Source organism: Excalfactoria chinensis, chromosome 13 (genome assembly GCF_039878825.1).
Source record: "Excalfactoria chinensis isolate bCotChi1 chromosome 13, bCotChi1.hap2, whole genome shotgun sequence".
Lineage (NCBI taxonomy): Eukaryota > Metazoa > Chordata > Aves > Galliformes > Phasianidae > Excalfactoria > Excalfactoria chinensis.
The window spans coordinates 5,813,757-5,885,845 of NC_092837.1; the positions used below are offsets into that span (position 1 = coordinate 5,813,757).

Genomic DNA, 72,089 nt, shown 5'->3' on the forward strand with positions numbered 1-72,089 from the left:
GTTAGATTTTTTGAAGAACTGAGAAAGTGTTTAGTCCTCAAGGGAGTGAGGCTGGGGCTGATGATTGGCCATGAGTTCTGTTGTGTTGCACCTTGTTTCAACTCTTGCTTCTGCCTTAAACTTTGAAATCTGTGAACCTTGCTAGAAATCTGTTCTCAGACGACCAAATTAGAAACTGCTTTCCTATGTTAAAAACAAAATAAAATAATAATGCCTGAGATTTAAATGAATAACGCAGGTTCTTAACTGGTCAGTGAGATCCTGGTGAATATGGATAAACACAGGCTGGATTTTCAAAGGAGCTCAGAATTCCACATACACTCTGAGCTACTCCAGTATTTCAAATATCACTGATCTTTTATTGCACATGTGAGATTCAGCCCTTGTTCAGAAAATGGGAATTGCTAAGTCACAGTCTGAACCAATGATTGAACACCTGGTGAAGGGACACAATCAGCCCTGGGAGCACAGGTGAAAGCAATTCACCTGTGTGATGAGAAGGGGTGGAACCTGGTTCCACCTTCCCTAAGACTCATTTAAGGGCTGGCTGACAGAGGCAAAGGATTTCTACATGGAGATCTCTCCTTTTGGAGTCTTCAATGATTCCTGATTCTTGAGAGAGGTATTTTTTATATATATTTATATAATATTTTTATTTTTTAACTGAATTGTGGTTTTTGTGCTATTTTGGGGGAGGGTATTTTAGAACTGGTTATCTACTATTGCCTTTACCTACAGTTTGTGGCTTTGCATTGTGGTTTTCAGAACATGGGATTTCTAACTGGCTTGTCCAAGAGTTTGTGATATGAACCAGAGGTTGCAACCCCAGGCACCAGAAGGAGCATTTTTAGCTATACTCTGCTGATGTTTCATTAGGATCAGTAATTTAACTGTGGACAACTCTGTGTTTTAAGAGTAGATGAAATTATTTCAGTTTGAAGGCTAAGAGTAATTTCAGAGAGCTTATATTTAGAGGTGTTGTTTAGTGTAGAGTGATGGAATTTCTGCTGGTCTTTCTAGTTGTTTTTGTTTTTTTCTACAGTCAGTAAGAAGCAACTTGGTATCTATGAACAGAATAGTGGTATGGGTTGCCTAAGTTAAGAAACAAGCATTGATCTTATTCCAATTACCCAAATTTAGTAGGTTTTGAGGTAAGTAAAAATACAGCCCTTACTTTCTGCATATTGTTGGTCATGATTATTGCTGGGAATCCTATGGCTTTCTCTGCTGACTCCTTCACATAAAATAAGGGCTGGAAGGGATGTCAGGCAGGTAATACAAACACATCTTCCTGTTCTGAAGCAGAAATGGTTCCTCCTGAGCATTGCTGCTGGGTGTTACTCCAGTCAGTACTTAAATGAAGTGATTTTTGCAAACATCTTAGCTACCCTATGCCAGCAGTTTTACTTTTAGCCATTAAATAATTAGTACCTTAGCCTTAATTTGATTGAGTCAGGCATTCTTACGTCCAGTGGTTGTTTCTGTGTTTGTGCTATGTTGGATAATCATTTGCCACTTTATATCTTTTTCTGAATATATTTGTGTGTTGTAGCCAAGCCACTTCTGGGTAGCCTAAATAGATTTTGATAAGCTAAATGGTCTTTTTGCTGATGCTGAGACTACAGATTAGATCTGATGTATAGCAGTATTGCTTGGATCAACGTGTGAGGAAGAAAATACAACTTATATCAAAGATGGAGTCAGATGTGGGCTTGTGCATCCAGTGCTTGTTCTATCAGCAGGTGTTCCAGGGATTCAGCATCTTTTAGGCCTTATAGAACTGCCTTTAAAGACAAAACGTGACAGGTTATTTCATGGCACATAATCAGTTTTGATTCCTGAACATGTGGTTGAAGACACTTTGTTTTCTGTGTGTCTGTATGGCATAGGCCCTGTGTATAGGCATAGTGTTCCAGGCACACTAGGAAAGGTGATTTGTCCACAGCATCGTTTCTGAACCTCTACATAAATCAAATGGTCTCTCAAGGTTTGCCATCTGAGATGCCTGAAATCTGATTTAGCGAATTTGTTGCACTGCGTTTCTGTTTGCTGAGTTAATCTCTTGTGAAGCATATGTAATAGTTCATGAAAGCTGTGTGTGTGGCAAAAATACTTTGTGCTTTCCTTTCCTTAGAAGAAAAATATGTTTTCAGAAATATTTCAGGATCTTTTAATGCTTGCATTTGAGTTTGGGGAGAGGAGAGGGAGAGCTATAGTTCTTATTTCGAACTTAAATTTTCTCTTTGTATTTTGCATAACTGTTGGATTACCCTTACGAGTAATTGAACTAATTTCAGATGTTTGCAATACAGAGATGACCCACCCTGTATATTTTCACTTTAAGATGAAGGAGACAGAAGGAAATCACTTTCATGGAGTAATGCATTTCAATAGTTTTAATAATTGTGGTTGGTAATGACACCGTGGCTGGTTGCTGTGTTTGGTGGTCAGCTTTCACCTTGAGGTAACACTGAGAAAGTAAGCTTCAATTATAACTCCAATCTGCAGCCCTCTTCAAATAATTGAGATATTTCCCTTGACTCGAGTGGATTTCACTTTGCAGACAAGCTCCGTGTTAATCATCTTGGATCTATCTGTGCTGAGCTCCGCAGAGGGAGGCTGAGGAGTTTAGTTTTCTCTTTTCCTTGCAGTTCTTGTTGAAAGCATTGCCTTGACAGATCACAGCATGGGGTGTAGTCCCAAAATAAAAGTCACAATGGAGTCTAAAGTACTGACAACTCGGGAGAGAGATGTCTCATTACTCCCGGACACATAGTATCTTGTTCATTCTTCAGTTGGCCATCTGTGTAGTGGCACTTCATTCTAGTGGTGATGAGAATATTATTGCAAGAGGGTTGAGTTAGAAGAAATGGCTCTAGAGGTTGTTAAAATTTCCGTGCAAGAGGAATGAAAGATGGCTTATTTGGCAGTGTTAGAATTGCTCAGCACTTCAGGGGAATGGCAAGAGAATGTATAAAAAGAAATATGTCAGGGTGAGTTCCTACGTAGATCACCAGGTAGACTCCTTGGCTGGGAGCATAAGGATATACAGTGGACTGCCCAATTCTGGTTCTTTTTGCCATTCTTAATACATAGACTTATCATAGGCTCTAATACTACACATCGTTTTTCAGATTTCCAGTAATGGAAAAAATCTGTTTCATATATTTGGTGGGGTGTGTGTAACTTCAGCTAAACACCAGGAAAGTGCAGGAAATCAATAGGGTTCTGTTTTGCATAAAATTAACAGGGTGGAATTGAAGTGACTGCTTTCTGTACACAATTTAATTACTGGAAGCATGACCCCCTTTGAAACTGAGCCCAGGAAATGCGATTCTCTGTAAATGAATGTGCATTCTATTACAGGGTAATGCTCCGAAAAGGACTCCAATAAAATCAATTCTCACCCTAATTTCTGGTTTCTTAGAGCAGTTCCTGTAAGTGAGGAGCACTGGAAATCCTCTTCCAGTAAACTCTGGATTGAATATTGAATGTACTTCCCTCAGGATATTCTTCTTCACCATTCTGTACCCTCCTGTCCCGGTCATTCAAAGGAACTAATGGTTTTGCTTTACTTTGCAGAGATCTTGTGTTCATTTTGGGAATTAAAAAATAAAAGAAATAAGGAAATGTACCTGTGTGGTCAGAAGGAAATTAACAGTAAAACAGTATTGGTTTATTTCCATTCATCCATTAGAGAAGGGAATGCTCAATTTGAAGTAAATTTCCAGATTCAAACATAGAATTGTCATTTAGTTAACATAATCCATTCTTTGTATCTTCTGTACTTCCTCTTAAGAATTAGTAACATTGTGTTCTCATTTTTCCCAATCTATTTTTGAATACTGAACTTGTCATTATATACAACTGATGTGCATGCATTTGAGTTGTCAAATCAAAAAGTCATTGAAGAAAAGAAATGGAAAATTCCATTGTTGATCTTTATTGCAGTGAAGCCGTGTGCTTCTTGGGTAGCTTTTAAATATTCCCATTAGCAGTGATGGAGGCTCTGCCTCTCCTCAGCCTTTGAATCTACTAATGCAGCCCCCAGTACTACAGCTCCTATTAATCTTTCTGGCATCATGTGGGAAGTAAAATAATATTTAGTAATAACTGATATCCTAACTGGAAATTGCAGTAACTGTAGTGTGTTGTGCTCACTTGAGAACCTAACAGCACTGAAGTTGTGTATTTTAGGTGATGATGTTAGAGGCTTCTGCCACTAGAAGCCTTTGTTCAAGTGAAGGATGTAGATCATGCCCGTATGATCCAGCAAAATCACAAGATGTCTCCTTTAAATGATATGATTAAAGCTGAAGATGTTCCAGAGATTTGCAAATGAAGAACAACCAAAACAACTGACTACTCATTCTAGCTGAATTGTTGAATTCCCTTGGGTTTGCAGAAACAGAATGCAAACTTCTGGAATACTCTGTTCCTTTTCAGTTAGTTGTTGTTTTCCCATCCAAATAGAAGAGGCATATGGCCGCTTTTAGAATACATCTTTTTGGAGCCTTTTAGCTCAAGCCTGGAGAAAACTACATTTTCTCCAAAGGAGTGAAATTATGAGTTAGGTGAAAGACTTTGGATCAATACGAGATGAATGCTGAGTTTGGGCTTTCTTTTGCTGTGTGGTTTTTTCCTAATAGGAATAAATCAGAGCTCAGAATGACTGACTGGTGCATGAGAATAAATAAGCCTAGAATTCAAGGGACTGTCTTCAGTTTCTTGCTGTGTTTTTTATTCTTTTAAAAAACCTAATCCTCAGCCTCTGTGTCCTTTGGGTTTCTTATTTGCCAACTGTCAATAGCAATTTCTGGGTGTGTTGAGGATGTATACGTAGTGGATTGCAGCACATTTAGCTGTTATAGAAGCTAGAGGTAAGGAAGGTTACCAGCATCCTATCACTTCAGTGATATGCTCTTACACACTTTCTCCTTAGCACATCCTTCATTAACTGCCTTGCACTCTTCTGTGCTTTATTACCCCTCTAATTTTACTTCTGTCTGTGTGAGAAGCAGGTATGCTGTGATGAAATGTTTTTCATACGAGCCTCTAGCTAATACAGCCATTTCTGAAACTTTCTCTACCCAGCAGAGGCAGGAGCGCTTTCCAGTGAGGCTTCAAACAGCATCATAAACTGTTTGTTTCTCACAACAAGAAACCCTCTGCCTTTTGAAAGTTTTGCTATGGATTTTCTGTTAGTATTTCCAGATCCCCTACTTGAAGGGAGAGAATGGTTTGTTGTGGCAAACTTTCCAATTTTCCTGCAGTTGCTGGAGATTCCTCTGAGGTAATAAGAAATCATCTTTATCCTTCATCCTCTCTTCTCCTTCCCCAGTAAAGAATAGGGAGAAGAAAACAATAGAATAAACCCCTGATTTTTTTTTCTTCCAGAGATTTACTGGGCTCTTTAAAGTTACCATCAGTCTTTGAATGCCTGATCCTTTATTTTTTTTCTTTTTCAAAAGCCTTCAGCCCAAGTCATTAAAACACATGTAGAAGTTGAGGGGTTTTTTTTGACAGTAACAAAAACCAGATATTAAACTATTTAAAACAATACTGCTTACACACTTATTAGGAACTGTCGAGCTTCAGACAGACACCTTTGTAACTCTTGGGGCTCAATGGAAGACTGGAGGAAGGAGCTCTGCTTGTTGCTGAGACTTTGCATTCTCTTCTGTTTCTTGTTGCTAACTGAAGTGTGATTCTGGATTAGAGCCCAACACTGTGATGAGGTGGTAATTCCTTCACGCTTTTGGTTCAGGAGTGAAAATGAGAATCAAAGGTAATATACAGAGAAAATAGGGGCTAAAGCTTTTATGGTTTAGTGTAAGAGCACTTATTGTCAGAAAGTAACCCTTATTGGGAATTATGAACAAACCTGTACTACTCATCTGCATTTCCTGGTATATCAGTGATGATGTTTATTTAGGTAGAACACATAAAACCATGTAATCTTGGACTTGGTTTCAGAGAAAGTAAACTGTTTTCTTTTGCAAAGCCTCCAGCTGCTGCAAGAAGGCTTTTAACAAAAGAGCTTGATCCTGTAGTTCAGATCAGATCCAGCAGAGCAATCATGCAAAGTCTGCTGCTGGCCCTCCTCACTTTTCTGCTTGGAAGCTGGGAGTCTACTCTGTTTCCTTTTCTCTAGTTTTTATGTATTTATTTATTGAGGGTGAAAAGCAGTTGTGTTTACTTGCATTTCCCTTGTATGACAGCCATGTTTCCTATGGCTTGCCAAGAGGGTAGAGCTGTTCATTACCTGCTCTGCAGTCAGCTTACATCAGAATTTCAGTCTCTGTTGGTTTGACACTTTTAAATTGCACTACATATGAATTTTGGAGATTTACTCCTTACGGGAAGCTGTGATTAGGGAGAGCATTTTGGCATGTAGGATGCATCAGAAAAATATTGTTGTTCTGGAGGTGCAAGAGAAATGTTCTGTTTCCAAACCTGGTGTGATATAGGATGACAGTATAATAAGAGCCCTTCTTTGTATTGGTTTCATTGCAAGCTCTCAGAACATGCATTTTATTTCCCCAACCTTTCAAAAGCTTTGCAAACACCTGTCACTGGAGAATAGGCCTGTTCAGCCCTGCTGCTGTTATCCCAGCCTCGAAGGGTTCATAGCAGATGAGTAGAAGGCATCGCTATCTATCTACCCTCCACTGGAGAGCAGCTTTGCTCAGTTAACTGTTCTTTTGTACAGCTGCCTCAGAGGATGTTTAAACTGTGAGGTCTGTATCCACTTGTGGCAGGATAACAAACAAAGAAATAAAGATTAAAAAAAACAATGAATCTGGAGGAAATGACTTGTGAAAGGACTCTTCCGACTTTGCATTTGCTGACAGTAACATTTCACAACATTCCCCACATATGTGAGTGTATCTTGTAACTGTAGAAAGGCTTGAATCCTTTCTCTCTGAAAGGTCTCTTAGAGTGACTACTGCACCTCATCATCCCTTGGCTGCAGAGCTTTGGAGATAGCAGCTTCCATAACAAACGCTCTGGGTTTTTAGGAATGTCTCATTCAGCAAATACTTGCCAAATAACACGTGCTATGCAGTTACTTGCTGTGTACAGCTAAAGTCAGTGGATTAGCAACTTTATCCCTCTTCAGCAAGTATCTCCTTAGGGATGAAATCAGGTTAAATTCACTCCAGGCTCCAAGGTGTATCCCTGAATTGCATAGCCCATAAGGGTGGCATGTAACCATTAAATTGTCTTCTGTGACAATTATAGGTCCTGATACTTGTGGTTGTTTTGCTTGTCTTACAGGTGTCTTTTTAGAAATGTGCACTGGGAAATGGGTGTATTTCTGGCTGTAGAATGAGTGGTCTGCAGGTTTAAACATTATTTTGCCGAGTACTTTAAAACAAAATAGCGTTTGGAAGTAAGCTGTTGGTAGCTGCTAAATGTTTAGCATCAGATTATTGTTAAAGTAGAGAGATGCACTGTTCTGAATGTGAAGCTGGAAGCCTTTGCTTGTTTTCTGATCTCAGTAAAATGAGAGGAAAAAGATCTACCATGAATTACCACAGTGTGACAGACTCTATTTTTTTCCCCTCAAAATGTGAAGTGTGCATTCATCTTCTGTTTATTGCAGTTTTAGACTGTATATTCAGCAGCCTATGATTAACATGTAGCTGCCATGTCTCTGGTTAACAAAGAGGCAAGGTGTGGTTGTGTTTTTTTTTTTTTTTTTACATCAAACACTTGTTTGGATACTGAGGACCAGCCTCAAAGTCATTGAGGTCTGTAAACTAGGAAGGATTTCTTTGCTGAAGGGTGACAAATTCAAGTCTCTGACTATGTTCTTCATCACCCTGGCCTGTGATACAAGGATTCTAGATTTGTTCTGGTAGGTCAGAGGCTGTATGGATGTAAAGGTAGGAGATTAAGGGAAACAGTAGGAGTAAATGCAGAAGGTAGGTATGAGGCCCCATGGATAACTTGCCTGAGCTAATTGATTGCTTAAGGTACATTTAAGCTCGTGGAAGGGTGCACTACGAATGGTGATTTGAGATATGGCCTTGAAGCAGATGGAGTAGTGGATAGAATGAGAAGTAGAACGGAGAGGAGGAGGTGGTACATGTAACACTGTCATTGGTTCAGATCGTCTCCCCAGGAGAGAGGATATGCAAACGTAATTCAATAATCTGTGTGTCTATGTTGTACATCTCCATGGATATACATGAAAGTAGTCTGGTGTAGCCTTCAGTTTGAGAGTTGAGTCCTTAATCCCTGTGTAGAGGTTGAAATACTCAGTTTTGGGGACCAATCATCTGGTCACAAGCATCAAGCAAAATACCAACTTCGTGTTGTGTCCGACAGAAGATGGACACACAGAGCTGGGGGAAACTTCTTTTTATTCTCCTTTTTTCAATATTCCTCCAAGAGATTTTTGTTTAAAAAAAAAAAAAATAAATCAGAGTGAAAATATTGCTTAAAATGTTTAATGCTCACTTTGTCACATTGACGCCTTTCTTTTAAAGTGTGTGTCAAAAGATGCTTCTGTGAGGCGTTTGTAACTCTATCATCAAAATGAAATTTTGCTGACAAATTGATTGCTGCATGTCTGTGAAGTCTAATAGTTGAATTTTTGCTTCTTTCCCTGGGATATTCCTTTCTCTCTAGAATGCTGGCAGCAGCTGCTCTCAGCAGGACCATGCATTTGTCTCTTTGCTTCAATATGTGCCCCCTCCATTCCTGCTCAGTCTTTCTGTGGTTGGAGTTAATAAGAGGGAAAAGGGTCTTTTTTTCCCCTCTGAAAGTGTTCCAGGCTATCAGACGGCTATTGATTGGAGCGGCTCTTTCAGTTTCTTATCCCAGGTGTGCAGTAATTCCCTGTGGGCTTAACCCCACTTCCAAATTGCCGTATAGCAACAGAAATCAGCAGCACTTTCTTAGATATGCTCCTAATCCACTCCCCCCATCTTGATCATTATTGATTTGAGAGTGTGATATTTCACTGTCATCTCAAATGGAGATGATTAAGTCTCTCAATCTACAGTGCAAAGGAACTGATATGAACTGCTCTGACAGGACAGTCTTTCCTCTTCATCTTTCCTGCATTTCAAAAGATGTCTGAAATGAGCTGATAAATAGGATTTTAGATGCTGGGAGAAGCCAGTCAGCAAAGTCTGTCATGCCAGATTCCTTGAATCTCAGAGGTTGCAAAGATGCTGACTCCTGGCGAAGTTTTACAGACCTTGGGTGACTAAGCAAGCATCATTAACTCAGACTTGACTAATTGCTTAAGATAAACAAACAGAAAAAATCAGAGCCAATAAGCTAAATGTTGTGAATAAGATACAATGAAAAATACTTAAAAGCCTGTTGTTTTAAGGCATGTATGTGACCCTTAGCTGTTCTCATCTTTCTTACTGCTGTGTTTTTGTCAGTACTGAAGGCTGCTGTATAGGCCATGATTCTTCCAGCTATTCCTTTGTTATCCACTGACTGCATCCTGTTTTGCTTCTCTCTTGTAGTATTTAGTCTGCTTCACTGAAAAACAGTGCAACAGGAGGCTCTCATACGCCTTGTGAGCAGCACCTTAGTGGAGTATGCAAATAATGTGGAGGTTTAAAGTCAGGCAGTCAGTATAATATAGCTACAGTCTGATTTTTCCATTCACTGCTGGTTCTCAAACACCAGTATAAGTAGTCCATTTTTTTTTACTTCCCCCCCCCCCCCCCCTTTCTCATGTTTATCATCCCTACTTTGCTTCTGGCCTGTACTGTCAGCCCTGAAGATGTGAATCTAGTTTTGATTCAGTCACTGACTCAACCAGATGCATTGCTCATCTCTCACCATTCCATTCTCAGCGTGTTGTTTTTGTCTTGGAAATTTAGTTTATAGACTTAGTGAGTCTGGGGATTTGTTACCATTCATAGTTTTCATCCGGTCCTTTGCTGAGTCCCTTTAAACTACTGCAATATTACGCCTCAGAAAAAACACATGGGTTACTTACAACCATACAATATCCCAAGTTGGAAGGGACCCATAAGGATGGAGTCCAACTCCTGGCTCCTCACAGGGCTATGAGTGATGCTCGGTGAAGGAGAACCAACAGATTCGCTCGAGTTACATTTTAGCACATAAGCAAATGTTGCAAAACAGGAGAACGCTGAAAAAGAAAGACTCCTGTTTTTCTATATTCATCTGGTAATTTATTCACAATGAGTGATTTGACATTGTCTCACACACCAGCTTGACTGTCAGGAGTGCTCAGATGGTTTTGTAATGAACTTGTTTGAAAGGTGCTTTATTTAAAGAAAGGCAATTCTTCATGGGCAAGCTTCGTTTCACAATGGGAAGATAAACATGGCACTTAACGTCATTACTGTGCTATTATTCTTGTTCCCTGGGGTAGCAGAAGGCATCCCTTTTGGTCTTCAGCTGTGTGACCAATTGCCTGCTTTCTTTTTTCTCCTCATAGGGAAAGATTCCAGCTGGGGAACTGCTGACTGTAGGCTTTACAGTGTCCTAATAACCTTACGGAAGCGCTGTGGTTTTGTACTCACCTTAATAGGCTGCAAGAAGGAACACTTTTGTCAATATTTGCCTGGTTCTCTTAGTTGCACTGGTTTAGCTGTGGATACCTTTGACCAAACCTTTGACGCAAGAATAAAGGTGAAGTTTTTGGAGTGATGTGTGTGGCTTGGGGCCGTGGCAGAGGATGAGGTCTGATTGCCTCTGAGCTGAAAAAGGAGAATAAAGGGGAAAAAATGATGTCATTGCTGGTGTGTCAGGACACAGCTGTTTGTTTTGCCCTTACCTCAGTTTTCCGTTACATTTCTTACAGCAGCAAGAAGCTGTTACTTTGAAGTGAAGGTAGTAAACATGTTCCTTTTTTGTACCTTTATTCATCATGACTAAGTTGGCTGTGCAAGCTGACTTGCAGAAGAAGATTCTGATTTCTATAACATCCTGGTGTGTGACTTAGGCATATATAACAGTTACTGGAGATAAGATTACCTAATAACAGTTTCTAGGCTCATTGTGGAGGCCTCATATCTTACAATGATGGCTATAACTAGTGGATATTTTGACTCCTCCTGGTGTGGAGGAGACCTTGTACCTCTGTGTTCCCACCGTATGGCTCTGTCCTATGGAATATCACGCTGTGTCAGTGCAGTGCTAGTCTTAATCACCAGTGCTCACCCTAAAGTGCTTCCATGTCCCTTCTTGATTAATTCTTGAAGTTCAGTAGCAGCAAGCCCTATGAATTTCATTTAGAAGAACAAGCTAAATTCCTGTAAAGACAAAGCATCTTTTTCGAAGCAGTTTCCTTCTGAGTGTTGTAGATGTCTGTCAATCCATTTCCAGAGTAGTTCTTTTTGCACTTCCAAAACTGTAAATTATCCTCTGAGATGAAGTTTAGTAGTTTGATTTCAGTGGGAATTAAGCCTCAAAGCATGTATTTAAGAGCAGCAAATTGATCTTTAAGCAGTCGGTATCAATAGTCAAATTCTTAACTTTTGTTTTAAGCTGGGAAATGGGGTTGTTGATTTGCTAGTTCGAGACATAATTTCCTTTGAGACATCCCTACAGGCTTATGTGAGACAACAGACACAAATCACTTGGTATACGTTGGCAATTCCCTTATTTTTGGAGGCAGTGCTTATGCTGTGGGTTGCTCATGTTTTCATTAAATATATTATCATTAATGTTCACCCCAAATCATTTTCATGGCCCTGAATGGTCTTTTTCAGTCTTCGTGTTGTCAACATCCAAAAAATGAGCTGTTGCTCTGCCTTATTGTGGGGTTGTTAATGCTGTTGTGCACCTGTCTGTCTGCATGCTTTTATGTTTTGCTCCTCATAATGAAGCACAACGGCTGCCAAGTCGGTGGAGGAGAGAGAAGAGTTCCATTTGACACCAACATGTTGAACCATTTGTTCAAAGCTAGGACTCCTTTAATTGTGCATGCTGCATCTTAATAGAGAGCCTTGTTGAAGTTAATTATTTCTGTTGGCGTACCCCAGCACTCAAGATGTTCAAGAGTGAATCATGTTGGTCCCTCTCCTAGACTTCATATAATTTATTAAAAGCTACGCACGTCTGAAGGTGAAATGCTGGCAATAACCCTTGATTTAAATCATGTAGGGATTTTGTTAGTTCTATATACTGCATAGCAATAAAAATTACCCTTGGTGGGGGGAAGGAAGAAGGAGGTTACTTATCATTGCCATAGGAAACCCATTGCATGGGAACAGGGGGAAATTATTGTGCTGGGGTGAGAATCCATGCTGTTGCTTGTGGCTATTTTGGTTGCCTTAAAAAGCTGGAAAACTCAAATTACTTAAATGTGCCTAAAATTCACAAGGAGCTCTGGAAATTCCACCAGACCTGGGCTTCTGAGCAGCATAGTAGCAAGTGAAATTTGTTAGGGATATCTAAGGCAGTTGATATTGGAAAGAACAATTTATTAAGCAGAGGAAGCAGCATGCAGTTCTACAGGTTAGTGGTGTAGTTAAGATGTACATTTTCTTTCATGTTTCTGTGAATTATAGGAAATGGTCTGGAGGAGGATGGGTGGGAAAAGCAAGGAAAAAATATCAGTGAAATGGTTCTAAAGTTTCTTTTACCTTGGCTGTATCAATGCATTCTGCCTGTTTCTAACTTCAGAAAGCAAGCAGCCTGATCTGAAACTACATGTAAAAGATAAACTGTAGCAGAGAATTTTTCCCCATGGTTGTCTGACAACAGAAAATGAAGTTTTATCAGGAGAAATGTCAGTCAGTCTTATCTTTGCATGTCATTGCAACTTCCTCCATTGTAAAGGCGCTTGTTGTGTTTAATGCCACAATAATAATAAGTAAGTAAAAAGTGCAAAGTGTCATGTGAGGGGTTATGCCACAACTACCAAAAAGAACGATGCAATGCTGTACTATACAACAATTATTTGCCATTTCTACTTTAGCTGGGTCCCAGCTGGCCGGAATAAAGTTGTGCTCCTCTTGACAAGATAGTCCAAAATGACAGTGTTACTGTGGATGCTGCCTTCCAAATAAAAACTATCAATTATTAGTGAAAAGAAAAGCTGAAAAGTGCCAGAAAGGGAAGAGACTTGATTCCGTTTTGCTTTCTTGTTCCCGTAAGGCACATCAAGTGACATTCACAACATAACATACGCTCCTAATAAGAGCAATAATAGCAGCAATACATCTTATTGCGTGCAGCACCTATAAACAGATGGCGTTCTCAGAGCTTCACAGTGACATAAAGCAGCATTAAAGGCTGTAGTTCCTGCAAGATTAAAACAAGGGACAATTAAAACTAATCCAATACAGAAATAAAATCAGTGTGCCATGAAGATAATCTTTTTGATAAAAAGAAAATTAAAAACTCAATAGCAATGAGATATGAATCTATTTATTTTTGTTGCTCTTTGCAGATTTACCTCTCGAATCAGAGGTAATAGTATAAAAATATGTATGTCAGCTCTAATCCTGTTTTCTACTTAAACATATAAACAAATGGAAGGGAGCTCCGATTGCAGTGATGTGTGTGTCGGGGACGTGAATGCTAATTTCAGCACGATGCAGTTTAAAACTCAGGCTCCCTTAATTTCTGTAGCAGTAGTTTTGTAACTGGTGCTGTGAGGGAAGGAGAGGAGTGGAGCAGATTTCCCCTTCTGGATATCCAGCTTTCTCCCGTTGGATAAAGATAAGCAATTTCTGCCAGTTGCTGCCAGGTCAGGACCTTGGTCTGCACAAAAGCCGCCAACACTCAGTGGTTCCCAATAGGTAAAATGGCCCCCAAATCCTGCAAGTCTCCAGGTAACCAGCAGCTTCCCCACTTGTGAGGTTTCTTTCATGGAGAAGCCACCCCCTGGCCCCTTGCTGGATTCAGGTGGTGTGTTTAGATGTGCTGGTCTAAAAAACAAGAAAACTGAAGCTTTTACTTTTTTTTTTTTTTTTTTTTTTTTTTTTTTTACACCCAAAGTGGAGCAGGCTAATCACTGTTGGAGCATTGTGAGGCTCAACAATTAGTCTGATGGTATTAATAAGAAGTACAAAGCTCTTAGCTCTTTTAGCTTTCAGGCAAATAATTATCTTCCTTGTGCTGGAAGTTGATGATAACTGCAGGCATGCTTTAGAATTACTTTCTGTTTTTAAAGAAAAGACTTCTTCTGAAGGATTTTGTTCACGGAGGCCATAGAAATGAGCTCTCAGATTAACTATTTTAAGATGATTTGTTTGCAATGAGTGCAAATACTCATTGTTCATGTTTAATTGTATTTTAAGAGTATCACATTAGTAATGAACTCTGACATCTTGTCTAGATCTACTAATTCTCAGACTTTCATTTAAAAAAAATAAGGCAAACTTGGCTTTCAAATCTGAGCTCATATTATGCTTGTAAATTAGCACTACAGGAACATCGGCTTGAGTAATCAAAATCTAAAGAGTGTTTATTTGTATAAGTCTGCCTACTTTTAAAAACGAAACAACAGAAAAAGTTCCAACCCTCTGGGCATTGTTTTTTATTCCTGTGGGTTAGTATCTGTGTGCTTCCTCCAGCTTTCTCAGCTGAATTTGTGCAGGTTCCCACAGCAAGGAGCAGAGAATGTGCTCTTGATGCAGGTGCAGTGTGTCCTGTAATGCTTGTAGATTGGGCATGTCTTGTGTGGGCTTGAGGAGCATCAGTTCTTGGGACACAGAGCTAGGCTCTAGTCTGCTTGATCAGCTGTAAGATCAAATCCTGCTGTTGTGTGCAGGCAAATCTCCCTCACAGCTCAGCAGGTTTTTTCTCTCCTCCAAGAGTGCAGACCCAACTCCTGGAGGGCACTAGAGGGAGGCTGGCTGACATTTCTTTTTTTCCTTATTTTTTTTGTTTTAGCATATCTCCAGAGGAGAATTGCTTTGACTTTTTGGTGTTTCTAGCCATCAAAAACAAATCCAGTAGAGAGGTGATACCAAGTGCAGTTCCTGAGAAGTGCTATGGCATAGGAAGACTGAAAAAAAAGAAAAATAATCATTACAACAGCCTATGTTTTCTCATTTTCTAACCCCTTAATTACTGGGAATGTTTGCAGTTACTCTCCATCCTCTTGTGTCCCAAAAGTTCTGATGCAGAATTGTTTTATTTCTGATTGAAAGCCAGGATTTAAGATCCTCCAGGGCCACTCTCCCTTTGTTTTCCCCATGATGTAATTGCACAATGTCTACCTGTCCAATCACACTGTCAAAATATATTTCCAGGTAGTACATCTAAATTTGGGAAGTATCATGAGTTCTTCTTTTGCTTTTCTTCACAGTGGAAATTGCAAGTTCTTAACTGTTACATGGCAATAGCAATATGCAGGTTAGCAGTGTATGTTGTAGGTCTCTAAAATCATCTGATCTCATGTGTTAGTAAATGAGTTACCCGTCAGGGAATGTCAGCAGTGCTCCTGGGAAGCTGTGAGGTTTAGTAGGTCGAGGATACACTCAAGTAGGTGTAAACCAAATTGAGTTGGTTATTACCAACAATGCAGTAGGAGCAGAAGACAGCACAGGCAAAATAGGATATAGGAGTGCTAATCCTGATTTTTGGGACCTACTTTCCATGCTCTGTTTGCTCTCAGTAGTTTTCTGGGTTTTCCACTCTAAGATCTGCATGTGCTGTCCGCGTAACAGAACAAATGTACTTTTTTGCTCTGGCTGCCATGCTGTATTTGAAACGCCTAAGCTATTGCATTTAAATTTAATGAGATGGGTACTGTTGCATCTACCCGATGTCAATTGATTGCAGAAAGAGCGTTCAGTCGAAGTTTAATTAGCATGTAACTGATAAGTCCAATTACTTTACAATGATTTGGAAATTACATGAGCTACGTATTTTGTGGATGTGGCCTTATGTAAAACACAAAAGTTGTGAAGAAATTTTAGCTATTTAATGAACACAGAACAGCTTTTTTCCGGATTGAATCAGATAGCAATTAGTTGGAAAAAGGAACTCTTAAATTAACATGTATTAAGTGTTAATTGGCAGCAGCCTTCCCATTGAGTGAACTGTAGCGTGGATGCCAATTTCCACCACGGTGTGTAATGTGGCACAGAATGAGCAATCTATACAATGGTCCTATTGTGCTGAAATTTTGTAAGAAATTCAATTATTCCCTTATGTTGGGGGTGGATCTGATACCTGATTAATTCTGGCTTGTTTTAAGGGAGACCTATGTAATTAGCTATGCATGGAATATATTATCTCCAGCATATTTTAAAAACTTTATTACTTACTATTTGAAACTAGCCCTTGCTCTGTAATTAACAGATAACATATTGCAATATTAAATTTGAGATGTTGCCATCTTGGCAGCACTTACAGTGATGTTATTCAATATGGTTACCATGGAGCATGCTTCTTTAATTTATGATTGTTTCCTTATTAATGGAAGGATGTCCTGGGGACATTACCCACAGCGCTGCTCCAGAAATGCTGCTTTATAGAATCATAGGGTCACTAAGGTTGGAGAAGACCACTGAGATCAAGGAGTCCAACCCCAACCCATCCCCAATGTGTTCCCATGTGACAAACTTTTCTTGAACATCTCCAGGGATGAACATCTCCACTTCCCTTCTTAGCCTGTATCAAGACATCATTGTTCTTTGGGAGGTTTTCCTAATATCCTACCTGAATCTCCTCAGGTGTAACTTGAGGTTGTTTCCTCTTTGCTTATTGCTGTTAGCCAGAAGAAGAGGCTGACCCCCATCTCACCACAACCTCCCTACAGATAGCTGTAGAGAGGTACATGCTCTGGAGATCAGAGGATTGTGGGCAGCAGGAGCATTTTACTGTGTCTGTAGGAGTTACACTCAATGATCCTTATGGGTACTTCCCAACTAAGGATATTCTGTGATTCTAGTGTTGTGTTTTTATTCCTTATGAGAGGTCTCAGAGGAGAACATTTTTGGTAGGTTTTGGAGGACTATCAGCCTGTGATTTAGTAAGTTTATTGCGGGGGGGATACGTATGCACACAAAGGATGGGTGCTTTTGCTGAATTGACATCTGAAGGAATATATTGTCTTTTTCCGTTGAGCTCTGCAGGAATCCGTGTTAGACTGGGCATTCAGGTTAGGTGTTAAATTGTCTAAAGTTAGAGGTTAGACCATCTCCCACATGGTCTTCCAGCATCTCTGCCCCAAACCTATAGAGTTGCCTGAAGTTGCTGTGGCCAAAGTGAGGGACATTGGCACTTGGTCTTGTTTGAACTTTGTTCTATTGGCCCCAGCCCAGTGATCCAACTTGTTCAGATCCCTCTGAAGGGCAATCCTACCCTCAGGCAGATTGGCACTTTTTCCCAATGGGGGAGTCATCTGTAAACTTACCAAGAGGGTGCACTCAATTGCCTTGTCCAGGTTCTCAATAAAGATGTTGGACAGGACAGAATATCAACTGGATGCCAGTACCACAGGGTTCCACTCTGAGCCAGGTCCTCAAGCATGGAAGGAATGTGAATAATAGATCATGAAAGAGGGGGGAAAAACCTGTGACATGAGGTCATTTTTATGGTCAGAATGTAGAAGTGCAAACGACAAACTGCTTCCACCTGTTTTTTCCACTGCAGTCAGCACTGCTGGTCTTGTCCAAAATTCTTTTGTTAACTGTGTGATCACAGCAGCTGAAAGAGAGTGAATTTCTGAAGTAGCCCAAGGTATTGGGCTTGGGTGATATCAGTGTGGTTATTGGAAGTGGCTAGAATGTTAAATAGCTCCAGTTGGCTTTTTGACTGCCTTTAGCACTGCTGAATCATATATTGAAGTCAGCTGGTGATGCTACGGTGGTTCAGAAACATTGATGTCCTGCCGTCTAACCCTGGCCTAAATGGAGCAAGGCCACGTGATTGGAAAGTGTTGCCTGGTGACTGTTGTAATGCCCACTTCTACTGATCATATTTTATAGTTGTGCTCAGAGCTGGTGTGAAAATTTCATGGTGGACATTAGGTCTACACAGCAAGGGATTGTTTCATTGTTCTGTGTGCTTATCTGATAATCCAGGAAAAACAAACAAACAAAAAAAAACATTATTTGGGATTAGTTACTTTTGATTATTATTATTTTTTTTTCCTTACTCCAGTAGAATTTTCCAGGATGGTGCAATGGGATAAAAAACTGAAAAAAATTTATCCAAATCAATTCTGTCAAAATAAGTGCAGATATGGACTATAGAACACTTATTCCATTGGACCTGGAAACTGGTGAGATGTAGCTCTAAACCTCACAGTTCTGGTTGATCTCCAGGAGGTGAGACTGGGACTAATCAATCTATATGTGCCATTTGCACTGCCCGAGCTCCTTTTCCCAAGCCTTACCTAAATGTGACAGTCCTACAGGTTGAGTAAGAGACTTTGCTTTGCCTGTCGTGGTGAGGTCTGAGATGTTTTGCTCAAAGCTCAGCTTGCAGGGCTGCCTTCACTCTGACAAAGTCCTGCTGCCTCAAGGCAACTCAGAAGGTTATGGCAATGAAGAAAGCATCATTACTACCCCTTTTCATTACCAAAAACCAGAAGTGGTGAGTGATCTATGTGCCTGACTTTAGTGAGCTGCAAACATGGTACAGTGATTCAATATCAGCCCAGAATTAGTCAGACAGAGTAGCAAAATGACAATTTCTTCTAAAGAACATCACGAAAGTGATCAATTGCCATTGATTTATGCCCCTCATTTACCATTGAAGGACCAACTGGAATTTAACCTAGGCACCAGACACTGAATTAATGTACTAAATAATTACATAAGATAAACCTGGATTTCAGGATTATTGAGACTTCAGTCATGAGAAATTTTAATAGCATGAGGCCTTTCTGAAATTATGGGGTTATATGGTCTTGCGTATGACTGATGGTTGATTCAGTGCTAATTAGTTTATGGTTCATGTAACAGTTGGGATCCTGCTGCTTGGACTGGAATGCATCTCATGTGTGCCCCACAGCTTGTACCCAGAGCTGTGGAAGGACTGAGGGGTCTGCACAAGGAAAACATCCCTCTGCTGGCCTAAATGAAACCTGTGTGGCACTGTTGTGTCCAAATTTGTCTGCTGATGAGGAGATGAGTAATATGTTCAGAGCCTGCCCTTTTAGTAGTTAAGTGGAATAATGTAAATCAATACTACTCTATGACAAATTATAATTTCTGTCATCTGACACAATGTTCCCGGGGAAAAATTGCTTCTCTGAGGAGCGTAAAATGCAATATAGAAACAGCAAAAAGCTTTATTTTCCTTTCTTTCTCCCTTGGTAGTGAAAGAAGACTGAAGCCTCAAAAGAGATGACAGAGTGAGTCTTATCACACCCCCTGTATTTTGAAGTGCCATCAGGGTGTATATGTGTGTGGGTGTGGTAGATCTAAGAGTATTACTGCCCTTGAACTCTATGAGAAGGAAATGCTAGTGCTCATTTATTCTCCCTTTCAGCTGAGCTTACGGAGTTTTTAATTGATTGGTATGAGGGCAGAATTTAAATAAAATGAAAAGCCAGCACTACCACAGTACATGCTATTGATTAATGGTTTTCTTTCTGAGAAGCAAGTGGCAAGTTACAGGGCAGAGAAATACCATGGGAGGTGGAACAATAAAAAAGAGGGAGAAGGAAGGTTAAAAAGAGCACCTAAAGAATAGGCAGAGATACTACAGAGAATGGAGCTTGCAAGAAAAGGGCATCTTCAAGAAAACTTGGAAAATATATGAGGGTAAGGTAGCACTAGGAAATATCAATACAGGGAGAGGGCAAGCAAGGTAGTAAAAGCAACAGGATGAACAATAGGTAGAGAAGCTGAATCACTTCTCAGAAGTGAAATCTTCTCTCTACTCTCTACTTTCCCAGGCCACTTGTTGTATTAGACTGTGGTATTATGGTGGAGGCTGCTCTTGCTGTGGCACTGGCTGCGTGTGCTGGGCTGCTCACAGCATTTGTGAGATATATACTGAAAGATGATGGAGGGTCATGGTTAAAGGAAATGAACTTTCTTTCAAGGCACGTTGGAAGTTAGAGAGGCAGGGAGGGGTGATTCATCATCCCGGTTTCTCAGAATAGATTTGCTAAGTTTACAAATTCCATGTTAATTTTGATTCTCTTCTCCAGACTTGACTGGCAACAGCTGTTTACTTTGTTCTGTTTTACTCTTGGGTTTCAATTTTTTTCCCATCTGATTACCTGCTTGTTCAATTGTGGAGTCCTAAATTAGTTCGGATGATGAAGGCAGAGATGGGATCAGTCAATGCAGGAGCGAGGGGAAAGCAAGAAAATGGTTTTGTTTTGTTTTTTCCTTTGTTTCATTTTCATTGTGCATTTTCTGTAATTACTCGAGCAAAGTCTGTCAGTGTATTTCTGTAAAGCAGGAAGTTTTAGTAACTGTGGAATGTTTAGGTGACGTGGACTTGCATTTCTTTGAGAAGCCGGTTCTTTGCCCTCTCACAAAGCCGCAATGTTCTGTGACCTTGTTGGGCAATCAAGCAAGACAAATCAAATTTGAAGTAATTAATACTTGCCACAATGTGCTTGGGAATATGCTTACAGCTAAGAACTATTTGTGGAAAATTAGTTCAGTTAACTGAACTGATAAAATGAAACTAATCAGAAAAAAATTATTCTTTCTGTTCAGATCTTAAAAGAAATACAGTAACAGTTGGCTTTTTTGGCTGTTACACTGCTGGCACCTTCACTGGTGAGTCTTTCCTTATGTACCAGCACCAAGTCTAGATGTGATGCCTTGTGCCTTGACACTTGCTATGTGTTACAAGCTGCTTCATCAGTGGCTTTGAAATGTCTCTTGTCTGTTGTGCCGTGGATCACTTCCATTCATGGGGTGCTTCTGATGTGCTGCACCAGTCTCAAATGAAATTTCTGCTCTGGATCATCCTTATTGTTTGGTGATGACCACCTTGAGCATTTTGAGGAGCTGCTGAAAACCTTTTTGCTGGCAGGGGTGTGTGTGTGTGTGTGTGTGTGTGTGTGTGTGTGTGTGTGTGTGTGTGTGTGTAGGATCATTGAATAATCAAGGTTGGAAGAGACCACTGAGATCCCCATGTCCAACCCCAGCCCACCACACTCACTGACCACGTCCCTCAGTTCTTGTTGCACACACTTGCACACCTCCAGGGATGGTGACTGCTGATGTATGTGTGTTTACATGCATATATATATACACACATATATATATATTTGTACACATATGTGACTTTTGAGGATGTCTCAGGAACTCTTCTTGCTTAGGCTGCTGGATAGTGGCACAAAGCTGAATGGTACCATAAAGTACCCAAGACAAGTTTTGAGACTCCATGTTATCTCAACCCGAGCTAACTCCAGAGACCGTTATATGCATTTATTATAGAGTACTTAAGTATGAAAGACTCAATTAAAGTTTATTTGATATAAAATTAACACTCCTTTCTTCCTCTTTACTGTGCTGATTACGTTAGAACAATGAGGCAGCTGCAGTGGAACAGTATTGGAGAGATTTCTGTCAGCATTTATGATAGGCGAAATTATAAGGGTAGTTTTTCTCAGCCAGTTCAATGAGCCAACTGGCTGCACATGTTGCAAATGCTTCTTTATACTACCATGAACTGCTAAAAGAATACATTGAATTTTTTCTTCCTTTTTAAAAAGAGAATGGTGCAAATGCAGGAAACAATTACCATATTCAGCTCTTGCATTGTGCTTCTCCTCTAGAGCTTTCCTAGGGCTCTGATCCAGCAAAGCCCTTCCGTGCTGGTACAACGTGAAGCACCTACGCAGTCCTTTTGAAGTCACTGTGACTCTTTTAAAGTGCAGTTAAATGCATACCTCATTTGAACCTCAGTTTGATTTGGATGTCAGTTTTCTGAAAGAGAACATTTTGTTGTACAATTAATGCAGTTTGTGCACCTTAGGTATGCAGGGAAAACAGAACAGGAGTGATGGCCTTTGAAAATCAGCCAATGGCAATCAGTAACAGGAACCACATTTCTTATACTTGTTTTATAGTAGAATAGAAGTTCTGCAGACTACATTACTTTTTGGGGGTTCTTTAGTGCAATTTCTCTAGAAGCTTTATGGATCTACTCCTATTAAATTTTACAGTCCTCTATTCCAAGTGAGCAAAAAAATAATATTTCAAACAAGTCTATTGAAACCCTCTTTTTTTATTATAAGGATATATTTTAAAAAAAAACACAACATCCTTCAATCTATTTTTTCCCCTCTGTGATGGAGCTGAAATAAGGATAGTAATTTGGCAGTGTAAATTTGCATAGCAATGTGCTGCTTAAGAACTTGCTTATTCCACCAGTTATAACTCAAGCAGATATGAAATGGCCCAAAGGTAAAGCAGAGTTGATGGCGGAATAAAAATGTGCATGCAACTTTCTATAGACTTAAGTTTGTTAACTTTGTGATTATTTATATTTAATATGTCCCCAGATAAATATTAACTTTTTTTCCTGGATGCTTACTTCTGGCTCACCTGTATTGAAATAGAAGAAGCAGGTGCTCTGATTAATATTTGGTTTAATTTAACTGTAGCCCTCCTATTCCTTGCTGAAATGGAGCTGTATAAGTTTTGAGGGTGTTTTTTGGCAGTGAATGTGTTTTTTCTATTTTCCAATGACTCAGGAGGGAGATTCCTACACCAAAAGCAATCACATACTGTAGGTAGCTACTGTAATTTTTCTTCCTTTGCAGTAGTGGTTGTATACTGCTTCCTTTGCAGTCGGGTTCATTGAACGTTATGTCAAAAGTATGGAGTTCTGTTCCCAGTTCTCATATGTTTTTATTTCTTGCTTTTCTTCCTCTTTTTTATTTTTCCTGCACGTATTGCTTTCTGGTTTGCAATTGACAAACCTAATTCACTGTGAATTTTGTTCAAGGTGTGAAAGAATGAAGTAAGAGCTTGGTAAGAGAGAGCAGCAAAAGCGTTTGTGCCTTGAAAAGCATTTGTGCTCTAAGTGGGCTTGCTGAGCTTGGGCTTTATAGATATTCTACAAGGCTGGAGGCAGGAGGGTTCTTTACTTCAAAGAAGGAAAAAATAGGCTTTTTTTTTTTTTCTTCTCTGATCTGATTGAACTCTGAGAAATGCTCCTAAATTCTGAAGCCACTTTAATGTTGATTATGTGCATATTGTCAGAGATTGTACCCCTTCAACAAAATTGTCTTATTCTAATTTCTCAAGGAGTTACCAGGGTATAAAATCCTAGTTTTAAGCTGGAAGTGAAGCTGAAATGTTATGACATCACTGGGCTTCACTGAGCAATCACACTTTAATGGTCTCTTACTCTCTGTTAATGACAAATGAAAGCAAAAAAAGAAGCAAAAATAGATTGTTTCTGTACTAGAGACGATAACAGCCATCACATGGGTTGTTACAATCATCACAGACTTGTGGTATTTTTTCAGCTAAAATAGCTGAATGTTATTTTTTTATTACTGACTAGCGTGGTTTGCTGCTTTAGAAATTAGCTCTGTAATTTTAAAAATCTTTTTCTCCCATGTCTTATGGCCATATAAATAAGGGTAATACTTTTCTCCCATTGCTTCTGTTTAGTTTTCTGACTCCTACCATATTGATTTGTCTCGCTGCTCTGTGAAATTGATTACATTTGTTTCTTTAGAACTGAGGCTTCTGGAATTCTGCATTATATTTACCACTCAGGGAAAAAAAAAAATGACAGCAGAGAAATGGGTTTCTTTTAGGAATGAAACAAAAAGCCTCATTTAGATGAGAGTTAATTTAATGAAAGTATTTAATCTTCCCCTCCTCCCTATCCTGAAGCAAGAAGAGATGGCAAGGAAATCTAAAAATGAAGTGCCATGTTTATTCTGAGTCATTCTGGGTTTACTGGCAGAAATGAATTCTGATTCTGTTGGGGCTGCTGAGACTACTGTGCTTCGTGATGAAGAGCTGCAGTCAGTCTCCTGCTTTTGAGTATCCTTGACAGACTGGACTAAAAGACTCAACGTAGCAGATTCGCTTAAATTCAGTACAGCTTGTCACGTGTGTCGCTGATCATGTTCCTTTTTAAATGATCAGAAGGAATGGAGGGGAAGATGACAGTTGCTTTTGTGGCAAGTTCACGTTTTGTCAGATTTAATCCAGAGAATTTCACTCATCCTCTGGACCCATCCAACAGAGGAGTGGCATGCCAATCCCCAGTACTCAATCTGCATCATAGTCAGCATGCAAACCCCCTCCTACCAGCTCAGTAACAAGAAATAGCTCCACAGATAGTACTCAGCAATGATACAGCTGGGTAGCTCTCTGTTTACCTGGCAGTTCATCATGGAAAAGCTGAGCTCTGAGGCAGGTTAGGGCTGGCATCCTGCCTGAGCTTGCATTGAGCAATGTGTGCTCATACTGAGGTGGAAAAGAGCAAACCAATTTGGTTCAGTGCCCTGCACTGGTGTGAGGGGAGCTCTCTGGTTTTGGAACAGTCTGTGCTGTTTGCAGTGGAGGGCAACAAAATTCATCTACTGTCCTATGTCAGATTAGTGCCATCTTTTGTAGGCACAGACCATCCCAAATACATCTGAGACCTGTAAGGTATTGCAGATGAGCAGGTACCCAATCCTCATGACAGGAGTTGAAGCCCAGATGTGTGCAAACCTCTCCTTGCTACAGGGATGGGATGTGGGTATTTTCTGTCCTCCATTGTACCTCTGTTGCAGTACCTCATCCTTCTTATGGCTTTTCTGATTTTGAGGAGCTTGAAATTGAGCAGTGGTTTTGTTCAATTTAGTTTCCAAATTGCAACTGTGGGGAAAAAAAACAGATAAATTTTTTGTTTCATGGAAGGGATCTGCATCTTCACATCATTTTCCAGTACAGCAGAATTAGGTCCTTTAAATTCCATGACAAGAGGGTGAAAAGAGGTTGAAGCAAGTGAGAGCTTGTTCTCTGTAAGCTGTTTTGAGACCTGAAGGTGAGAGTAGAAGCTAAATCATCCCTTGATGTAAAACATACCCTTTGGTAGAATTTCTTAATTTCACTAAAAAATAATGACTACAAGTCAGGCTATTATTTCTCTTTCTTCCACTTCCTGCCAAGCTTATGGTGATTATTGAACAAAGTCTGTGTCACAACAGATTAATCTCTTGAGTGATGCTCCCTAGAGAAGACAGACGCCTGTGGCTGTATGTGAGAGAGATCAGCAAGGTGTTAGGACAGCCTGCTTGTGGGTGGTTGCTGGGATCAGAATTGAGGGCGTCTCTGAAAGCACTTTGTCCCTGAGGAAAGCTTTTCATGGGACCGCTAAAAGAAGTAGGAGGCTTGGGATGAAAGAGCACTTCTGTGTGGTGTGGTCAGTGCTGGGAGGCTCAGCTGCCTGTTTCTGTGGGGATGGAGGTCAGGTGGCCAGACAAGAGGAGATGCATTGAGTACTGTCATGGTGACAAGATGCTGAATAGCACAGTTTGAGTCCTTGGTTCAAAGAGCTGAGAACACGATATCTACTATGCAGGCTGGCATAGCAGGGAAGGCAAGAGCTGAGTGGGGACAAATGGATATGTCTTCTGTAGTCATCAGTCAGAGACTGATAAAATCAAGCAAGGGTTATCAATTAATTCTTGTTGTCTTTCCATCTTCTGGGCTGCATCTGAACTAGAGGTGGGTAGTTCTGAACGCCTCAGTGTATGTTAAGTCATTCTGCTCCATCATCTACAGTCAGGCTCCAGTTACAGGCCAAGGATGTAGGGGGAAATATTGCAGACCTTATCAACTGATCACAGAAAATGTTGTGTGATGTTAAGGGCTGGCTCATGCTCACTTTGTGGTACTTGTCACTTTCACTATGACCGCTTATTAGATGATAAATAAAGGCCCCAAAGTAATGAGTTAAAGGAAATAATCTTTTTGAAGAGAGATTTTATTTTATTTTCCCCAAAGAGCAATTGATCCCAGTTGGAGTATTCTGGAAAGGGATATGAAAGAGGGAATGCCTTGATGTCATGCATTGACTTTGGCTAGTGCTTCAAGATCTTTAAAATTTTCATTAATGAATATAAACAAATCATCATGTAATTTTTGTCAGTGCAGTGTTATTGACAGGAGAATCCAGAAAGCGTGTCCTCTCAAGTCATTACTATCTCAAGATGTAAATCGTTAATGATACCGTATATGTCAAGCCCGTACGTTATTTAGACAGCTATAATAGTTCTGATGTTCCAATGAAAGCACTCTCTGAACAGAAGTCACGACACTCTTCACTGCATGCTTAATCAGATTTTCTAGTCAGTGTATTGTGAGTGAGATTTTAAAGCCCCCAAACCCACAGTTTGTGGCAAATCATAATGTTTGACAGGGTGAAAACACACTCCTCTTCAAATCGGTCTTAGGTTGAACTACACTTTCAGTATATCCTTATGATTTAGGGGAAAAAAATAAAATGAAATGAATAAATGCTGTTTTGTAGGTGAAGAATGTGGTTGCAGACAGTAAATGACTTTCTCAAGGTTGTGGCAGATTTTCTCCCATTTGCTCCTCTCCCAGGATCTAGGTCATGGTAACACAGTCATGTTACACCATTTCTGTCCCTGCTGCATCTTGATGATAAAGGGAGAGTTGCTGGTGAGACCTCTCCTTTCATCTTCAAATGGGAACCAGAGCTAGGCTCAGCCTTCTGTACATACTGTAAGAGGGGCATCATTGGAATAACCTCAGAATAAATCAGTCCAGTGTGGCATTCATGAGTTGAGAGTCTATTTGGGGAAGCAGAAATTACAGACATGACAGACTGAATTCATGTTCCCCATCCAGAATCATAGGTCTTTCTGTCTTATTAGCCAGAGATGTTATCTCCTGCATCCCTCCATCTGATTTCTTGCTGGAAATCAGCCAGAATCTAATTAATCTCCTGGATAGATAGATGACCCTTCCTGACTGGCTTGATGGGTGAGTCATGTCTTCTCTTCTGTCTCCACCCTGAGCATGGCAGCCTGAGTCACCATCCTTTAGCACATCCCTTGTTCAGGGAGCTGGAAATTCTCAGCCGATGTGTGCATGGAATGCAGGAGCTGCCAGACTGTCCCGGTGCACTGGCGTGACCCGGAGCTCCCCGCCATCTCTCTTGTTCTGCAGTCAGGGACAAGAGCTCTCTTCCTGTAAAGGACTAATGTGATGACGGGAGTAATTCCTGTCTCATTCTAGGATTCTTAAATCACTTCTGGACATTAGAATTAGAGTTAATCACCTAGCTAATTAAACTATCTGAAATATACACCAGTATTGGGCTTTGGCACAGACCTTTTACTTGATGCTTCTGACCAAAGCCACTTCACTTGGCAATACACCAGGGTGTGCAGATGGATCAAAATAGCTCATCATTTCTCAGTCAAATATGATTCTTCACTAATAGTAACCCAGACTGTCACAGCTGGTATTCACAGGGCTTGGATTATATATACGCAAGCTGGGAGCACCTCAAAGACTCAGCCAGTCAAAACAGACACCATGCCACACATAATGCTTCTTTGCTCTCATCCTATCTGCTAATTCAAAAAAAATCCCTTATGGAAATGGATGGGAATACTCTCATTCTTCAGCTGTGTTGCATTAGCCTCATACAGAGCTCAGCCAACATGGCCTATCGCTGTCAGAGAGCTGCTGCCGGCATCTCTTAGGTAGTGTACACTTGGTAGAATTGTCTGACGTCCAAATATATATATTACAGATTTTGGTCTTCAGTGAGCAGAAAGCATCTGATTTAGATAAGCTATTAATTGTAAATAATTTGCACAGGTATAAAACCAAGTGCCAAAAGTGTTTATTTCTCCTTTTTTCCCTGCATTTAGGATTCTGTCATCAGCAGCGGTAGGGGATATGTAGAACAATGGAATAATTTTCTCTTCTTTTGCTTACCTACATGCTCTTTAGAAATAATGTCCAAGTCATATTGCTGTTAGATTCCAGCTCAGGAACCTGAGAATCTCTTGGCATACACAGCAGCATGCATTCCAACAAGAATACATTTTGCAGTCCAATAAGTATTAGGAATGACAATTTTTAGTTATAACATTTTCATGTGTCAGTTTTTAGCTTTATTATAAGCATTTTTTTTGCTGTTTTACCTAGTTGAGAAAATAACTAAGTAAACAGTGTAAGAGCTATGGGCTGGAAGTCCAGCTGGTTACATAACTGGCCTGCAGCAAGGCAGGCTGCTAGGAAAAGAAGGAAAGAGCAGGGCAAGCATCAAGCGGTGCTCTCACAGCTTCCAGAAGTTTATAACTTGGAGTCATTATGAGCCAGGAGGGTGTCTTCTGCACTCTATGGATGTTTCTTTCATTAGTTGCTTTAATTTTTTGCATGTTAGTTCATCTTTAGTTTGATACCTGAAACAACAGTAACAATCACTGTGTGTCCACTTTAATGTGTTGCTAGTCTGACTCTCCATTTCAGTTTCGTATGCGCTTGCAAAATTTCTGGGGTAAGAGATGTGGAGTTCTGTACTGTCCAGTATCCATCACGGCATATGAAAAAGAACTTGGGATTTATAGGTGATTATGTAGCAAGTTCGGAGGCCACATTTTTGTTTAATCCCCGTTAGTATTTGCTCATCACAGTGGCCATTCTGTGTGTCAAGGCAGCTAATTATTTTGCCTTGTAAATCATTAATTGTACCTTTGGTTGAGAATTCAGTATTCTATATTCCCCTGCTGTCATTACTTTCTCACTTCTCCCTCTTATTCTGTCATGTGTTATTGTTTTACTGGTAGTCCCATCCCAAAGGTAGGGGTGACTTCAGAAGAGAAACTGATGAACAGTATCAGATTTAGTCTGTGTAAACAGTGCTGATCTTCAGTCTTTTCTTTCCTTTGTGCAGTAGAGAAGAAAAGACTGCGCTCAGCCACCTCAGGCTATGCCTTCCTCACTGAAAGCTTTGCTGCAAAGGTTACTCAGAAGGGGAGAGAAGTAAATCTATATTTGTAAATAAACAGCAGGGAGACAAAAAAGAGAAGTGTTGGAAGATGTTCATCAGGTGAATAACAGAACAGTTATTGAGAGGTAGAGAACTTCTTCTGTGCTAGAAACGTAAATAAGTCCCATGATACCTATAAATAATTTTTCAACAGCAAGAAAAAAATAATGAACAAGTGTTAGTGAAAGAGGCCCCAGTGCTGAATTACTTTTGAAAGGCCTCACTTCTCCTCTTAACCAGGTATGTTCCAAAGAGCAGAGTCTTGTTTTGCAGGTTTTAGTGTGGCCAAATATTCAAACACTGTTTTTTCCACTCAGTCTGGAGCTCAGTAAGCCAGAAAAAAAAATACATTTACTGTCCCAAATTGCTCAAGAGTTGAAAATAAAGATGTAAATGGAGATTGTGTAGTACTTTTGGTCGTGTGGATAAGGATCATATATATAATTCATGAATTTAGGACCAGATACTCCATTACTGGATCAAAAGGTTAGTGGCCTATATTTGAACCAGGTGGATTCATAGCCAGAAGAAATTCAAGAATGAATGGCAGTGCTTTGTATTTTATTGTGCCATAGTTGCACAGGCTTCTTTGCAACCAAAAGTTGCACCAGCTCAGCTGGGATGTGGGTCCTCAGAGCTTTGGACTGGTACTCTGGTTTTTAACTGATATCCAAAAGGAAATATAATGATCTATTTCCTATTTGTTTATCCTTTTCTCTCTATCCCTATTGCTGGGAGCTGAGCTAAAAGCTTTCCGAATGCTTTAAACCACAGGAAAGAATAATATATACTAGAATCATCATTCCTGTAAAGAATTTTGCATTCCATATTCACTCAGTGACATCACACCCTGCAATAACTGCCTTGTCTGATTCAGTTTTGATTTATTTTCAATAAAGCAATTGAGACTTATAGTTCCTGTCACTCCTTGGTAACGTAATAGAACAAACTCATACAAATCTTACTGCAAGTTGATCTTTTGCTCATATTTTCAGGGTTTGTTTTTTCTTTTCATTCTGTATTCAAGGAAAATACCAGTCTGGAAGCTGTATGTCATTTAGAGCTGATAATATATATATATTTTAAGCCTTGAAGTATAAAATTCCCAAAAATGACACTATTGCAGCCAGTTCTTCATAACATAACAACACAAGCGTGCTCAGACACTCGCTCAGCTGTAATTTCCCTTGGTGCCTGTGCTGAAGTGATGTCCAAGCATTTACTTTCTCAAACAAGTAGAAATCATGCCAAAAGAATAGAAACAAAATTTGTTCTCGGAGCTATTTAGCCACTTCTGCAGGAAGAAGTGCAGTCCAAGAAGCCAGGTTGCAAACTGCTTTCTCCATGAGGTTGGCAAACACAACAAATGATGCTTTTGAAAGGGGAAAGAATAACAGAATAAGAGAGATGACTTTGATTGCAGAAACACTTTGTGTTCTCGGCTTAGTCTGCTGTGTGTGTAATGGTTGTGTCTGGGACTTCAAGATCTGGGAAATCTGTGTCAGTGTTCAACCTTTTTTTACTGAAGCATGAAAAAAAAAAAAAATAGCAAAATCTATACCTTCCAGAAGAGAAGATAACTACTGTTTTCTTCGCTTAAGCCACATTTTTACGGCAATGGCAGCTATTAGTTCAGTTTAATGCTGTAGAAGACATAAAAAGAGGAGATCTTTGCCCTTAAGAGTTGAAAAGAAAATGGATATGAGAATAGAAGTCAGAAGGGCAGGTAGCATGAACTTCATTTCATAGAAAGGAGATGGAGAATAAAGGATGATTGTTTTTGTCGAAGCTTTCTAGAGGAAAAAATACCTACTGTGCATCAATGTAAGTATATCACTGGAGACAGCAATAGAAAGATGAGGGTATTGGATTCAGGGAATGTGCAGCCAAAGCAACATTGGATTGGGAAGGAACCTTTGAATCAGCTCAGAAGTTGGTTTGCTTTCTAGGGATTTAGTGAGTGAGTGGGGCTGAGGATTTTATCTGTCATGAACTTGTGTCAGTTTGATGTGCTGATATTCCTTTTATGGAATATGCTGTCTTAGATGTTGTGGCATCCATCTAAAATGATAATAATAAGGAAGGAGCCCAAAATTGTACTGTTCTTCTGAACAGTATCTTGAAGCTGAAGTTGTGCCAGTCTGGTGGCTCAATCCTTTTCATCTCAGATTTTCCCCAACTGGTTACTTGGTGCATTCTGCTACAGAAATATCTCTGGAGCTGTCACTGCCTTTTGTCTTACAAGTCGTTCTCTGTGTGTGACAATAGCAGGGGTCCAACATACCTAAATTTCCTTTTCTCACGTAGCTTTTGCAAGCCTTAGTTCAAGCTTTGCCCAGATGGCTCCTTCATCAGAATCTATCAGATGTTCTCTCTTCCATCAGTTACATGGTACTATCAGAATAGAAGCAAATGTTATGTGACTAAATCTTTTTTGGCCTTTTCTTGGACTGCAGGTATTGGTCTCATGGGGTGATCATGAGGGTGACTCAGAAATGATCACACATTTAAAACTTTCCTTTAAAATAGCTAGAATCCATTAAAAGCCCCCATCTGTATTCCAGGCATTTCAGCACTGAGCAATATGAGAGGAAGCGATCAATAACTGCATTGCGAGACCCAACTGTTGCTGTGCCAGGCTAACATAAACTAGTACAGTTCCAATACTAAACCTAGTTTTGCTGAATTTGTCCTTCAATTTGAGTATCCCACCTTCTTCCTTTTTACCTTGTTGTCTTCTAGGGCTGTTTTCCAGTTCAGCTATATTAAAATTCTTTGACCTGTTTGTAGTTCATTCCCATATTTATTTTTCTCCTCTTTGATCTATAGTTTAGCAACTACTACTGAAGGACGGAACAGATGAGGAGAGAGCAGTGGGTTGTTTAACCACCAATGTATATCATAGAATGTATTGAGTTAGAAGGGACCTTTAAGATCATCTGGTTCCAGCCCCCCTGCTATATGTGGGGGGAAGCAATAACCAGTGACACCTTGTATCTGTTAATGCTTCAAGACTGGAGAACTGAAGGAGAGACAGGCTCATAGCCAAAACCCAGAGTTGCCTGAGCACAAAGGGAGTGCGTTGTGGGAGGATGGGTGGAGAGAGAAAAATCTGAGTGTGGAATCAATGCCAAAAATAATGAGTGCAGGAAAAGAACTAGGCAACTGAAGTGAGATGCCCTTCTGCAAGCCTGCATGCCAAGTCAGGGAGAAGGAGCACAAGGATGTATCGATGTTTGGTTCGGTGCTGCTTTATGTTATGCTGACTCTGGCAGCTGTAAAGATTCTATTGTGTGTCACAAATTCCCATTTTGACAAACCATGTGAAAAAGATATATGTGTGTATATATGTAGAGGAAGGGCACTGGCACAAGGATTTCAGGCTGTCAGTCCTTAAAGGGAAGCTTGCTTAGGTACAGTAGCAAATCCCTCTGGTCTACCTTTGTTTTCACCTTAGTTATGACTGGGTCTCATTTTCGACTGATCCCGACTTCACATGTATAAAATAAACTTTGAATGCTATGGTATGAAACGTTCTGCTTTTGCGGTGTAAAGTCTGAATTTGCTGTTGCTTTATACAGTATGGATTAATCAGTAAAGTTTAGGAGAAAAGATTTAATGAAGTATTTATTAAATCTTGAAGGGTGGTCTTTGTGGAGCCGGATTGTCAGACTGAGTCTCAAGGTATGAAACCATTAGATGTTGTTGTCTGTTTGAGTCTGGAGTCTGAAAAAACAGTTTGGAGTTTGGAACTGCCTTGTTCATTTGTGTGGATTCAGATTGGGGTGAAACAGTGAATGACAGTATTAGAAACAGTTACACTGCATTCTCAGAAATAACCACCAAGTTGTGCAGGTTTTTCAGTCTTTTCCTAATTGCAGTATAGCGAAGAGATGCAGGTATAAGGCAGACAGGGAGAAGCCATCACCCCTTTCTATTTGAAATGAACCAAACCCTGGATAAATTAGTGTAGAAAATAGTTTCTTTTTCCTTCTGCTTTTTGTTTTCTCTCTCTCCTTTGTGCAGTTTTGGGCTGGCTGAAAGTGAAGGAACCAAAACGTTGGTATGGGAGCGGAGTTGTTGTAATACAATTCAAAGGCTAAACATGAAACAAGAGAAGGAGGGAAAGGAGAGGTTTTATTTTTGAGGTTTCTGAATTCTGTTTTACCTTCCAGCATGAAAGTAAGCGGTATTTCACATCCAGGCTTCCCTTGGCCTGCTCTCCAACTGAGCACCCATCTTTTCAAGTTTTAGTCACGTCTTATTTTTCAGCAATCTTCAGATTTGATGTTGAATCTTAATGCACAAAGGGCAGAAAAATTGGATGCTTCAGGTATTTTCAATATTGATAGCAATAGGAAGTAGCTGGAGTTCCATGCTCTTCTTCTCATTGCCCTCTTGAACATCCAAGAGCAGAGAACTGAGTTTTGCAAGCAATTACCAGAGTGTTCTGGGGTGAAATTTCCTGCAGTTAATATATATATATATATATATACATATATATATATTTATTATTTTATATATTTATATATATTAATATATATATTTTTTTTTTCCAAGTGAAATGGGAAATTTGTTTGTTCTGAGCAAACCAAACATGTTTGTCCCATGTGAAAATCTACCGCTTGTGCCCACGAGCCTCTAGTTTACACAACATCCATTTTCTTTTTCAGTGTGTAATGAAAGAAGCTCAGAGCCACCCGAGTTCTTTTACAGTCTCACAGAGTATTGTTCAGGGACCTGGGAACAAGGGGCAGGCCATTCATATTCCTCTTAGCAGATTTCCATTATCATGCATAAGAATTAAGCTGCAGCGTACTTATACTTAAAAATTGGCTTAAACCCTCCCCCATTCTTATTTTTTGCATCTATCTGTTTATTTAACATCTCATGATGAGGTAAATCTTCTGTTGGATTCTGCAGCAGCGTTCTGGCCAACACTGTTGATCATTTTCTTTGCTTTTAATGAAACAAACTGCCTTGGGCTGAAGCAAAAATCTCTCATAAGCCACACAAGTGAAGATTAAGTTCTTCTTCCTCTTTTGCAAAGCTGTCAGGAAAATGTCACTTCACTTTTTATCACCTCCATTAAAATGTTGTACACATCCCTGTTCAGCATCCTTCAGTCCAGTTCTGGAGAGGCATGCAGCAGATTCACAGCTTCATTTGCCTGTGCAGACATGAAGGGACAGAACGTTCCCACGGCATTCAGTGCTGGATGGATTGCTCTCAAGGTTTACACTTCAACAAGAAAATCCTTTGTTATTTCCAGACAGGAGACAGCAGCAGAACATTTGTTGGGTTGATATTAGGAACTGGTAGCAAACCCACAGGCTGGTGCTTGTGCAGTACAGCCTGTGAAATCTTCTAACACTCTAACATTTGCTTTTTTAAAGCTTCATCCTACATGTCCTTCAGAATTTCACTCAGTAGTTAATTGTAAGCTAGCTGGAAAAAATAAAAATAAGAGGAGTATTGGGAAGCTCTACAGCAGAAGTGCTACGAGTCTCATAGGCAGGGCTACATTGAGGCAGATGCCAAGTGAGTTGAAAATAGGATTGCTCACTAAGAAATTTCCGTAAAGGGATCAGCAACCGGTGATGACCCAAAGAATGCTGCTATCATCCTATTATTCTTGTTATGCATAATACTTGGCTGGTGATAAGCCAATGCTGATGGGTTGTTGTTGTCATTGCTTTTCTTTTCTTGATGCAATAGATGCTCTAAGAAAATGGAGATAGTTTTCTGCATGTTTCCAGTGCTGAGGTCCCTTGATTTAATCACAGATATTTCTCCTGGTGAATCAACATGGAGAACTGCAGAGTTATATGAGAGCAGTGGATTTCACATCAAGGAGGGGGAGAGCATGTCTAACCCCGGTGAATTTGGAAGACTCAAATCCCAGGAATACAACCTAAAAATCTACGAATGATAGGGCAGTAAGTTCTGTGGGAAAGGTGGAGGGTGATTTTCTCACAAGAAAAGAATAAATGGAATTAAGATCTGGGAGAAAACTAAAATAGGCATATAAACTAACAACAACTGATCGATCCATAGAAAACTAACCACTTTTCTTCAGGGCTCAGGAAGAATAGTTGTTTTGGAAATTTGATTGCAGTTTGAAGTGTGTTGTGCTTTTTATTCCATGTGACTCAGCAGGAAGGAGGGGATGTTTTGAATTTCTTCCCCCCCCCCCTCCTTTCAAGTTACTTATTTCTACCTCCAAAGTGTGGCTATTCCTTTTAGAGAGGTGTATTCTAAGGGAAGAGCAATCCCTCTCCAGCTGGTAGTTTGCATTGTTCCTACCTGTTAACTGTGCGCAGGGATCTTCAGAGAGCCTGATAGACACACAGTACCTGTGTGACCTCAGCAGAACTTTGTCCTCTTGTCATCACACGCCCAGATGCAGTGACTCCATGGAGTACTGACAGCCATGTGTCTGAGATGCCTGTTAAGGAGGTGAATGTTCCAGGCTTCCACGTTACAACCCTCCTGATGAGTAATTCCTGGCAGTATGGAGCTTTCCCTGATCCTCTCTGTCACCCCCACCCCTCTGTTCCCAGCAGCACATTCTGTCTCCAGGAGTCACGCCAGCCTCTCAAACCTAAATGGTACATTATGTTAGATTAATTGGTGATGAAAACATCCACAGAATGAGGGGAGGTGGGGAAGAGGAAGGTTTGCTTGTCAGAAATGTCATTTTGTCATAATGAAAATCATAGAAATGGGCGAAAGGCAGGATCCATCTTGTAAGTGAAAACAAAATGCTTACTCAGATGGGACTGGCAGTAATTTGGAGTGAAGGGGGAAGAGGTGAGCTGGGAAGGGAAAATCCTGGTAGCTGCATGGTGGCTGTCACCAGTGTGAGGAGGGCTCTGAGGAGACTTCTCTGACTGTCTCTGATCTATACTATTGGAGCTGGTGGCAATCCTCTGCCACAGCTGGGCTTAAAACAGGGACAGAATGGGCCTTGAGGGTGCACAGGAAAGCAGGTATGAAGATCCACAGTAGCCCAGCAGCAGATCCTGAGCTCCATCACCATTGCAAACTAAGCCCCTGTGTTTCTTATTGCAGTGATGCCCATATCCTGGTAGTATCTCCTGCTGCTTCTCACAGCTGTAGAAGAATCCATTCAAAAATATTTCCCTGGCTTGGCTTGTTTCCTAATAATAGTGATAGAAGCTCTTCTTTCCCTGAAGCTGAGCTGGAGGTGTCAAATTCTTTCCTCACAACATCTGACTGCACTCACTGTAATTACTTGATTGCCTCCTTGCTAACTTGGCCCAAACTGTACAGCAAAGTTGGAATTCAATTGCAGCTTCTCAGTAGAGATTTGGCAGCCCAATGTATTCCTGCAATTTTTGAGTTGTTTGGTTTTTTCCTTCCTTTTTTTTACCCTTGTCTGTTAAATTCTACCCACCATTGTATTCTCCAGGTGCTGAGACTCCCCCCCCCCCCTTGAGGCCCCTCCCTTGCGCTGTCACCTTGCCGGTTCCTTGTACCTCCTTGGCTTTTCACCTGTACTGTTTTCTCTTTAGCATCCACAAGCAATCTATAGCACTACTGCTTCTTTTTTATAATTTATTTTTATTTTTAATTTGAGTTTTAATTTCTTACGTACTTTGTATACACAGAATGAATTTGGTGTAACCCACTGTCAGGTCTATTTTAATAACACATTTTTGAGAGGAAATCAAATGCTTGTGTTAACATAAGTCCAAGATTCCCCAAATGGGAACTCTGGCCTCTTTTGACCACATCCAGTGCCAAAACTATAGAAAGATGTTGCATTATTCTGACTGACCTTGGCAGAAGTGACACCGCTATGCAATAATTAAGTATCTTTACATGATAACCAGTTTTTTAGTAGCCTACGTACCATACATTCAGTGTGCAAGAAAAGAAATGTCTTAATTTCATTCCAAATGTTGCATGCTGAAATTAAGCAGATGAAGCAAAATGTTTTCTTTCACACAGTTTTGCTGCTGATTCTGTGTCCTAGTTAAGGACCAAGTGCTGACTTCATGGGCAGTAATATCTATATGTGTCCAGTAATAGGAATTCAGTATTTGAGAGGAAAATAATAAGAACATTTCAACAGGAGGGACAGTGAAGGTGGGCTGAGAGCTTGGAGAGTGTGTTTGTGTTCACACCTCTGGAAGTACTCAAGATCTGCTGTAGCAAATGTTGAATTTCATTTTCAGTACAATTTGTGTTTCAGACAGGAAAAGTTCTTGTGGCATCCCTCATGTTATCTTTTTTTACACTTCTAAGGTAAATGTGTAGCACAATGCCAGGAGGAGAAACTAACTTCCAGCCTTGATATGAGACCAACGTGAAGTTCCTAGATATGTCTGTCCTTGGTAGAGCTGTAGGTGTAGGGGTTTCCTTCCACCCCCTATAGGATAGGATACAACAATAGACTTTTCCCTGTGCTTTTTGTTGACAGTTAGTTTCCTCCATTTGGAGCTTGAAAGGACCAAGCATATCCAATGCAATTCCCTTTGCTAAGTACCACCTGTCAGACAAATAAAGATAATCTATCAGTCGTTTTTCCTCTGGGATCGTAAGCTTGCAGGAAGAAATGCTGGCACACACCCACGCTACACCCCTCTCTGAATTCCCTTCCCATCCAGACTGCAGTGTGACTAGGAGCAGGAACAACACAAAATCCATCTATCTCAATAGCATTTCAAATCTAAAACTTAACCTACAAATAAGTGACTTACCCCTGGCACCACCACAGTAATTGTACTCAATTTTAGATAACTTCCAGTAGTAATACCTGAACAAAAGGGCAGTAGCTGTAAATAAATGAGGAATGAAAATATTATTAGAAGATGTTATTAGAAAGACAAAGGTAGATTAAGTGGAAGGAAGGAAAAAAAATACCAGCCCAGCCACTCTAGCATAAACAAAATAGAGTAAAATTAGAGCTGGCTGTAGGCAGAGCTTTGAATGACTGAAGAGTGCATTTGCAGCCTGCTGAGCAAAGGCAATTCTGCCCCCACACTGACGTGCAGGAGATTTGGATTAATTTCAGTCCAAACAGGTAATATGGTAGCATCTTGGGGCTCATAGCTTGATAGGAAGGCAGAACGAAGGACTGTGCAGACCTGAGTACAATACACCTGCTGTGTAATAGAGATATAAATGCTAGAATAGGAGCAGCCAAAATGCATCTCTTAAGCGACACGCAGTTTCTGAGCAGTTTTAGCACAGCTTCCTCAAACGAGAGGTGTGAAATGAAGCTGCTGTGAAGACAAGGCAGTAATCAGCTTTTCCCGTCAGTGAGGTTCAAAGGGAAGTAAGAGGTAGGAATGTTTGTGGAGGCTCTAAGAACAGTTGCAACACCTCATGGTGACTTAGGGCAGGTCTGTCCTCCCTAGTTGTGGTAAGGGTGACCTTTTTAAGGTGTCCTTATGCTTCTATGCTAGGACTGTGCTATTGGAAACAGCATGTCCTTCTCTGCCAAAGGAAGGTAGGCACCAGGGGCTATAAAGGCTGCTATTGGTTTATGGGACCCTGGAGAACATACAGGTGAGCACTGCTCTACCACCAAACCTCTGGGAGGTGTTTGTCACCTCCTGTGTATGTACCATCACACTGGCTCACTGGGGTGCGTGGCACTGGCCCTCTGTTTTGTGTCCAAGCTGTAGCAACATCATGTTTACCATGATCAGCATGCCTTCCTCTGTTATTATTGCTTTATTTATGGTTACAGTACAAACTCAAATCTGTTCAGAGCCTGACTGTCTTCGTTGTATGAATCTGCATAAGGAAAGTCAGTTTTTGGTAGTTTGATTCCATTTTCCTGTTTGTGGAATGGAAACCTTTTGGTCAGTGTCATTTGTTGTTTTCTGTTACAATAACCTCTTCAGAATGCATGTGTCTGAGATGCCGGAAGATTTCCACAGTGATGAATAGATAAATAGGGATCAGTGTTGAAATACAGAGAAAATGTGTATGGTGATAAGAGAGAAGGAAAAAGGCATCTCTCTGATTAACCTTAAGGTTTCCTCCTGCTGGGAGGCAAGAAGAACGGTGTTACCCAGTACGTAGAAAATATTGCCTATCATTTCAAGTGAAACAAAAAATTTAACAAAGAAAAACTTTTTTAAAGCCTTTATATGCAACAAAAATGTATTTTGGACAGTTTCTAAAAATATATATCTTAAAGGTGATCTTTCCTCTTGGTTTCGTACAGTGGCTCAACCAATCGCAGCAAACGTTAAATGCAATTTACTCAGTCCCACATAACCCAGACTGCTCGGTGCTCTGTGAAGAGAAGAGGAAGAAAATTCCTCAAGTTCATTGAGAAGAAAAAGTTTTAACCTTCCTTTCTTATTCTTCTTTGGATGTGGGCATTGTTCCACATCCTCCTGACCTTTAAAATCTGTAGGGAGTGCAGAGACAGAGGGAGGAAGACTGACACAGTGACCTGTGTTTCCTACTCTATCACCTCTTTGCTTTGCTTACTTATGTCCCTTTCAGAAAGCGTGCTGCAAGGCACTATTGAAAAGCTGTGCTTGGAACTGCAGGACTGGTTTTAGCAGTGTGCTCTCAGGTATGTTTGCATGAGGCTGCTGCATTGAGCTTTTGTTAATTTGGCACAAGCCAGAGCTCTTGTAGAGGTTTGTTGCAGGTTTATACCAAAATAAAAGTAGACAGGATAGGGCTCCAAATGAACTTTGGTTGCAGACCCTTAATGTGATGTTTATACTGCTGTTAATTTCCATTAAACATAGTTATCCAGAAAAGCAGGTTCACTGTTACTTGAAGTTAAATGTATTTGCAGCCTCGATGAGGAATCTTTCTCAATGTGGGCTGACAAACAGTCGTAGAACTGTTGGACATGGGAGAAAACAACTCTTCCTCATCTGATCTCCTTTTTTTAGCCACTTCTATTCATCTTCTGTTTATTCTCACAGCTCCTACCCTCTTTCATATACAGTCAAGATAGACAGAGAAGTGTAAATGGGTTCACACCACATTCATATCTAGAGTAATATTCACTTTAACCTATTTATGAACTTATTTATCTAAGTTAGATAAATATATATTTTTTTCAGACAGAAAAAGAGAACACAGTTAATAAGCTACCCGTGGTCATTTATAAAATAATGGGGAGAAAACACCTGCAAATAAGAGATAGCTATCTTTTGATTGTAAAGGTACCCTAGCAATGGAAGGATGTAATCAAAGATGATAAATCTAGCTGCACTTAGCAAATGGTTTGGAACTTGTGCAGAGCTGCTTATTTGTGACGTTTAGAGCTAACAGAGTCATATGAACATCTTGACTTTGAAAGTGTGGTCATACAGACTTGGGTATCAGATATTCATCCTCAGAGAATTCTGCCTATTCTGTTATTGTAATTGGCTTTAATTGAAGTTGTAAGGTGAAATGTTCACACGTTGTCATGTTGTTTGAACACTGGAGATGCCTGCAGTGTTTATGAGAGCAAGCGAGAAGGGGTGGATAAAACATCTGTGGTCTGTGTAGGTTGATGGCCAGCTGAAGATCTGTTCTTCCAGGTGTTCTGCCTAATGCCTAGTTTGCAACAACTGTGCCAGCAGACTCAGCTGATGACTCAGTGTCTCCAGTAAAGCACATTTCCTGCTATAACAGTGCAGGGGTGGATCAAGCTAAGAGCGGAGTTCACTTCCTTACCTTCAGCATCAAGAGCTGTTCACTCTGTGACCTGAAAATTACTTGAACTTTACAGAAGGATAAATGATTATCTGATTTCCATATGTGAACACTGAGGAGAACAATGTCCTTCAGAACCTTTGTATATGTTGAACTCCAGTGAACCCAGAGGAGATGGTTTTGTAAGTCTATAAGCTTTAATGTTTGTATGGGACTCCCATTGCCTTGCTGGTAGATGTTAGTATTAGAACTTCTGTGACTTCCAGCATCAGTGCTTGGGATAGGATAAGAGATTGAAAAGGTTGTAGATTTTTTTTCAGGAAGGCTTAAACATAAAAAGCATTTTGGGCTCCTCTGAGCCTTTGGCTGGATGTAAAATAGCGTTGAAGTGTCCTTTTGTTTCATGCAGTTCCTATTATGTAGGGAAAGGAATGCTAGTTGTGCTTAGAAATGGCTCTGCAAGGAGCACTGGCAGAGGTGCCAGAGGGAAAAGCACAGCTCATCTGGTGAAGGGCGCTAAGTACAGTTCCTGGGAAAAGTGTGGCTTGCTGAACTCGCTTTAATGCTATTCCAGACATCTATATTAATGGAAATAGACATGATGATCACACGCGCTTCGCTTCCTACCAAGTTTCACTTTCTTGTGTCACGCTTCTTTGGAATTTTTGCAAGATCTTGACCTCCACACACACCAACACACATACACAGATGCATGCACACACTCATCTAAACAACGTCACCCTGCTCTATGTTGTCTAAGCTTGTTAGGCAGCCTTTGCGTTTCAGAGCAGACAATCTCATCATAAATTCCCATGACACTATGACAGCAGCCTTCTGATCTCATTTGAATTACAGAATAACTTCCTGTTTTGAAAGAACATAAATTGCTCTGGAGATGCATTGGTCCAGTTCAGCTTGTTAAAAGCACAGCTTTGAGAGTGGACTGCTCGAATTCATTTCCAGGAAGCTCTATTTGAGCAACGTGATGTTGGTTTAGGTTGTGATTTCATGGGAAGCTCATTTTTCCTAGCCCACCAAGGCTATCATTGAAAATAGTAATTATGCCAGCGACTGCCCCAGACTTCAGTTCTACTTTGTATAACAGTGGGTGTATCTACACCATGCAGTAAAGCAATTGAATGAAGAAATGAACTAGGGGTGGAAAGACTGTCCAATCTCTCAATGTTAGTCACAGAATGAGTATGTAAGATGCTGGATTCAGTTCAGGAGAAAACAGGATGCTGAATGACTAGACAAAAATGTTACACCTACTCTCATTCAAGACAAGTAAATCTAGTTCTAAAAGTGGGCATGAACATCTACCAGTCCACTCAAAATCCACTCAACCGTTTTTCCAATGAAGTAACAAATAACTTTTGTGTGATACAATGATTTAAGAAATATGGCTTGTACTGTTAAGTGTACTGTACTGAAAGCTGGGACAAGAATTGAGATCCTGCCTGAGCTTTGATAGAGGATTTGGGCCAATGGACAAGTTGCTATGTATTTATCAAAGGATAAGAACATACAAGACCTATTTCTACGTCATAGCTACCTTGTAGCAAATTGTTCACTGACAAAATATATGGGATCTGTAGGGCTTTCTTCATCATTGCCAGGATGTAGTGAAATCTATCTGCTCTTTAATGGAAACAGAAGGGCAGAACTCCTGGGTTTCAGTTTGTCCCTGCCAGGCCCATACACCATAGCTTAAACTGATGCTGTTCCAAATATTTAGCTGTATTTCAGGGTCATGGAACACAATGTCAGTAGGATGGTTCCTTTCATAGTCTTTTTTCTTACTCTCTCCAGTTTGTTTTTGTTGTTTGTTTGTATGTTTGTTTTTAAATAGGTTCCACATGTAATTTTACAAATGCAAACTTTCCCTGTGAATTCAACAAGGAGGTTTTATTGATATTTTTGTCCCTCTGTTGCCATCTAGGGAAATAAAAGACAAGTATCATGCCATGACAGGACAGGGCATGTTCTGCACAGCCATCTTACAATCATCTTACGTGATGAAAACAATGCAGTAGCAAGGAATGGTAGGAGATGAGAGCTAAAGAGTTTAAGACTGTCCTATAGAGAACAAATGCATTTGAATGTTCTATTCACACTGCCTCATATGAAAGTTTTTATGGGTGCCAGCTCTGTACAACCCTGTGACTCACTCTAATCAAGCCACAAGCAATGGCTATGTGAAAGATCTTGGAAAAGTTTCTTGGCATCTCCTGTGGACGCGTTACAAAGCGATGACCCACTTTTCAGTCACTGGTTCATATCCAATAACCATGCAGCTCTACAGAGCAGGGAGGGAAAATGAATGATGTTGCCTGAACAGAAAAAAAATGGCTCTGTGATCCAAACCATTGTGAGCATTTATGTCTTGATTGCTTCTCTCTGGAAAACTCTGCCAAATCTAAAATAATTTCCATAATAGCTTGCATCACTGATAAATAACAGATAGAAAGTAAAGCATCTCCATTCAACTTGCCCCTACAACATGCAGAATTCCTGTCGGATTAAAACTAGGATCTGCTTATCACTGAAGAGAAGTGCCCACCTGAGGCAGAAACAAGATATCTAATGAACAAGCACTTTGTAAGTACAAGCACTTTGAAACTACCTATTAGCCAACAGGTTTCTCAGACTCAGGTAAATTCTCAGGTAGATGCTTTCTTAATTATTTCTCTCTATTCTAAATGGATTTTAGTGGCATCTCTTGACTCTTGTTGGCAGGAACTGAGATTTTTACCATCTGTTCGAATACATGTTGGCTGTGGCAAGCAGTTCACACTATTCCCCAAGCATTGGGCATAGGAAGGCAAACAGTAATAGATATCATCTCTTCACATAGCTCAGGTATAGGTAGTAGGCAATGTATTCAGGTTGCTGGCACAAAACTAACTCATGCATAGGACAAATCTCCTGGATACATCCTGCAGGAATTAAGTTATGGCAGTGTTAATGATCATTTCAGAAGATACTTGGCTTTGGCTTAAACAACAGTGTTTTATTTGTTATACTATGTATTGTGCCCAAGCACACCTTTCTGGGGAAGTGCAACACAGAATAAAAAGTAAAGAGAATAGCTGTAGGCAAGTAAGCTTCCATTCAGAACTGTAAGTTCACATTAGAGTATATTTTTATACTGTGTATAATACGTTTTGTTCAGAGAAAGCTGAAAAAAAAGCATCAACTCTTACATGTGTTTAGCTAAACTTGCTCCTGGGCAACAACCAAAGTCTTTTAGCCATAGACATTGTCTGCAAGTGGAAGCTGTGGTTTGGTTATGCTGCCAGCAACCAATTTCTAGACAAACCTGTCACAGTTGGTGGACCTCAATCAGGATTTTCTTGTAAGGATGCCCATGCTGTTAGGAATTGTATTTGCAAGTAAGTGCAGGTGGAGAATTTTGAAGGTTGCTGCTGGGAGAAGTGAGTGTCTCTCAGTGGTGTCTCTCTTTCAGAAATAGCAACTGCAGCCTGAATCTTTTGTGTAGCAGTTTCTCAGATTAAATCTCTGCCACTCATTGTGTTTTTGCTTTCTATTTTGTAGAACTTTCCAGCTGGAGATGCATGGTATGTTTGTTCCCCATGGCATGAAAGCATGACATCTTACTGCTTTTCCCTGGAGTGAAGTAGCGCATTCATTTTTAATTATTGACCACTATATCAGAAATCCTATTTCCCAGAGTTTAATTGTTTTGCATGATGTTTAATTCATGGCTTCCCTACAGAAATCAGCTGTTAACCTTTAAAAAAAAAAAAAAATGTATTATTTAGTATTTATTTATTATTTAGCAATAATGTTTTTTAATTTCACACGACAATATAATTTATTTATATATTCTTTATAAAGAAGTGTCTCAGTGTTCCCTACCTCCTCCCGTTCTTTTCCTTGCAGTTATGAAGAGCAATAAGAACTGCAGAATGGGTACTGTAACGTCTTTACAAACAAGATTTTGAAGTAAGATGCTTCTAGCTCAGGAGAACATTGAAGGCACGTTGAAATCCTCCTGAAAACTCTAAGCCAGTTCTTAAGTGCTCTTTGAAATCAAGGCCAAGGTGAGTCTAATTTTCATGCATCCTTCCTGAAATCCCTCTCTTCCTTATTCTTGCAAATGAGCTGTCCTGCAGGAAAGTTGGTGGAATGATAATTTACAAGCCAAAGTTGGAGAGAATTTGTTAGAAACAGGAATTTGGAGTTTAGAATCTCTGCCAGAGACCTGATGCAGTGAGCGATATTCATCCAACAGGGAGACTGTGCTATGCAGAATGTGTCTAGCTGAATTTTACTCACAGCAAAGTGCTCTTGGATAGGTTCCAAGGCAATAATTATTGGATACCGGGGAGCTGCAAATAAGTGCTTAGGGATTAGGAAGCACAGCGCTCACACAGATAACATCCCCCCTTTTGGCTGCTCAGAATCCTGTCTCTGCTCTGGCTACTACGACAAAATCTCCATCTACTCTAATCTCCAGCTAGTAACCGATGCACAGTGAGATGGAAGGTTTGGGTGCTGGGAGACATTTTGTAGTATTCACCAAGTGCTCATGCACAAACCCAGCAACCAGGCAGAGGCTTTGGGAGAACTCAGTCATGTCTCATCAGAAAAATGTTTTCCCTGGAGGCCCATGGCTGCAACCCAAACTCTGCTGCCCCATGGCGTTGTTGCACACAAAAGGAAGAGTACGGCCACACAGCTTGTAATGCCAAAGATGGTTACCAGCACAGTGGGTATGTTTACAAGTTCTTCATTATCAACATATTGATTACTGTCTGTGGACTGGGAGACATTTGTATGCATGGAAGCATTCAACCATCCTTGTCATTCTAGTTGGAAAGCATGACAAAGTAAATGGTGAAATAAGTGCAGAGAGATGAAAGCAAGGTAAGATATGCTGTGCTGGGCTGCTGGACCAGTATTAATGTCTGGCCAAATGTCAGTCTGGAAGGAACAAAAGCAGAGACTTATGTTTTGTTTGTGTGGGGGAAAACCCATTGAAGTCAGTACTGAAAAATACTGCTGCACCTAGGCTTGCTTTTCTGATCCACTTCCTTTGATAGGAACCAGACCCCTAAAGCAAACTGCCCTATTTTCCTCTTTGCCCAAGGCAAGTGGTAGACCCAGGAAAGAAATCCAGGATAAATTTTTTATTTACCAAAAACTTCATTTATGACAGATTACTTGCTCTTCATTTTTTCATTTAAAAATTACCCTCACGCTATCGTTGCCTACACAGGAACACATCATTTCTGAACTGCTTTGATAAAGTGCTGTAATGCCAGTGCGTCAGCGCAGGAGGAAGTGCGACTTTTGGGTAAAATTCAGCTTACGATGGAAGAGTCACAGTGCTAATGATGGAATCAGAAAACAATCTGAAGCTTTTTGCCAAATGTGTTTGGTTCAAAAACAAAATCCCCACCAAATCCTAAGGGAGTCAAGCAACACTTCCTCCCGTAGATTTTAATATAAACCTTGGCAGGCTTAAAGTCTGGATGGCTAAAGCAAGTACAGAAAAATTCTAATTCAGTAGGAGATAGAGAATAAACAACAACAACAACAACAAACTGACGTCATTGCTGAGAGAGCGGACATCGGATACAGCTGCTGCTCTTTCCAAAACTACTTAAAAACATGTTGACTACTTTTCTTTGGAAAATATTTCAATGAGAGTATATTAAAAGCCCTTTTTTCCCCCCTCTTTCATTTCCTTCCTTCCTTCCTTTCTTCTTCCTTCTGCCACAGCGTAACCTACTGTAGAAGAATGAAAAAGCACAGATGAATCTCACGTCAACCAAATACTGCTGTAAGTGATCGTGCTTCTCACTGTTCCTGTTTCAGACATACTGATGTTATGAATAAATTAACCAAAGAGTATAATAATTCATTGCCAGATGAGAGCAAATCCTTGAAGTTCAGTGCCGTTATACTTAAAATATTTCAGTTGGATCTCAAACCAAGATGTGCGGAAGGATTGTTACCATTGAAGGAGATGGATTTTCTTTGTCAAGGAGATCCTTTGCTCCACTGAAATTTAAATGAAGTAACATTCAGTTTGGAGGTTTGCCTATTCTACTTGGAAAACATTAAAAAATGGGTTAAAGAAAACAAGAAGAGCCAGAAAAGACAGCAAAGGAAAACTGCCATGTTTTCAGTCAAGTTTTTAAATCTTTCCATGGGATTCTTTGACAAATGACTGCCTGCTTTGTGAGATTTCTCCTGGACATTGCTCAGAAACTGCTGGCATTTTGCTGTGCAGGTTTGCCAGCTAAAATGTCTCAAATTCCCTTTCTTTTTTCTTTTTTGTGGGAGGAGTCTGTGTGTCTCAAAGAGTTCTGCTGCCTTTTCCATCCCATCTCTCTTGGGTTCTTTTTGTTTTGTTGTTGTTTTGTTTTCTTTTTCTTTTTCTTTTTTTTTTTTTTTCCTAAGTACGGACTTGCTTACATTCACATTAATTTTGAGCAAAGTCAGGAGTAGTGAAATCGCCATAAGCATAACTCAGTTTCTGCTGTTTTCACAGGCCATCTCTGAGATCAGCTGAAGTTGCAAGTTGTTTTGGCTCTGCTGAGAAGTAATTTGGAATAGAGCTCCTTTGACTCAAGCATTGAAGCCAGACCTAAATGCCTGAGTGGGACTTCCACACTAGCATAAACTGAAGCACATCCAAACATCTGCTGCTCTACACGTCTGAGAGTTATCTTCCCTCTGCTACCAGGTTCCTTGGTGCCACTTACAGATTTGTAGTTCGCTCTGTGGGTCTGTTTTCCTTTTCCCTCTGCCATGTTCTTCTGATCATTCTCTAATGGACCTGAACCTCTGTCAAAAACATTTCCTTGCCACTGTGGGCAAGATATTTGTCTTGAATGGTGTAGATCGGCTTGCTTTTTCCCAGAGGAGCCCTGTGTTGGCTACTAATATGTGGTTTCTGGTACTGGAGCATGTGCAGGACAGTGATGTTCTTGTAGAGCAGAACTCATTAAGGATCTTGGTTTGGGGTGAACTATGGTAATTGTATTGATCTGCTGCTTCCAAATCCCTATGTCTACATCACTTTGCTCTAAGGAATTGCTGAGACACCAAAGGAAAGAGTGTAACTGCTCTAGGCTACCTTTTGTAGTCAATGAGTTGAGCAGAACATTGCCATACAATGGTTTGGGGGGTGTTCTGTAGTGCTCTAAGCTGTTTTTGTTGACTTGCCTCCTGATATGGATGCCTTTGGTAGTTACAGAGGTGTTCCTGGGAGGGGTGCAGACAGACGAGTCAACAGGCAGAGCAGAGAGCTTCAGATGAGTTATTTGCATCCAGACAAGGAACAGTGAAAATAAGAAGACCTTGTGTCACAGTTCAGGGTCTCTTGAGGTTGCAGTATATTGTCACTGTGGAGTTCTGTGGATGACAGTTGTTTTGCTTTGAAAAATGGAGAAGGAACAGTTTTATTTAACTAAGGGCTACAGAGAAGTCCTGTATCTATCTGACAAAAAACATGGCAAGAGAAAAGACTGTTTTTTTGCTGCATGAGCTGTATGTGATTATAGTTCTCTTCTTCCTTTACCTATTGTGGGTAGCATACGTGTCAGTATGTAGCTTGAAAGCCTACCATCTTCATGAGTTGTGCTTATAGTTATAAGCTTATTAAATGATTGTGTGCACTCGTACTCAGACTATTATAAATCCATTACTTTCCTGAGGCCATAGGAAATGGTTTTGAAATGTGAAGCTTTTCTGCGGGGAATTGAGAGAGAGCAATACTAGAGCAATGTATTTGGTTCACACAGATCAATGTAGTGCAATAACCGGGATGAGAAACCAAGCTTAAAACATTACCAATATGATTGGATGAAAGCTTAACATGACATTGAGTAATGGCTCATTATAAGTAAAATCTCTTAAACCACCTTTGGGGGGTGGAAAAAAAAACAACAACATAAAAAAAACCCAAAAAAGCAAACAGCTTAGCAGCAAATCAAAAAAGAGAAATGATGGTGCTTGCACTTAAAACTGAACTCTGGGTAGTAGAAACAGTAATAGTGAACCTTCAAGTTTGGCTGTCTTATTTTCAATACGATGGTAGTGATGTTAGCCCAAGTCTTGGGATGGGGAGATATCAGGAGGTTTTGAATATTTTTGATCCTTCCATTGAGAACATTCCTGAAGACATCCTCTTCATCAGTAACTTTATTTTGCTGTCAGGGAAAAAAATAAAATGTTCCAAAACTGGAATCAAGAGAAAACAACTACAACAAAAAAGAACCACAGAGAAATCAATATTTCAACAGAAATAGTGGCCGTTCAATGGATAGGAAATTTCTGAAATGATCCTGTCTGAGGAAGTGGATTGCATCTTCTCCATCCCAGGAAAGACACTGAAGAATGCAGTTTCTTTGAAAAGCATAAATCTGTATTAAAATAATAATTCAAAGAAATAAAATATCATCCACTCATCAGATCTTCAGTCAGCTTTTCAGCACTCCATTTCTTTGTTATTTGCCATCTGGTGCAGCCTTTTATCTCCCAAAGCGACAAGGAGAATTCTTCTGGAGCAGGCACACAGCAGCAGCAGTCATATGCTAACTGCTTCTGACTGGCGATCCTAGGAAGCCTGATTGTTTGAGGCAAATCATCTCCCCAAGGACTGCATGATTTATTCCCTGCATTTGAGTTGCAAGGTTTTTTGTAGAGGGGAAAAAAAATTCTCCCATGTCATTTACAATGGATCTCACTCCAATGAATGAACATCTTCTTGCATAATAGGAGTGCAGCTTATCAAATAATAAAGCCCTGCCACTCTATATTGCTGGGAACGGGAACAATCCAGCCAGTGTTGGTTCCTATGTCCACTTTGTCATGCCATGAATACTTCAGTGGTTCGTGAGCATGTAGGACCATGACTGTCAGCGGGGAAGAGCTTTGGTGTGCTACAGGAAAGCTGCGGAGACAAGTGGGTGTGATTTCTCAGTTTCTACTCCTTAATATGTTATCCAATTTTAAGTGCTACCTAATGTTCATTAGGGACGAACAGAAAGCCATATGGCCTAACAAATGTAATACGTAGTTGAGCATATTGGCAGAATGACTCCCTTACTTCTGTCTCCTATTCCACTCTCTGCCTGGTGGAGAGGATAGTGAGGAGGCTGGTTTCACGATGTTGAAGAGATGACAGACTTGATAACTTTAGTATGGAGTGTTTCCAGAGCTTAACAATGAATGGCACAAGCTTTTTAAGGGGAGAAAAAAATATGCACAGATTTTCAAACACGTCAGCAGGTTGCAAAGAATGTGCTGATTAGCCATTTGTATATTTGACTAGGGATAGTTGGAACTTGGGAAATCTCAGCTTTATTTCTATCCCTGCAACATTTTCCCCTTCTGACCTTGGTATGCCATTTTATCTCTCCGTGTTTGCAGTTCTGTACTTACTCCTAAGTAAGTCTTGGTATACATATGCTTAAACAGAGGATAATGTTTCAAATGAATGTTTTCTTGGCCATCTAGAGACACTGACTGCAGATTATCTAGTGTGAGGGGAGCATCACTTCCATCCCATGGTGCTGGACATGTATGTCCTGCAGGCTGGCCTCCTCTCACGGCAGTGTTTGCCCAGCAGCCTTCCTGCCCTCATATCTTGCCTCCCATCACAAGCTGTGGCCTTGAACCTCTGATGAAGTGTTTCATTATGTGATCCAAAATGATGGAGTACCCACTTCTCATCTTTTGGAAAATCTGACTTTAAGATGCGCTGGTAGATTTGAGACATTATTTTCTTCAAGACCTTATACTTTTTGCTTTTATTTTCTCTGTAGCTGGGTGAGAAGGCTGCAGAGAATTTGGGGTGGCACTTACTCTGTTCAATCAACTGTGCTCATCTGTATTTTGAAGCCCAGGGTTTGAATGTGTGCCCTCCACAGCCACCAAATGCCAGCAGGAGTGCCATTCTTACACTGTTGCATTCCCACAGCATAGATCAGTAAATTCGAGCAAACGGCCTATTTGAAACAGAGCCACAAAAAAGAAAGGAATAAAAATGACATCAGCAACAGTAAACTACTGTTGCAAATAACAGCAACGAAGTCTTAAAGCAAAGGTTGTCTGTGTCTATATAGAGGCAATACTTAGTGTCTGTGTGATATACAAGGCAGCTTATCTCTTTGAGAGCAGGAGACTATAAAAATACAATTGCCAGAACGAAAGAAAATTGAAGCTGATTGCCATAGCAACAAAAGAATTACACTGATGAAACAGAAGCACATAAAATCCTTGTATGCTACATTAAAGACAAAGCAATCTAAAGTAAACAAGAGTGGATTGGAATATGTTTGGCCGGAGCTGGAAATGACAAATGTATCCAGATGACGGAGGAAGAAATGAGCCCACATGCAGTGAAGGGGCAGCCCTGTGAAGCCACCAGGGTTTCATCCCTTAATTTTCTCCAGGAACAAGAGCCGAGGAATTTAAGGCTGTGGGTGCAGGGGACTTCCCATGCTCTGAAGGCAGACAGTAGAAGGAAATTCCCAATCACGTGGTCATCCAACACCTCTCACCTGTCCTTTTGCATGGATCTCATGACTTTTTCCCTGAGTCTGTCTGATTCCTCTCCCCTGATGAACTTCTCTCAGCTGGATGAAACAAGCTGCTAATGTAAAAGGAGTTTTCTCTTTACAGCTCTTCATAGGATCATAGAATCGTTAAGGATGGAAAGACGACTAAGGTCATCCAGTCCAGTCCTCAACCCATCAGCAACACAACACTAAAGGATGTCACTCAGTGTGACGTCTCCCCTTTTCTTGAAAACTTCCAGGGATGGTGACTCCACCACTTCATTGGGCAGCATGTTCCAGGGCATCACCTCTTGAAGCACCTTGGTCTGACAGGCAGTAAAAACACACAGACCATCATCTGCAGCACTATACTTTTTGTCCTTTCAATTGAAGTGACACGGTGAGATTGCAGGCACTGCAGCAGAACCAGCATATTTCCAAAATGCACTTGTAAAACAACAACTGCAAGCCTATACAGCCACTTAGCAGTTCTCTGATGTGAGAAGCTGGGGGGGCCTGAAGGTCCAGAACTGAGCAACTCACGTGGCATAAAAATGGCAGTGGCAGATTTAGCACAGTTCTGTGCTTCCTTGTTGGGCTCCATCCTTCTGTTCAGGGTTGGATCATTGTGCACCTGCTGGGGCCTCTTACTTGCTGGATCATACCCACAGGTGTTCTGTTAGATGAATTTGTCTATGATACAAGCAGCAGAAAACTGATTTATTGCTGTAGTGTTATGTCAGAAAAGAAGGGATCTCCTATGTGAGCCTCCATGTTCAAGAGATCAAGAACGGCTATCCTTGTTATCTGGAGAAAGTACACGTAATCCAGGTCAAATCCATCTGAAGTAATACCCCATGGATGGGTCTGGAAGAGTTAAGAAAAGAAAAAAAAAAAGAAAAAAAGAAAAAAAAAAAAAGTATTAAATGAAAGTTCTTTCCTGAATGCTGTTTTTATTAAAACCTTAATATTTCTTATCATAACAAAGCCTTGAAGTCAGTCCAAATGTTGTAGCTAAGCACAATGCAAGTAATCCAAGTGGTAGACTGACATGTCCTTAAGGTACAGGAACGTTTAATCTACTAGATCTTAGACAGCAAGAGAGCCCAGACCTTTCAAAGTTAAGAGAAAAAACCCTAAGACTAAAATAAAGTTGACAGTTTCTTTAATTAAACTCATCTTCCTTTCAAAGGAAGTGACAAAAAGAGTTAGGGAAGATTAATTAAGGCTTAAATGCACTAAAATGACTCAAGGCATATTTAAGTAAGACTTAAATTAGTCTTTCATTTGGACATGGGAGATTCCATTAACAATAATGAAATGGAGATAGCCAGATTCGAAACCCTTTTCTCTAAGCTCTGCTTGGAGATTGTTTCCCAAATCCTACCAATCTCCCAGATCTTATGCCAGTCCTATGGTTGTTTCTTTAATATTTCTGTTGTTCCTTTTTTTTTCATGTTCTATTTTATTTGTTTCTATTTCTGCTGAATGACACCAAAACACTTAGCCATATTTGAGTTTATGCATTCCCTTACATGACAACTTATTTTCCTTTGCAGGACTCTAAATACTAGGATATAATCAACTCCTGGGATTGATACTGTTTTGACATTTAGGAAACATTAATTCAAACTGAAATCTTGCTCTCCATCTTGTAAACAAAAGATGTCCGTGCAGATCCAAGCTCTCTGGTGCTCTCTGAACACCTGTTGCTTAACAGATAACTGCATTGTGCAGCAGTTCCAGCTACTGCATTGAGATGGCCCTGAGTTATGAAGAGAAAAATGCAGATAACAGTTCTCCTGGTTTGCATTGAAGTAGAGGCTTGTAGCATCTTGCCATGCGCACATGGGCAGAAAAGTCATCCCGGTCACCATGGTAATAAGATAATCAAACCAACCCTTGGATTTTTAGCTCTGGATGATGAACAGCAGAGACAGTAAGTGTCAGAGCAAAGGGAGAGGAAAAAATGGGGTTGAATGCAAGATATCTGTGAAAGAGGGTGAAGCTGCATCTATCTACCAAGCATGCACAGGCTCTCAGATGCTACCCAAGAAGACAAAAATCAGACAAATTTGGTAAGAAATGCCTACCAAAGCAAGAGGGCAATGTTAGCAGCTTCCCCCAGTGCAAAATTGGATCACTCCTGTGCTTGGCAGGTGTGCGAGTTCCCACTCAGGGTGGCTGCTGTGGAGGCTCTTGGCTTTCCCCAGTGTATCTGCTTTCCAGGTAGAGTCCATTTTTCTGCCACTATTATCCTCACAACTGCAGTTCTTTTTCTCATCATATCTGCCCTAAATCTGTCCTGCAGCAGTGTAAAGCCATCACTTCCTGCTTAGTGTGGGTTTGGCAAAGAGACTGTTGTTCCCTGCTTCTTTGAAAGAAAACCACTGTTATGACATACCACTTTATCCTTTCTTCAGGCTAAAACCAGTTCATCTGGTCTTTCCTCAGGGTCACCTTGCTTAAACCTTTCACTGCTCTTGTCATTCTCATTTATTTAACTTGTCTCACCAGAAATGCATCCTTTTTTTCCCCAGGATTACAATAAAAGGAGGCCTCTGGTATTTGTCTTCTGTATGTTGCACCTTCTGGCTCTCATAGATTTTTTTTTTTACCTCCATCAAACCAGGCTGTAAAATCAGGGGGGCGAGGAGCGGAGGAGAATTAACTGCTATTCAGCTTTGTTGGGGTTGCAAATTGGATCCATCCATTTCTCTAAGCAGGAAAACAAATAAAATGCCAATACTCCAGGGAGGACACATAGCAAAACTATGCAAGGAGAAAATCTGTAAACCTAGTTTCTCTCTGTGGGTGGCTAAATGGCTGTTTAAAGCCATTTAGCATCGCATACACAGTTGAAGAAACAGAATAATAAAAGAAAGAAAGCTGCATCTTGCTATTAAGTAAACCCTTTGTTTTTCCAGATTTACTGGATTGTTGATTTAGGATTGCAAGGCTGAACTTATTTAGGGGAAAAGAGCTTCGTTTGCGCTTGTAATTGTATTAATATGCTCTCGTGAGTGCACACTCAGTGCTATATGCACACTGAATTGCTACTCGTGTTGGCTAGAGTCCGAGCAGACTCTGGGCACTGTGAAGGCAAATGGGTGCTGTTTTCACAGTTAGTGATTATAGGCATTAGCAGACACAGCGGTAGGGGTGTGCAGGGACAGATGATGGAAAGCTCAGGAAATACAGTCTGTTGCTGTCCTTTGTGCACAGCAAGCTGGAGGGATGGTGCATGTGTTCCTGCTGCTTCTGTTCAGGAGCTGGAGTTCTTTTTTATTGTAAGCATTCCTAAATTTAAGTAACAGATATACTGCAAGCATCTGCAAAGCCTGGAGGAATCCTGGGGGGTTTCTGGTTTTTAATACCTTGGGTAGGGGTAACACCAGGTCACAGCAAGAAAGAGGGATAATTTACTCTACCGAACTCATCCTGCCTTAATTACTCTTTTCTGCTAAATCCCAGATCAGTTGAAAACTGCAGTAAACTGCAGTGACAGCAGCGTGAGGAGACCTGCATGCTCCTTATCTTGCAACACCCAGACAAGAAGTCTCACCACATGCTTTGGTACAAGAACCAGGAAGATATTAAAAGAGTTACTGCTGGGATTTGTGTTTCAGGCAGCTTACAGATGACCTACCATGCAACTTTCCCTGCACAAAAGTCAAAGCCTGCCTGGCAGATGGATGAAGTACAAGAAGAAACTTCTTTTTGCTTTATTGATGCTCTTATGATGACAGGACAGAGATCTGTACTTTCTGCAGTTCTTGTAACACATCCCTTGCTGAAGTCTAGGTAAGTAAGTGCAGGACAGAGCACGTAAGACATGGCACTGTTTTTCCTAACTCACAATGCAGTCTTCTTTGAGTCTTTATGCTGATTTCTACTCAAAGGAGAGAAAAGAGGAGGGGGGGGAAAGAACGTCCAAATAGCATAGGAGAGAGGCATAACTGCACTCAGTTTTTAAGCCTGGCACATGTTAGCCCTCAGCTGTAGATGATTTCCCTGGAGCCACAGATGATGATGGCTTGCAATTAACACCTTCCCTAAAAGAGAAGAGCTTGATTTCAAAGGACTTGTCTGAGAAGATTGTGGGATTTCTCTTCTGTACACCAGTGTGCATAGAAAAAGAAAAGGAGGAGTTTTCAGTCAGGCAGCTGTGTGGTTCAGGTTCAGGTCTGGGATTCAAGAAGTTGCAGTTTCTAGGTTAGAATTATCTGGGTTGACACATCCTTTTTCCAGATGTGCTTGCATCCTCCTGCTCAAAAGTAGCACTATTGTCATTGTTCTCTTTGGCTGGTACATTCCAAATCTCTTCAATATTTACAATTACACAAAATCTCCAGATCTGTCATGAAATACAAACGTTGTCCTCCAACCAGTTTGATATACTCCATCCTACATTTCTGTTCTTTTAACTCATCCTCTCCTCTACCATCTCAGGAGTTCCCTTTTGGAATCTGAAATAGAAATCAAATCCCCACACAATATTGGCAGCCTGCCATTTGCAAAAAAAAAAAAGGAAGTAACATATGAAGCTTTTTGTTTGAATTGATTAAGGGGAGGGAGTCAGAAGGAATGCTGTGTTTGGATTGGAAGTAAAAGTAATGTGACTGCTTGTTGACAATCCTGTGTGCCCACCAGCACCACTACAGAATCCTACGGGCTGTTTAAATTTAAATGCTGGAAATCAAATTTTACACCTGCACACAAGGTGTAAAAGCAATGAGCCGACCAACCTAAAATTAATCTGTGTGGGACTGTGAGATATTTTAGACGTGCCCGGTAATGGGTTCCAGCTCCTCAGTGCAGCAGACTGGAAAAGGCAGAGGGTGCCCTCAATTTCTTTCTAACCTCTCACTCTCGTCTCCCTTATCATGTTGCAGAGAAACAACAATTTTGTTCTACATAAATTAAGGGGACAAACACACCTTTGCTGCTCCTAACTTTCCAGTGATCTTGGGATTGTAGAGTGGACTTGAAATACTGTTGAAGTTAAGCTGGCAGAGGTGCTACTAGGGGGAGGAAATAAGTGATAGAGCCCTGAGAGTCTTCTACTGCCTTAGAAAAAGTCAGAATTTCTGAATGCTTCTCAGACCCTCAGACTTTTGAAATGAGCCGCTCGGAGTTATAGTATAATGTTACAGCAGAGCTGAACACAAGGTGTTTGAGGCTCTGATGATTGAGATGCAATGATCTTTACACATAACCTAAAATCACTGGCAGGCACTGGAGCCCATGAAGGTCACCCATCCCAGGCAGCTGTGCACTGAAGACATGTCCAAGTGGTTGAGAACAGGTCTGCATGGGATACACACATAGAGGTGCACCCAAAAGTCTCTAGGCCTCAGCTTTTCTCCTTTATTTAGATTTTTTTGTCTCAAAAAGGATGTAAAAGCCTCCAGTTTAATAGCACCTTCTCTGCAACTTCATTCTGTTCAGGGAGAAAGTCTCATGGAGTATGGCTTTTCTGCATACTTGGCAGTGTTGTGCTTTAACCATATGTCACTAAGTTAGCTGATCGCCCTTGGAGAAGCTGAGGGGGGTAATTCCCTCAGAGTGGAGGAAGAACAGGAAGCACGTACAAATGTCTGATCTTGTAGCAAGAGAGGAAGGACAACCCGCAGATGGCTTGTTCCTGTAGGAAAGCCTGCAATCATCCCTTTCCAGAAAAAGAGAACTTACACTCTGCATGAAGCAAATCATCGTGGTGTAGATGGCAATGTGTAGCAGGGCCCTGCACTCTGCGGCAGCAAGGTCTGAGCAGCAGGCCTCACTAAGTACAGTCCTTACTCCCTTCTATCTGCCTTTCATTTTCACCAGCGATTTGACAAGCAATTTATTAACTCCACAAGCCTCCATACAGTCAAGACTAAATTTAGAATTATTATTCATGGAGATGAAAGCTAACAGAATGTCTCTATTACCTCTTGAAATAAGGGGTCTATTAAGGACCTGGGAAGAAACCGCTTCTGCGGATGCCGCCTGCCCATCAGGCACACGTAATCTTTCAGTTCCAATTATCTTCAGAGATCTCATTTGTTTCTCATAACGATGAGTTGATTCCAATTTGAAAACCTGAGACGTTCTCTCACCAGCTACCTCCAGTAACTCTTTGGATCATATTCATTTTGGAAAGTGCAGTTTCTTTATTGAGTGCATCTGTCTTCTGTGGCTTGAACTTCTCTCCTGAGAGATCCTGGGCCTGGAAGGTAGCTGGTGGAAAACTAGGCTAAATCTATTCCTTAATGTCTAAATAGCATGAGCTATTGCTAAACTAAATCATAACCACAGTATTTTTATATGGAGTTGCTATGCCACTGCTTACCTTTTCTTAACATATTACTTTGCAAGGCTCTTTGGGATACCTGGAATTGGAAAGGTTGTATATTAAACTGAATTCTATTATAGTCTCTATTGCTGTTAGCAACTTCTCTTTTTAGCCTGTTTTAGGGCACCTATGTGTATGAAAAACATTCCTTCTCCTGTGCTCCAGGCCCTCAGATGTCCGTTTTAGGTAGTAAAACTGAATATTAGGTACTACAACTAACATCTTTCCAGAGTACCTATCTCTATACCTGTCAAAAGCACTATATAAAGAGTTTGAAATGAAAAGACAAAGACTGGAGAGATGTGATGCATTCCTCATTCATCACTCCACTGCTTGGATAAAATAATATTAAACTCTGTAAAATATCAATCTTCTTACCCTGAAGAAAAACTAAGATTTTATTTCCCTGTTTCTCAGCAGACATTTCTTTACTGTGAGCTACAAATTCTAATATTGTCTTCTTCCAAGAAATTCACAAAACAGGGTCTTTCATTTTTAACATCAGCATTATAATTTGGAATGATTACTGTTACACTGCCCATGAAAGACGGTAACACAGCTGCTGACAGGATAACATGATAAACAAACAGCTTAAGTGTATTCTACTCTATGAAATAAGGATATGTTAGGGGCCCCTCGCATTAGTCATTCAGATGAAAAATGTGGACAGATTAAACCCTATGAGGTATGGCACATCGATATGCAGAACATGAGCTTTTAGAAATAGATGTATGGTTTGCTCCAAATGAGCAAAACTCTGCACAAGTATCAGTGCTGCACTGAAATGCTGAAAAATCAGAACTTACCCGAATCGTGGTATTTTTGTAATAAACATAGATTAAAACTCGAGTTTGCTGGGATGTACACTAGCTATTAATCAAGCTTTCTGTACACACATTGTGATACAAAGAGTTATGGAAGCCCTAGAATAATTAGTGTTATCTTGGAAGTTTGCATGCCCTTGCTAGAAGCTGAAAGATCAGCCTTGCCTTCCTTTGTCAGTTTTGGAAAGCAAACATTTCATTTCATAAATGTTTCTTTTGTGCCTTTAGTTCCGCAGGATCATCTTCTTAACAGTCTAGGCACTCAGATCAAAGTGTCTGATTTCTGAGGGATTTGAAGGTTATTGTTGCTATTTTGTGTTATTCGAGTCATTCTTGTCGCATCTTTCAGCAAGAAAAAAGAAATTCTCTAAGGGTGGGTAAACTGAACCTGAACTTCCCATCTTGGATGGAAGATGCTGCAGTCAGGCGCATCCCATCGGTTCCAACACAGTGATAAATCCAGCTGGGCTACTTGTATTAGTCTAAGAAAACAGATGAGCAGCTGAATCCAAATGTTCAAAATAATAAGTTTCCATTGAGGGGAGGTGGGTTGCATAATTCCTTTTACAGAAGAACAACCTTGGAGATTTGAGAGTATTTGATTATTATTCGAAGAGGGAAAATAGGAAGAGAATATCCTAATGTTCAAGATTTTGTATTTCCCTGAATACACTGATCTTAGAATTATTGCTCTGGGGCTAAATGTTGGTGTGTTTTTGTTTTGTTTTGTTTTTAAATGAAGATTTAAAATGCTTATGAATGTGAATGTGTTTTGTTTGTTTGTTTGTTTTTCAGTGTGTTGCTTTTTTTTTAAAATAATTAAAAATATACATTCCCTATTCCTCTCTTTTCAACTTCCATTCTTCTTAAGTCATTGGGATTCAAGAGGGACACTGGGGCTAGAGAGGAACAAGGAAGTGGGTGGATGGGGCTGCTGTTATTAAGTCAGAGATATTTCATATCAAAGGCAGCCAAGACATAGATTTATCCTGCTCAATCCTGGACTGCAAAGCCCATGCTCTGACAGAAGGCACTGGGGCTTCCACTTTCAAAAAGCTATTAAGATCAAAGATGAATGAAATGTTTCCAATTAGACATGGCTAATACTAGAGACTGCTGAATCTGGTGAATTTTGTAAGTTCTGTCATCTGCTTACATGTGCACACATACATACACGTGCTCCCACACAGTTTGAACTCCAGTTTCTTTGAAAAATATCATTGATTATTCTGACTTTGGAAACAGGCATCAGGTATTTAAAGGCAGATAAGACAGTTAGAGAGAACTGAAAAGGATCCATTTGGTTCTTCCTTAATTCATCTTTGATTCCTGCGGTCAGTCTATTCCCAGACACACTTTTGAGGATCTCCATTCACATTTGGATGTTACCATGCTGTAGCAGAAATGCTGTCATGGCTTGAACCAGTGATGAAACACCTGGTGGGAAGGCAGGGCCAGCCCAGGGGAACTCAGGTGCATACAATGTACCTGAGTGAGCAGAATGGGTGGAGCTAGGATCTGCCCCTTCCAAGACCTCATTTAACAGTTGGCAGTGGAAAGAAAAGCATTTTGTTGGAGATCTCAGCATACCCAAGACCTCCCAAAGGTAAGTGGTTTTTTTTCTCCTTTGTTTCTGTGGCTGCTGCACTGAATGTATCCTTACCTGCTGCAGGCCAGGACTTTGCTACTGTACTGCCCTTGCTGCACTTCCTGTTGTATTATGGTATTACACGTGGTTTTCTAGAATGCTTAAGAGCTTTAGATGATTGTTGTGGTTGTTGTTTCACTTATCTAGCTGAGGTACACAAATAAATACCCTTCACTTATTCACATCTGTCTAGTAGTGAATTAGCAAACACCCTGAATTATTTGCAAAGTTCATTTGAATTTATGAAGTAAGTTTGTTTTGGCTTAATTTCCTTTTGGGTATTGTTTTTATTTTCAAATGATAAATTAATGTATGCAATTGTCTGGTGTACTCAGCTCTGCTGCAACATGAATCATTACTGACAAACGGAGGCAGGAAAAAGTCTTGAGCCATGACTCTCTTTTCTTGTGTAGCAAAATGCTCAAAGCAGTGACCCTATGGCAAATAACCCAGCCATGTGTTTAATAGCCTCATGGTTTGTGCTAACTGCTTCTTTCTTAATGTAATCTCTTTACTTAGAGAAGGAAACTCTTTGATATCAGAGATGCATTTAGTCTAAAGAGTTTGAGTTTCAGACACAGTGTGTTGCAGCAGACTCGCTGCTGTGAAACCAGCATGGTCTGTGGAGATCCACAAGATGCTCCTCTCTGGTGATACGTTAGTGGAAAAATCTCAAAGGCAGCAAGGAGAAGGATGGGATGGAAAGTCTCATGGCACCCCAGTGACTGCAGTCTTCTCTTTTGTATTTGGATACTCATAGTTACACCTTCACAGGTCTGAAGTTGAGTTTTGGTGTTCTCCTGGGACTTACTATAATACCTATAGCCTTTCAAAGCCCAAGGTCTCTTGCAGGACCTGATGCTGTTGATCTTTGTCATAGGTGCTCTGTGCTTACAGCTGATTACTGTGTTATCCTGGTTTGTATTGCACCTGAGCTGCGGGATGTAAGTGTGATAAGCTGGATCTTTCTGAAGAGCACTATGCTGTCACAGCAGAGCATTGGCATGAATAAGGCTGTTTATTCAGAAAGATTTTATGCTGTGCCTGAGTAGAGTGATGCTATGCTCAAAATTTATAGAAAGGATTGTTACCCAAACACAGGAAAGGGTTGAAGCCTCTAGCTAGGAAAGATAACGTGATGCTGTGTGTAATCAGCAAGTGGCCATGTGAGCCATGTGCTGGGTGAATCTAAGAGAAAAGACAACTTTAGACTGTTCCTTGAAATCAAAGAAAGAAACATTGCCTTGGGGTGGCTATCAAAACACTCTATTATAATAGAAGTCAAATGTGTTTTATGATACAATTGCCTCCTTATTGATAATATACTACATATTTGCAAAATAAAATGCCCTTTTGAACAATCTCAGAATTCAAACTGGAATATTTTGATGCTGTCAGAATGTTTAAATTCTACATTTCATTTCCTGGTAAATATAATTAATGTAACTGCATGCAAACTTTTAACAGAAATATGTTCTTCCAAACAAAAAGCAGCAGCATTCAATTAGCTTTGATATTGATTGTCTGGGTGAAATGTGACCTTTAATTATTGATTTGTTGACTAAACATTGTAGTTAGTTGAATGCTGCTATTATTTTAGTCTAACAACAGTGTTTAAACACAGAGGAAGCATACAGGAGTTTTTTCTGGCTCTGTGGTTTGTTTCTTAGAAGACAAGCAGGGAATACCAACAAGAAGGATGTAAGAAAGGGGAGCATAGGGAGGTTTTGCTTTGCATGTCCCTCTGTTTCTGACAGTGAGAACACAGGCAGTTTCCTCAATCTGGCACCCAGCCTGTTGTGTTTAACAGATACTCTTATATTCAATTTCTGTGAATTTGTGTAATCCTTTTCAGCCTATTGAAATCTTAAGCTCCCTATTTTTTTTTTCTTGCCCTGTAATTTATTAAGGAGCATTTTTCTTTTTTTTCCCTGTATTTCTCTTCTGCTTTCATTTGAGCTCCTTGATCATTTCACAAAATTAAGTAATAAGATAAAACTGCACAGTTGAAGCTGATTGGGTCCCAAGGCCTGGGCTTGATTCTGAGAGGCTTCTTGGTAGAAGAGGAGTTCAGCCTCTGACTTCTACTCTCTTCTTCATTGCAATTAACCAGATAACAGATACCTTATGCTCGTTAGGTATCAAGCTTTATGGGTACCTCTGTTTTGCAGTGCTATGGTGTCAGTAATGTTACAGTTAGAAACTTGCACAAATATCCTTCTTCAATGTCTCATGCAAATAAGTATTCACAATCTATTTTGTTCTCTTTGTCGGTCACTTCTCCCCTGCCTTCTCCTCTTTAGGCCTGCTAAGGGTGTTCATTTATAAGAAGTGTTAGGGAGAATGATTTGCATTCAACAGTTTGTCCAGTGTTCAACCTCCCCGCTTGCAGTACAAGACACCAAATGTTCTCAGTACTCCAGATGTTTGCCTGTAGGGAACAGGGAGTTTCCAACTGTTGAGTGACCCTTACCTGCAAACTCCAGCACAACAGTACACTTAACACATTTCAGCCCAACTGTGTGCAACCTCCTTCATCTCAGGATTCTATTATTTTAAAATCCTTTGCTAACACTGGGCCTCAGGTTCATTAGTTTTGTCTGGACGGGCAATTTGCATAGTATTTTCCCACCTCTTTATTTGGATGAATATGCAAATATTTCTGTGACAGATACATGCATAAGTAAACCTAAAACTGAGTATTTGCAAATATGTCTGGTACTTTGAAATTAGCTCTCCACAAACATTCCTGCTAGTAAAACTCGATTGCTGGAGTGTTTGCAGAGAGCTAACAGATGAGAGGATGGGTATAGCTGGACTGTATTTGTTTAAATATTCAGGAAAATAGTGTGTGAAATTTTCCATTCTTTGTCCTGTTTGACTTTACAAACTTTATGGAAGGTTTGTGTTTGGCACCTTCTGAAACTTCTGAGGACAAACAGGACGATGATAGGAATATCTAAGGGCCCGTCTCATGTTTGGAATTGCAATGTAGCCTTATGACGTAGGGAGGCAAAGAAAGCTGGGTTGTCTGCCAGGATGACACCAAATGGAACTTAGGAGGCAGATGGTGGAGAGCCTGTCTGTGTGTGCTGGACCTCAGGAACTTTAAGTTCGGGATCCAGAACTGAATCTCTCTAGTTTGAGCAATTAGTAACTTTATCTTTGAGAAGGCACTTTTCTTGCTGTATTGTATTCTCCTAATGTTCTAAGTAGATAAACTTTAAAAAGAGCTTGAAACTCTCTGAAACTGCTTCTTTGGGTTTGTGCTTAGGCTGAGATGAAGTAAGCAGAATTCAGAACAAGGCAGGGGGTGGGTGGAGGGGAACACACACAAAACAACCCAAACAGCCTCTACTCTATTTCTGCCCTCCAAAAGCTGTATGTAGAAATGATCATGTGTTGTATTTTTCCTGATAGTGATGACAAACAGCCTCAATGCTCTGCTCAGAGGAAAGGGTAAATTCCTTTTGGATAACCACAGTCCTTTCCAAGCATCCTTGAGTGGAAAGTTTGCCTGAACAGAGTTTGCATGTTGATTGTAAAAGAAGGGGAATTGGAAACAGGAAGAAAAAAAAAAAGGAAGAAATTAAAGAGAGGGAGTGGAAAAACCAAAGGAGAATGCATCAGCAGGAAGGCATTACACAGAATAATATAATTTATGGGGCAAGCATCTTTAACTGTCAGTCTACACCCCATGCTTTAGCTAGGATAACATTTCTTCAGTGATAAAAGGAAATATTGGATCTTCTTTAGGAAAAAAAATAATAATAATAATCCTGCTTTAAAGAACAGGGGAAAGGTTTGTGAATTCAACCTCACTTTATTATTATTTTACTGTTATTTCAAACAAAATAATGCGAGTAGTTATCAAATATATCAGCATTCCTCTGTGTTTGCCCAATCCTAGTTTTCCTCTGGCCATTTCTGTTTGTTTTTAAAATACATCAAAGATACATCTGAGATAAAACACATCAAACAGCAGCAACCCCTGGAACCAGGGAAAATGTAAAATGAGGAATGCAGAGAACAGTGCGATAATCATGTTGAGTACAGAAGCATGAGAATTCGAAGGAGCTGTGCCCAGTGGACCACTTGGTCTACCAGAATGATGGTGCTATGCATTTGCTTGGTATTTTCTCCCTAGAAAATGGCTATAATTTATTTCGTGAATTTCATCTGAGGCTGGTGGAAGTCACTGATGCCCCATCTCTTTCTCTGAGGAAATCTCCTTTCCCCAGGCAGAGCACATTAGGCAAGTAGTCAGGAGGATAATGGAGCAGTTATGTTACTCCAGCGGTTTTCATTGTGAGAGGTTGTTTGGAAACAGCAAATGTTTTGCTTGTTTCTCCTGGTGCATGTAACTAGCCTGTGGCTTCTGTCTGCAGTGATGGAAGGGAGAGCTGGGACGGACCTTCAACCTGCAGACAACAATTACGGTTTTTGTTTGTTTGTTTTTTGGCATCCCATTTAATTTCGGTTTCCCACAGTAAAAAAAAGAAAGAAAAAGAAAAAAAGAGAATAGAGAGTGGAAGGAGGGAGAGCAGCAATTTATTACCCCATGCAGAAGGTAGAAACTAAGGGTGGCAGACATGCTGCTACAGCCCAAACGAAGTCATGATGTGGGCAAGAATTCACTCTGACATACCCAGATTGTAAAGCCCTCAAGGCTCTGTGCGTTGTTTCTTTTTCCTTTGTAATTCACCCATTGCTGTGCTGTCTGGTGGCAGGACAAATAAGGCAGAAACAGTAAGACAAACTGTAAAATATGTCATTTTAAAGCCACCTTATTTAAGCCACCTCCTTGGGATACTGGTGAGATGTTATGTATTTATATGGCTGTTATAGACAGAGTTGGTAGCACAAAGTAGAACTCTTAATGTTTATGACCTATAAGCTACCTGTGTAATGGGATCTGTTCCAGTCAACTTGCAGGCTAATATGTGAAAAACAGTTTCATCCAGAAACCTCAGTATCTTCCAGTGTTTCTGTACTGGTAGACCATTCTGGCCTTCTTTGATGCTTCAAGCTTGCTGGGGTGAAGAGGTGTAAAGCTAAATAAGAGCAGCAGTAGCTATAAAATAGTTTAAAAGACATAGAGTATGCACCTTCCTATGGAGATGTAGTCACAGAATAGATAGAGATAGGTGTCAAGGGAGGGACTGTGTAAAGAGCTGTTACCTCCTGTCCTTCTTTCCCTCTGAATTGAAAGCTGGTAGAACTGTGATATGTTCACTGTGTTTGTAGTCACAAAGCAAGCATTCCCAAAGCCTCTGATGCATTTATTTTCCTGGGTGTGGGAAAGATAAGTTGTTGTCTTCACTTCTGTTCATTCACTGACTCCAAGATATGAGTTAAAGATAATTACCTTAAGTGGACATTCGGGTTCTTTCAAAATGAATTAGAAGTTTTGAGTATAGGAGGACAGCATACATTTGCAAAAATTATCATCTTATCTTGTTTCGTTATCACCATTTTAACATAGAATGTGCTGCAATCATTCAAGGAAAAGGTTTCTGGTCTTTCCACACTGAATTCCTTGCAGTTCTTGTGCCAATAGCTTTTTTTTCTCAGAACTGTTCTGTCCCAAGCTGGAAGAAAATTAAATGCCATCTGCAAGATTTCTTCCTCTTGCTGAGGCAGAAATGCCTTTTTCCCCCCCAGTAACATCCATTGCTAAGCGGTATCAGGGTAGTGCAGCTGTTTCGCAGCAGCCAGCTCATGCAAAACAGCCATCTTCTCCCAGAGAACTGAAGAAGCTGAAGGGAGAGGGAGGGATTGCTCTTCGGTGTTCCTCTCCCAGTTCTCCCTTCCTCATATTAGCTAGAATACTTTTGGCAACATAGTAACTTACAGCATGGGTTGGAAAAACTTGTGGATTGAGAGGTAGGTCAGGCAGGCGGGAGTGTTTTAGATGCAGCAGATGGAGTAAAATAAGGCATTTAGCAAAAAGAAAGGATTAATAACCAACTGCTGAGGTCTCTTGAAAATGTGTGTTTATCAGTTCTACAGATCTTGTATCTCTCCCTTAGGCTCCAGCAAGAGACAGAGAACGGTATTTTGGTAACAAGTGTAGAAACAATGTTTAAGAAATATTGACTGTCTAGAAGAGCTATATGTTGTTCTGCTTTCTTAGAGATAAAATCTTACAGAAACCATTTACCCCTACTTTTAATAAGCTTCTATTTAATCCTACAAAATATGGGAGATGAGACAATGGCTCTTGTATAGTACATATCTCACTTTCTCCTTTACAAATCGCTACTTTTCTCTAAACTTTGAGCAAGTTTACTGTAAGAGCAGTGCAGAAAACTCCCAACAAAATAGCATCTATATATCAGTTGGTTTAGGAGATCTGATCACATAGCAGTCACAAGGATCATTGTCTGGATCTTGGAGTACAGTGACACCTTAAAATTCCAGCTCTAAGGATTACATCTTTGCCTTTTATGCACCTTTTTGCAGCTGTCTTGTATGCGTCTTACTGCAGCTAATTAACACATATGGTTAAGGAGCAAGCAATTGCAAGCAGGACCCTTCCTGCAGATAAAAGTTCCTTTCTGTTGTTCGGTGTAGAAGTTGTACAGGGTGAAGTTCATTATAGGAAAGATTTTCTCCTGACCAAAGAGAGCAGTAGCAGCTAGACCATACTATTAAATCTTCCATGCCCAGGTGTAAACATCCAGCTTTTAGAAGAATCCATTTGTCCCTTAGGCTGTAATAGCTCTGCACACTTTAGGAATGTTTAGCCTGAAGAGCTATGATAAATAGAGGCAGGTAATAGCGGTATGGATAGGTTGTGTTATAGGAAGTCTGCTCTCTGTTAGCTTCGGGGTAACTCCTAGTAAGCCTTAAGTTTAATGGCAAAAAAAGCTTTTTCTTTTTTTGAGCAGCTGTTTCCCCAGACAACTCAAGTACATGCACCCTGAGCTGAATTGCTGGTTTTGTCCTGCTTGTGAATGAGCCTCTGAATTACTTTTCAACAAGAATTAACTATCATGGGCTTTGACTGCTGCTGCTGAACTCTGGGAAGGTTGAACGTTGGCCTCATTTCTGGTACTAGCAAAAAAGAAATGGGAGCTGGAGCCAAAGGCTTCAAGACAACTTTCAATATTTGTAAACAGCTCCCAGGCTGAATAGGGAAAGCCTTAAGATGCAGAGAAGCTTTGCAATGTGCAGAGGAACCTGAATTTTAATTCAGTAATTATCGCTGGAGCCAGTATACCAACTTATAGTGAGTTCTGAGCTGCTCTTAGAAAATCTGCTTTCGGCTATTTACAACTTGAAGAAATGTTGAGAATTTGAATAGCAAGCTTTTTAAGTGCTGGGATTTGGTGTTTAACAGACACTTTTCCAGAAACTGATGTGAAGTTCAGTCTGAGAATGAGGTAAGAAAAGAATATATTGTTAGAAAAACCCCATTTGTTTTTGAGTTTGAAGGTCAGGACCTGCCATGACCCAGGGAGGAGAACAGAGGAGGGATCATTTCTCTGCTATTATTCCTAAAACAAATAAACAAGCCAGAGAATAAAATGTGAACCTTGGGGTTAAAAAAATCAATTGACAGGACTTCTAGAGCTTGGTTACTGAGTTTGCTGAAGGGTTCTCTTCTGTTCCCATCTCTCACGTTCTTTGCAGCTGAAGAAGACTTGAGGTGGTTCCCTTTACCCAGGGTGTTGTGGGCAAAACAGCCTCAGTTTGTTGGTTTTTTTACTTTATTTTATTCCTACTCAATATTAATTTCTAATCAGTGATCTGTGGATTAAGAAAAAGAATCCTTGAAAAATTACAGAAAACGCTTAAGTACATTTCATCTCAGTTTCAAACTAAGGCAAATGTCTATCCTTGCTCTTTCATAGTCTGAATTCTCTTGGTTTCACCCCTGCTTACACTCAGTCTGTCCCAAACCTTTGATGAGCAATGGATGGTGAATGAAAGATGTGTTTAACAGTCAGCCACAGCCTTGGCATGGTGAGGAGGGTTCCATCTCTGCTGAGCAGGAGGGACTAAGCAGCATTATTCTTTCAGTTGCGTTGTGTCCTAAATGCAGACAGCAGAAGCAAATGACTGATTCCCCAGTGCCAACATAACAACTGCATTCTTCATATTTATGTGCTGTCAGCAAAAGAACTAAACTAAAAAGGCAAGATATGCATCATTAACATACAGCACTGGCTGCCACAGAGGATGGCAACCTATTGCCATTGGTTATTCTGTTAATAGAGCTGAAGTAAAAGGGCTTGCAGGAATCACCTTGCTGCTGCATGATGAATTTTCAGGAGGTAGAAAAGATGACACAGGTTTAGCCTTTTTTTTTCTGCTCTTTTTCATAGCTCTCACAGTGAAGTTGTGTTAGATGCGGGTGTCCCTGTTCAACATGGGGGAGTTGGACCAGATGACTTCTAAAGTCCTTTATGCGACTTTCAAGTTGAGATCCACTTCCACCTTTGCTTTAAGCAGACTGTCAGCTTTGATTCTTGTCTCTAAACAGTCATAATCCCTTGTGCAGTGCAGACTCGGAGGCAGTCATATGTTTTCATTGCCACCTGTATGGTTTCAAAGCAGAAGTGCAGATGGAGAGATAAAGGATAAAGAAACAGAGAATTTGCTTCCTGGAACTGGGAAGGGGGATGCATCAGGACTCCATGCTGCAATAAGACATAATAATTTTGGAAATGAGCTACCACCACACACCCTATTTCAACACTGACAGTTCTTACTGAAAGGTTCTATCAGTTCTGATTTGCATCTCAGCTCAAATCTTGACAGCTCCACCTATTTGGGAGAACCCTACCAAACACAGTGCATGTGCAATGGGACATGACAGGCTGTATGTCTGTGGGCGAGTCCCTCAGGGGTTGTTATAAGACTCGGCACCATGTTCTTTTAACTGCCTGAGTGAGACAATAATCATTTTGCAGTGCCTGCTGCAAAGTGCCTTTCTGTTACTATAAAATGCAATTTACAAACAAAAATACAGGGAAAGAGATACTGGATGCTCTGGGCACTGTCCAGGGCTAATTAGAAAGTAGCATTCTCTTTAGCCTACAGCTGCAAGTACAGTTTATAATAACTCATTCCATGTTGTTAGAAAGAAACAATTCTTTGCACATCTGCTTTTCATAGGCATTTACTGGCCTGTAGAAAATGTAATTAAGCAGAATTCCTGCCAGTAGTTGTTTTCTAACACAAGATCTTTCCATTCCGGTGCTATTGCTGCTTCACCAACAGGCAGGCACAAAACGCAGTAATAATACCAGAATCTGTTTCAAAGAAGTCCATGCAGTCTGCAAAGCCTCTCGCTTTTCTGTTGCTCCAGTCACTCCATGTACCTGCTTCTTCTGTCTCCATCCCCAGTGTCTGAGTACAGTGTGAGCCAGGATTTAATGAAATTTCACTATAATAAAAGGAGAGTGGTGGAGGGTGGGTCTGGGGAGTTGATAATGGTATGGAAAGCCTTTCATCTCTGGGTTTCTGGACCAAATCAGCTGTAGTGACCTGAACTTCTTTGAAATAAAGCAAATCTTTCCATCTCCATCTATTTTAATTTAATTATTATTTTCATTTGTAAAAAGGCAATTTGACCTGATTTATTTATTTTCTAAAGGAGTCAGTGTGTATATCTGCTGTTGAGACTTCCTCTTAAAATCGACAGCTTGTTTATGAGTTTAAAGAGGCAGCTCTCTTCCTGGCTGCCTTTGAAGCTTCCCAAGCAGGGAAGGCAGCCAGGGCATCCCCTCCTTCAAAAGCACCCAGAGTGGTCTCATCCTGCCTCCCCCCCCCCCCCACTCTCTCCCCATTCCATCTGCTGTCTCCTTCCTGCATGATTTCTTAAAAGGAGATATCTCTAAATATTGACTGACTTCAAGAGTGTGTTTACAGGAGAGATATTTGCAATATCTTGTCATCTAAGCGGGTTAGTTGGGTGTCACACAGTGAATCTGAGCAGAAAGCTTTCTCCCTTCTAGAACGAGTCTAGCAGTCACTTTGAAGTATGTCATTTAAATAGCTATTCATTGGCAGCAACACCCTGGCTTCATTCAGCTGTAAAAAAAGAAGCAGCATCGTTCAGTTATGTCTGTTTATAACAGTGTAAGATGGTCATGACTGATGAAATGACATGTGGTATTTTCAACTATTTACCTCCACGTTTTTTTTTGGAGTCAGTGTCCTTCTCTCTGCAGGCTGTTGTCTTGGGATACCTTCTCCTGGTGAATAGGGAAAAACTTCATTAGGTTAAATCTCTAGAATTAGGGAGTTTATGGACAAGGTATTGGGGAAAAAAAACCCAAAACCCAAAACAACAAAGTTGTGTATTTTTTTTCCTCTGGTGGCAGATTGGCAGGATTTCCTTTCCACCTGTCCTACAGCAAGGAAGACTCCTCATCTAGGCAGTTTTGCTGTTGATAATCAACAGGAAATATCCCCACAGTTTTACTGGAGCCTGACAATAGTAGGACATCTGGTATTAACAGAAGCTGCTAACCATATGCAGTACCTAACTATAGCATGACAGCAAGGAACTTATGTAAGATTACTTGTCACTTTGAGTTGCCAGTATAATAATATAGTGTACGTTTACACAGTCCTTGCACACATGCGTACGTGTGTGGTTTCTAAGGTTGACGCTTGTTCTGCACCAGTCTTCTGCCAGTTTCCACACCACACTGTCTGACCTCTAACTCTTCCCTCCTTCAAGCTCTTGTGGCTGGAGGAAGCAGAGGTATCTGTGTTACCAGGAGCTTGTGATGTAGTGAGAGTAACAGCACAGGACAGCCTGGTGAATAAAGTATGGGGTAAACTGGGTTCAGCTGTGGGAATGTGTATGAACAGTACAAGGCAGTTCTTTAAATAAGTTGTGCATATTTATAAAGCCAGAATAATTATTTTGTATTTTTTACTACTTATGCTTTTGTACCAAAATTGGAATGTACATTGAATGCTTTGGAGGTATACGCTAACAGTATTAAGAGGACCTGCAGGGCCAAATTCTCCTCTTGGTTATATTTGCACCATGTTAATGGTTTCTATAATTAAAGGCATAGTTTGAGCCTGTGTGTCTCAAGTGGAGGTACAAATTTTCTTCTCGCCCACGCAATTAGCACTACTTAGGGCTGTAAGGACAGAATCAAATGGGCAATCTTGGAAATGAAGAGAACTCCACTAGAAATAAAGAGGCACAGGGAAGGAGATCTCACATCCCATTATCTGAACTCGTTTTATTAAGGGCGTATTTGTACTGTATTTGTAATTCCCTTTGAATCTCTTACCCACTGCCAAGGAATGCCTGCACAGCAATTACGTTATCACAGATGCTAATGTGACCTTGGGGAGAGAGGGAACTAGAAACTGTGCAGTTGTGAAGAGAAAATCTCTGATTTTAATGATAGTTAGGAAACACAGAAGCTTGGCATGGCACCTTTGTGCTTCTGCCATTCTTACGGCAGCTTGTTGCATGTGGAGCTGGAAATCAGTGGGGCTATAGTTTGCTTGCTGGAGTGTTATAATGTTGCAGCTGTTAACAAATGAGTTGTTCTCTACCTATTTAAATTAACCCTAATCTTCCTTTGTGTTATCTGTGCCAGGTCTTTTTTTCCTGGATCTCAGCTGAGGCTGAGACAAAGGAGACTTGAGGTATTCATGCATTTTTTTTTTTCCCTCCCAAGGTTCTGGAAATTAAAAATGAGTTGTCACTGGCCCAAGCCCCATGAAAGCTGAGAATTTCAATCGATATTTCTGCCCCATTTCACCGCAGAGAGTGGGATGTAATTATTACAAATGTCATGGTAACAAACTTGGTAGTTTTCACAGTGACAGTTGCCACTGCAGAAATAGCGCAACACAGAACAAAAATTACCTGTCAAGCATCTCATTATGTTCATCCAAATCCCACTTGTTCAATTCACTATTGGGCTGCACCTGACATAACACTTCCAAACGCTCTTACAGATTACCCATCTATCTGTCTCAGGCCTCAGACAGCCTCCCACCCCACACCTGAACAGCTGGCACTCAAGTCCTCAAAGCCTAGAGGGATTTCAGCACCTCCATGGAAAATGTCTCGCTGCTCAGGCAAACCCATGTTCTGCATATGGGGTATGGAAGGTTCTAAGAGAAGCTGAGTGGAGTATTGTGTGGAGTTAAGGGGAGACATACTGCATCCTGATCTTCTCTGGAGCTGAAATGTCCTGGGTTATGACGTG

The 72,089-nt window shown here is 40.4% G+C and overlaps 1 long non-coding RNA gene across 1 annotated transcript; it reads left to right on the plus strand.

Moving 5' to 3' along the window:
• Positions 1 to 540: 540 nt before the first annotated feature.
• Positions 541 to 48,489, plus strand: LOC140258295 (uncharacterized). Its single transcript, XR_011905234.1, has 4 exons — positions 541 to 622; positions 44,440 to 44,600; positions 46,285 to 46,345; positions 47,060 to 48,489. It is a non-coding gene; the product is annotated as an uncharacterized lncRNA (long non-coding RNA).
• Positions 48,490 to 72,089: the final 23,600 nt, after the last annotated feature.